Consider the following 62,722-nt stretch of genomic DNA (forward strand, 5'->3'; position numbering starts at 1 on the left):
CAAAGTTAAAATTACCAAGGTTAGTACTTTTCTTTCCTAACCTCTTCATTGCAGTTACATTGTTGTTAAGTAGAGTCCATTTGTTACTGTTCGTATTCCGTTTTCAGTTGACCCCACCGCCACATTTTCATTGAGAGGATGAATTTTTGCATTGTATTAGATAAGAGCACTGTTTGCAATTGTTGTTAGGATACTCAAGTATGAGAAGAATTAATATGTATGTGTGTACGTTGCATACCCCCAGAGTGATCCTTACAGCTGTAAACATTGCCCAACTCGGTACTCATTCTAACCCCCTCCAGTAGGCTTTCCTGTGATATAGGCTAGCAAGCTAAACCTAGAATTCCCAGATTTCCTGAAGTAAAGGTTTCATCTGTGACTTAGGTTCTGCTAAGCAAATGTGCCTATAGGAAACTTAGGTGAATTATAGAATAAAGTTAATGAATGTATAGGGGAGACCAGGTCTTCTGGGAAAGCAGAGGTAGAGATTCTAGTATCTAGTCTCCAACATCACGGATGCTGAGCTGCAGGCAGTGATAGCAGTGGGATTACTGCTAGAATAGTTCCAAGGTATTCTCCATGGATCTGGCATTTCTGCACATCTTGAACTATCTTTTCAAGGATATTCGAATAGCAAATAGCCTGGAGAACTGCAGATAAATCTCTATCTCTGGGCAAGGAAGAAGAGGGGAAAAATGGGTTGGTCATCAGCAGCCTTATATATAACATCATAGTTTCCTAATCTTGGGGTTTGTCTCTTGAAATGCACCCACTGAATGTGCAGGCACAGTTTGGTCCTCATTGCATCTCCCTTGTAGCTTGTGGAACTGGGAAAAAATTTTGATCTGCTTTTTGCTATTAATAATAAATTCCCTCGTCTCTGACCCCCAGGTCTTTTTTTTTTTGTAGGGTGCATACACACACGGCAAAAGGCTAGGTTGTTAGGTTGCAAGTAGGGTAAAATCTGAGACCTTTAACAGTATGTCTTAAAAAGTGAGTCATCCATATCTCCTGGACATGCTATTTCCAGATGTATAGTATCCCATCCTGATTTCCTGATCCTCCCAGAAACTCTAATACCATCTAATGTCGTTTTTCTTAAATTAACTTTAGTGGATTCCATTATCTGCAACTAACAGCTATCATAAATAGAGGCAAGAATCTTGACCACCCATTGATCTATGCTTTGGATTAGATGATAAAGACAGAAGACTCAATCAATGTATAGCTAAGAGAGAAGTTCGAGGAAGCTTATAAATAAGAAAAAAACACAGATAAATTAGAAACTGGAAGGCAAGTTGCCCTTGAATAAAGTGCATGCAGAAGATGGGACAGAAAAACAACTCACAGATTCATCCGAAATATTTATTTATTTATTTATTTATTTATTTATTTATTTATTTATTTATTTATTTATTTATTTTGAGACAGGGTCTTGCTTTGTCACCCAGGCTGGAGTGCAGTGGCACCATTGTGGCTCAATGCAGCTTCAATCTCCAGGGCTCAGGTGATCCTCCCACCTCAGCCTCCCAAGTAGCTGAGACTACAGGCACGAGCCATCATGCCCAGCTAATTTTTTTGTAGAGGCAAAAGGGTTTCATATATGACCTAGGTTCTGTTAAGCAAACGGCCATGTGCTTTCACATGCTTCAATGGCAGGTGCCTGATCCTATGAACATGTTAATTTCAGACTCCGGCTTAAAGACTTGGAGGCTACACTTCCAAAAGAAAAAGTAACATAATGATAGGTATGACACCCACTCTGTGTAGCACTAGCTCATAGAATTGGAGGGCTAGAAATTGATCCAGTGGCTATAGCAACTTATGAGGAACAGTCATGCCTAGGAAAACGTTCCCTGGGTGGATTAAAGGTTTAATGTGTGAGAATTGGTGTTTCTAGAGGAGACCTAGCAGAAGTGTGAAGGTAATACTACAAGAAAATAATTTTTAAAGTACCTTTTTTATATCTTTTCCTCAAACACTACTTGAGGAAAGAATAGATGGGGTTGCTTTTTCAGGGAAAACAAGGATTTTACCAAGGAGAGAATATAATTGGAAGACTCAACTTCCCCCTCCCCATCTCAGCTCCCCTTGAGGGTGGCAGAAACTGTTCTAGAAGAGGCTCTGGCGCCAACGAACAGTGAAGGGAGCAGTTGCTCATAACAAAGAAGGAAGCACATAATCCACACAGGATAGCATCATTGTAGACTAGACACAAACTCCCTCTTTCCAAAAATAGCAGTGGGGAAAATGACCTTGAAAGGGAGAAGCTGACAACTGAGTTGCAGAGTTCAATTCAAGAAAAGAATCTCAGAGAACTCGGTGGGTTCTTGTGCTTACAGTTTATTTAATGGAAAAGAGATTGGCCTATTGTGGTTTTGATGGCTGCTTTGCTCCAGGATGAGGAAGCATGTCACTTAGAAGAAAAGACAAGGGTTTTCCCTGGTTTCTGACACCAGCAGGGCTTAGGCTCCTTGACCGACAGCAGAGTTTTCTGGGATTTCTTTTTTTAGAGAAAGAGGACTTGTTTGAGGGGTTACTGAGTTGACAGAGGAATGGTTTCCATAGACAGGAACAAAGTGGTTGTCAAAAGCTTGAGGAGTATGTTCTGGGAGCTGGATGACAGGGCTGGAGGACAGCATCATCCTGTTTTCAGCTTCCCTCTAAAGACCCAAGTTACCCATCCTGGGGTGAGTACCCACCTCAGAAGTCAAATACTCCCCTCTTAAAGGCACAGTCTGCCCTTCAGGGGTGACTGATATCTTTCTGGAGGGGACAGTCACCTTTTCAAGGGCTACAGCCTTCCTTCTAGTGGCCATTGTATTCTGTCTAAGGGTCTCGGTCTGAAAATGGACAGGGGTCATAGTTATTCCTCCAGGGCTCACAGACTGATGACTCACAGGGGTCACAGATGGATGACCCACAGGGGTCAGGGTCTTTTCCCCCGGGGTAATAGAGTGATAACCCACAGAGATCAGGGTCTTCTGTCCAGTGGTCACAGATTGATGACCCACAGGGGTCAGGGTCTTCTTCCCAGGGAGCTCAGACTGGTGACCCACAGGGGTCAGGGCCTTCTCTCCAGGGGTCACGGACTGATGACCCACAGAAGTCATGGTCGTTGCCCCAGTGATCTCAGTCTTCCCTCCTAGAGCTACAGTGTGCTTTTCAAGGGATACAGTTTCCTTTGTAGGGGTCACAATTGTAACTCTAGGGGTTATAGTCATATTTTCACATTTTTCACATTTTCCTTGGATCTCAGTGACCCCAGCCTCTCCTCCTGGGGGCAAAATCTTAATATCAGTGGTCCATGTCTTGGTCACAGCCAGCCTTTCAGGGTCAGTGCTTGAAGAATTCACAGCAGATGACAGCCAAAATTGTGGTAAAGAAGTTGAACTGAACTCTAAAGAAAATCAACAGAAAAGAATGAGATTCCTACCACTTCATTCTCATCCTCTTAATTACTGGCAGAACTAGAACCACTCCACCGCTGAAGTACCTGCTCCAAAAATCCAGAAGTGGAAGATTTAATACTATACCTACTTGAGGACATAGATGAAATCCCACCACATAGAAGCCTTGCTCCAGACCCCATCATGTTCACAGGTCCCAGACACCCACAGGCACTCAGTGGATTTGCTACATTTTCCATGAATGACCCCAGAAAGGAGCCCACCCATTCCTCGTGCTCAAGCCCTCACTTTGACATCTCTGATTGCACCATCAGCAAAACCTTGCCCTCGAGGCCTAATGCTAAAGAATTACTTGATGAATCCTGAAGGAGAAGCTTCTTATGTCTCTATGTTGTAGGAGGCACCAGGAACAAAGCCAGGGCAAGGAGGCTGGAGACAGCATGCTGTGAACAATGGGACTGGGGCCCACCTGAAGACTTGACCTGACTGAGCTCCAGTCGCATTACCCATAAAATGAAGATTATAAACCATCTGTAAGGATGCTTCATCCCTTGCATGCTAGTTTCCACTTCCTAATTGCCAGGGTAGCCTCTACTATCAAAAAGAGATATCAAAAGAAACCTAATTCCCTCAGCCCTTGCCCATGAGAGTAAGAGAAAGAAAGAAAGAAAGAAAGAACATACATTGAGTGCTATGAGAATTTTCATTCCATAGTTCACTTAGTTCTTATAATAATGTCATGAGTATACAGATTATTCCCATTTTAGATGGAACAAAGGAAGCTCAAAGAGGTCAAGTAAGGGCCAAGTATCACAGCAAAGACTGGAAAACATAGTGGCCTGGCAAAGCTTTTTCTCTCCCCTCAATGTCATGTTGCCTCACCAAGGCATTTAGATCTAGCAGAAGGGACTCACCCAGTGCCTGGTTACGCAACCTCCAACCCCAGCTTCTAGGTCACAGCTACTTACCAGCCCGCACCAGGATATCATTCAATACGTAGACAAGGGGGAAAGGGCCAGTACCACAGAAAGTGCCCCTGACGTCATCCATGTCCAATGTCCACACCATGGCCCCCCCAAAATGCTCTCGCCTTATAAACCATGCCTGTAAAAGTAACAGTCAGTCAACCCACTGTACTTGGCACTCTCCAGACTGGGTACAATGGCAAAAAACTGAAGATAGTCCCTCAGGAAGCAATGTAGCAGGGTGGTTAGGAGTATAGCCTGCATTTGAATCTAGCTTTACTGCTTATTAGCTATGGGATCTTGAAAAAGTTATGTAACCCTTATGTGTCTTAACTGTCTCATTTGTTAAAAAAAAAAAAAGAGGATAATAACATATTCAACATTTTTAGACTCAAAAGATTCTTACATGCACATACTACATACAATATGGATGAAGCGTGAAGACACTATGCTAAGTGAAATAAGCCAGACACAAAATAAGAGACAGTGTATAACTCCACTTAAGTGTGGCACCTAGAGTAGTCAAATTCACAGAAACAGAAAATAGAATGGTGGCTGCCAGGGGATGGGGGAAGGAGGAAGGGGAAGTTACTGTTTAATGGGCACAGGGTTTCCATTCGAGAAGATGAAAAAGTTCTGGAGATGGATGGTGGTGATAATTATACAACAACATGAATGTATTTAATGCCATTGAATTTCAGACATTAAAATGGTTAAAATGGTGAATCTTATGTTTTTATGTTACATAGGAATGCTACATAAGCCTTCCTAAAGAGTTCCTATGCATAAGATATTTGGATCAATACCTGGCACATAGTGAATCTTCAATAAAAGTTAGCTACTAACCCTCTGGGTTCCCCACCTCACTAATCACCATTATTATCATATTAAACTGTAGATATTGCTCTACTGTTTAAAACTCATTTCCTTATCTCACAGTGATGCTATAAAATACAGTAGAGCACAAAATATTATATTCTTCTCACAGATGAGAAAATAAAGGCTTTCATCCACACTTTTTAAAACCTCCACTACAACTAAATGGCGGAGCTTAGATTCAAGTCCAGGTTTTATTATTACTTTGCCAGCGCTCTGTCAAGTCTGATGGAAAAGACAAGACTCCACCAGGTCCAAATAGCTGTGCTCCTTAGCCAAGTCAATTGGCTCCTTTCAGAGGTTGACTTTCCCCAAATGTAAAATAAGAGGAAGGAGGAACCCAATCATTAAGTCTGATACTGTGAAGTTTCTGAGACTTTTATTCTACTTACAAGCCAACAAAGTAGCCTGCCAGTTTTGTGTATACACACACACACACATGCACACACACACATATTCACATACCCCAACGCCCCAGACCTCTGGATCAGAGGACAGAACATTCATTATTCACAGAAAAAAAAAAAAAACAAAACAAAATAGCCAGAATAGCACCTTGAGTCAGTTTCCATGTCCCAATTACCCAAAGGACAATGTGATGAAGGTCAGATGTTCAATTCACCTGCATGTACAGTGGGGTCTGCGCTACAGAGAAGAACCCTGAAATTATGAGACTCAGAGCTTATATAGAATGGTTGACCTACGTGGCCCTCCTCCCTCCAGAGAGAGGACAGAACTTGGAACATAAACAAGTCCTCCCTGGGAAGGGGACTTTCGCAATCATTGAAGGTAAGCAAATGGCTCTGGGGGAAAGAGGAAAGCAGCTCTCTATTTTTAGTATAGCTTGTCTGCTTCCTTTGCCCAAAATCCTCAAACTGTGCAGGAACTCTGAGAAATCCAGGGTATAATTATCTCCCAACAATAATCCCCAAGGTCTCTTTTAGCTCTGATATTCTATGTCAAAAATCCCTTAACCATCCCCACCCTGGCTTCATGTCCCCTCACCTAGTTCTGCGAGTTACAGTAACTGCACCTCAAAGCAAGACCACCCTCTGCTGCTCATCCCAGGGCCTCCCCCAACACACGGGGTCAATCCCCTTTCTGACGTCCTATGGGTCTTAGACTTAATTCCATCCAACTGGGTAAATGCGTTGAGTCATTAATCTTTCCTGTTTGTGTCTTCCCATTCCCAAACCACAGAGCAAGATCCCAGATGGGAGAAGCCACGCCCTTTTATCTGTCTCCTCCCCAGCAGGCCTCACCCGGTGTTAATGCACAGAAGAGCTACACAGTGAATCTTCATGAGTGCCTTCCTCTCTGGTGCTTCCCACACAAACTCCCCCCAAAAAACAGCCGATACCTGGCATTTCTGCATCACCGGTAACAGGAGAACTGTGAATTCTCTCTATTCAAGTCTCAATACCAAGCAGTTGCCACATTCTGACAATTTCTCACCTTTCAACTGCTGTTCCTTCCAACTACCCTAGTCCAGACCCTCATTATCTCACGCTTGGACACGTCTGTGTCCCCCCCGAGAGCTCCCAAAATGTCAACTTAGCATTTGGAAGGATCACATGTGGAGGCATTCTAAAATAGTTTCCAAAGTTTTTCTAAGACCTACTGAATATTCAGGAGTGGAACCATGATTTATACATGTATCCAGTCTCTCAGGTGATTCCAAAACAGAGGCAGGTTTAGGAACTGCTGGAGCATGTCAGTTCTCTTTTAGTTCACTATAAAAACCTGCCAGATTCAACTTCATAAAATGCCACTTACATGAAGGGAGAGTGGTGGTCACACTTTGGTTCTAAAAGTTTGAAAATTAAAGGTCATCCACCTGTAGAAACCTGATTTTGCCTTAAAACGTCCACAGGATGAAGACCGAACACCTTTACCAGCGTTCAAGTCCCTTTATAAAAAGCCTCTGCTTCACCCAAATTCTTCTTTGCATCTGCTATAAGCTTTCTACACCACTGAGCCTTTCCCCCATGTCATCATCTTCTACTCCTGCTCACCTCCCTCAGGAAGCCCTCCCAGACTTCCTCATTTCTGCTACGTGTCAGTAATATTTACAGAGCACTTACCATGATCTACTTTGTGTTGGTTATTTATCTGCTATGAAATTAGTTGGTCCAAATGGAAAGGAAGAGACCCAAAAGATCACCAAAAAGCTGTAAAAACTGAGAGAACTATTTATTCCCTCAGAACCTAGATTCCTTCTCTTCAGAATAGAGAATTGGAACAGATGGGATTATGAAACCCCAGTTAGAACTAAAATGTAGGCATGCCTGAAACTCCCCTGGTCTAATCATCCTCACCTTTCACCCTCCACCCGATACACATGCATGCATTGCACAAAAAAGGGCCCCATGGAAGCCAGTAAGAAACCATGTGCTAGAGCATGAAAGAACCAGGGTCTCACCTTGTAACTGAAGCTGATGGCATCATCATAGCCAACCCACTCTTTCCCCTTGTTGGCATATGGGACATACTGATAATCAATCCAGTGCTTCTTCGCTCCCCAGACAAAGGAACAAATCTGCCAAGAGGACCACCAGGTTAGTTCTGGAAAGTGCCACGGAGACAAGCGCCAGGAGACAGTTGTTCCTTGCTCAAGGATAAAGAACCCAAGAATCCCTAACCAGTGAATGAGAAGAAGGTAAACCAAAGAGAGAATGGAGAGGCCACTCAAAAACGAGTTCCTCTCTGTTTTGAATAAATTCCTACTGTTACCTGCTCCTTCCTCTACTGTCCATGATGGGAAATAGGGAACCAAAGAGTGGATTACATCCTTAAGAAACCAAGCCAGGGATATAATGCCAGTACCAAAATCGTAAGAGTAACATACCCGATCCTTGACCAAATCTGTAGCTCATTCAAAGTGTTTTCACAAACAAGTCTCTCCTGTTCATTAGATCCCAGCACAAACTGCCCCATATAGGTAGTTCTCAAACTAGCACCTGAACTTCTAGTAGATTTAAAGTTCTTGAAGGCAGGGAGAGCTAGGTTGCTACAATCAATTAAGCATTTTGAGTGTCTACTGGATGCCCAGCATTGTGCTAGAAATTATATGCTGCAAAAAAAAGTAGAGGTAGGCAAGTTGTGCTGCAGAAGTTAATGTCTAAGTCGTTCCTTTTTGCTTTTGGTGCTTTAAAGTGTCTATCAAAGCTTCTTTGCCCTTCAAGAACATTGTTTCAACTATGCCAACACTCATAAAAACGCTTCATGGGATTAGCAGAAAAACACCCTCATCCATCCAGCGCAGAGAGATTGGAGAGACTTGCAGCACCTCCACTACTGCCTAAAGTACTCAACCTGTCCCTCTGCACCTGCTGTCCTCTACCTGGGAAGTCCTTCCCATCTAGTCATTCCTGTCCATCAGGATTTTCCTGTGTTTCAAACTCCACTCAAACTCTACCTGCTCTATAAGACCTTTCCAGGTCACTACAGCCACACACTTATGTGGCTAGTATTGTCACCTCTGATGGTTACATTCCCTTGGAAGCATGTCTCTTTCCACCACTCAACAGCAAGCTTAGTTGAGATGAAGATGAAGAGGGTAGAGCTGCAGTGGAGAGAAAGAACCTGTTGTAGAGAATGCCTTGGAATTGCTTCAAAATAATCTAGCAGTAGGGAGGGAGGGAGTCAGCAGAGATGTGACAAAATTGGCCATGAATTATTAATGATCGAAGCTGAGTAAGTAGTATGTGGGGGAGGTACAGAGGCTATACTATTCTTTTAATTTTGCATATGTTTGAAACTATGTATATTGCAAATATTAATGATTTTTATTTAGGCCATACAGAAAGTCAGGGTTTGCCTGTATAGCATTGAAGATCCTTTTTTGGGGTACAATGAAACCCTTCCATCCAGATTCCACCAAGTCCTTCGTCCCTTACAAAAGGCTCAAATAACTTACCCCAAAGAAAAAGAAAATACCCCAGAGAGTGATTTCCCTTGTCCTAATAGCCCCCCTCTTTGCCCTGTCTACAGCTCTCACCCTTGCCATTGCCCCTTGTCCTGGCCTTTGCTCCAGCTGGGGGTGGGAGAGTCCTAACTGCTAGACAGAGACTGCTATTCTATTCCCATCACCTCAAAATAAGCCAAGAAGCCTGCTTGCTTGGTGTACTTCCCTGGAGATGCTGGTCCAATCGCTCTGGCTTGCAACCCATTCTTAGAGGCTTTGAGGAGGCGAAAGGTGCGTCCATAGGTGGGGATCCCCATGATGAGCTTCTCTGAGGGTGCCCCAAGCTTTCTCCAATAATTCATAGCATATGCCTGCAGGTAAGAAGAATCCACACTCCTCCTTGTTACTAAGAGCCAATGGCCTGAGCTCAGGGGGACAGATGTCTGGGCCACGTTAGATCTTTCCTTTCCTTACCGAAGATTTGGGGTCTTCAGGCAGAGAGAATAGGGGGCTATTATGTCCTGTGAACCTTTCCCAACTTCCATGTAAGTCATAAGACAAGACATTGATGAAATCCAGGAGTCTGTAAGAGGCAGGAGGAAGAGATATAAAGACTGGGCTAGCCAGATTTTCAAGTCAGATCATCACAGCACTGTCTGGCTAACTAGCTAGACATTGGTCACCAGAGCTTCCCTGCTCCTTCTGCCTGTGGGGCCTGCCCATGCTGTGCTATCCACCTGCCACTGGAACAAACAGCTGGTTAGGAACAGCTGTGTGTGAGAATCTATGCATCCTGAGAGTATCTGTGGAGGTAGACAGGAGTTAGATGAGAGAAAATACACTTAGGCCTGATACAAATGCTAACAGGCATCTGCACAAATGGTCATGAGTAAAAGCAGTCTGTTCTGTAGCTTGTCTTTCTATAATTCCAGGAGCCATTGAAACCTACCTCCTTTAGAAAGCTTTCATCATTACCAGGTTACAGGGGTAAGGGTTTACACTGATTATCTAATTTAATTTTAATCTGGCTAATTCCCTAAGTACTGTAACCATCTCCATTTTAAAGGTGAAGAAACTGAAACTCAGATGGGTTAACTAGTTTGCCTAAAGTTGCCCAGCTGGGTGAGGGCAGGACTCTCTCAATCCTGTCTGGCTAAAAGATCAACACTAACACACTCCATGTCCCCTGCGTCTCTCACTCTCCTCCCACATTGAAACCACTCTCTAGCACACTCACACACAGGAATATCCCATTTCTCTTTTGGTCTGCATCTGCCTCAGTTTCCTCTTCTGTAAATACTTGATTCTCAAAGTTCTAGAAAATATACCTAGAGCTGACATGTCCAAAAAGATTTATGTGCTGCTCTTTGTCTAGCTTTTTAACTTTCGCATGAAGAACTGCTCTGAATACTGGGTGTGACTGGGCATTCCTACTTTTGTTTTTGTGACAGTGATTATTAATTCATCCATCTCTGATGCCAGCATCTGCTGCATAGTGTATGTCTACAGATATACTCTAGGTGGAAAGAGGCCAGGTCCCTGGGATTCTCTCCTAGGCTGTGCAGAAGACTCTACCTGTGCTAATATTGTTGTGGGCAGATATTACATCACCTCTCTCTGAGGTCTAAATAAACCCTCAGGGTATAATGGAGCTAGCCCTTGTCCCCACCCATGCCCCTCAGCCCAGCCCCAAACTTGCACTGACGTCAGGGCAGGCACGTGGTGAGCTCAAAAACAGCGCTTGGGAAGCTCTGGGGTTCTGAGCTCAAGACACCTGCTTCCCTCCAATGTCCTGCCCCACCAAGGCAATATACACTCACCTTCCTAGAAAGCGCACATCATAGGATGTTTGGACGATGTGTGGGACCCCAGAAACAGCAGCAGACAGCAGCAGCCTTGGGCGCATGGTAAGCAGTGCCTCCTTCCGGAAGGCAAACAGGAGCTCCTAGGAGAAAAGACAAAAAGACACAGAGAACTGGACAAACAAGAGGTGGGGCCTGGGGGTAGTGTCATCTAAGAAGCATTTACTGAGCTCCTGAGCCAGGCTCTGGGACACAAAGGTGAGTTGGACATGGGCCATGCCACAGGCTCATGAGACAGGCAGATGAGGGCTGATGTGGTGAATGATTTAATCGTGCGGTGGCGAGCAGGCTCAGGAGCACAGAACTCAGACAGACACTGCCTGAGGGAGTGCAGGAAGCTGCACAGAGAAGGCATCCCTTAGGCTGGAGGACTGGAGCAAGCCCCAGGTGCAGAGAAAAGAGCAACCTTGGGGAGTTACAGGTATTACCCTCCAGGGGTTCACGGTAAAAGAACATTCTGTCACCCTCTTCTGCCCCTGGCCCTGGACTTATGCTCCTCTCCTGCCATAAGCCCAGATACATAAAAGTAGAATCATTTCTGGATTCTGGCACTTCCAGACCAGACTTACTTCAATTAAGAAGAGAAAAGTCCACCGGTCATGCATGGGGCTGCCTCTTAGTCCAGGATATAAGAAGAAAAGATCAAGACCATCAAAGTCATGTGTCCTCAGAAGGGATATAACTGAAGCAATAAACTTTTCACGGTTGGCAAATGTGGACAACATAGTGGTGAACCTGCAGGGAGACCAGGGGTAAGACAACACTATCCACAGAATGACAACCTCCTACAAGGCCCCTCGCAAGCTTGGTGCTCTGTGGTGGGCCTGACAGATGTGGCTGGAGGAAAGGAAGGCAGAGCTCCAAAACTCTCCCACCTTCTTGCATGCCTCTCCCAGCACCACGAGCTCAATACCCAAGAGTGGGGAATTCAGGCAGCTAAAAGAAGTTGAAAACCATGTACTGCCCCGAGGCCAGATGGCACAGGGAACAGCAGGCACAGAACCAAGCAGGTAGCCTGGGGTGCAGAGAAATGACTCAGTCCAGCTCTGCCCCCCAAAACATGGTATGCCTACTGGCAAGGCACCACCCCTTTCTGTGCTGTCTCCTCATAGGTAACCACTCAATTCCCACAACCTGTCCTAGCACTGACATTTTCTACTTGACTGGATTAGGGGAGAGAACATGAGTCTAGGGCCAGCATGTCCAGAAACATCTATGAGTTAATCTGGGCCTGAGCTGTGTAACTTGGCACAAGAGGCCTGTGCTCTGCTAAGGGGCTCCTGATCGTGTGTTCTTTTGTTCATTGCTTGTTTGATATTTTTTTCTATTTTACTTTGTTTTCTCTTCCGTAGTGATGACACTTTGGAAAAATTCTAACTTATTGGAGCTGAACTTTAAGCAACTCTGGGTTAGTCCTGAGCTGAGCCATGATTAGAAAATTAACCAGACTCATAAATAGATCTGGGTTCTATGGTCAGTTTGCCACCTCCTTGCTGGGCAATCTCTGAGAATACCTGGGACAAATCTGGCAAGTTCCTTAATACTTGTGACTTGTGCTTTCTGCTCTACCAATTGGAATACAACCACTTTGTAAGCTTCCTCCAAGTGTTCACGGGATAATGCATGTACAGCCCTAGCCCAGTATCTGCAGCACTGGGAGTGTTCAGAGAGGGGAAGAGGTGAAGCCTGGGCTGGGCAGAGCTAGTTCTCACCCCCCTGCCCCGAATCTTTCCTCCATCTTGCAAAGTGCATCCTCACACACTCCCAGCCCACCAGGCCTCTCTCTCGTGCATCTCATGCCTCTAAGGCAACAAGGCAAGCACGGCCTCTACCCCAAGCCTCAGCCATGAAATAGGAGAAATGTTTCTTCAGAAAATATGAAGGCAGTTTGTCATCTCCACGTTGCCTCATGGAGATTGAAGTGTTAACAAGAGCAGCTGTTACATACTGAACGTGTACTATGTGCCGGCACTAAGCTTAGCATTTTGTTATTTCCTTTCCTCTGATCCCACCCTTTGAGGCGGATATTCCTGGATCCACTAATAAAGTGAAGAAACCCATGAGGTTTGGGAGTTATTCTCATCCTGCACCTGATTCCTTCCCTTATGAAAGGCTGAAGAAACAATTGTTTGAGTGCCTCATTTTGTCTCTAATTTCCCCCCAGCCCCTTTCTCACCACCTGCTAGAACTTCCTTGTCTCCCCTGACCCACCATGGAGAAGAGGCCAGGATGTCCCTTGAGTGCAGGGGTCTAAGATTCATGAGTTGGGGAAGCGCTTACACTAGCTTTGTTGTCCCCATGGCCAAGCTGGCTTCCCCCTCTGTCTTCACATCCAGCCAGCCTGCTCCACCCTCCCAGGGAGAAGACAATAACAGCAAAGTCTCACCTTGAGGTGCCAAAGTTCCACCCACCAATGGACAGCAGTGTTTTCAGCTCTCTGTTCCTATGATGTGGGAGAGAGGGTTGATGAGCTGGGTCCTCCACTCCAGTGGGCAGCTGCTGCCACATTCTTTTGTTTTGCTCCGTGGAAGAAAAACAGGAAACAGGAGAGATGGGAGGTAAGGGAAGGAAAAGGAGGAAGGTGATATTAGGAGAGAAATGAGCACAGGACAGAGAAAGAAAGACAGACAGAACAATCAACCCAAGGGCCATCACAGCCCAACAACTCCAAGGTTGCACAAAGTCTGCCAAACTTGCGCATGCCCCCATGATGCTTCCAAAAAAAGAGTAGTCTAAAATGTTTCTCTTTTTCCTATTCAACAAATATTTATTGAGCAATGTCTACGTGCCATTTACTGCTTTAGGCACTTTAGAACAGAGAACAACACAGATAAGCTCCCCACTTTCAGGGAGCTTATAATCTAGTGGCATAGAACTTTTTCCCTGACCATCTATAACCATTAATGCAGTAACAAGCCTTCCCTTGGGCACGGAGAGATCCCAGGAGTTCTGGAGAGAGGAAAATGTAAGCAAACACTTACTGAGCACCGACCCTGTGTGAGACACTGACCTAGCCACTGGGGATACAACAACACAGCAGACACTGCCCCTTCCCTGGAGTAGCTCATAGCTAATAAATGGTAATAAAAACATGAGCATTTGTTGAGCATTTGGGATGTGTAGGCCCACTTTAACAGCAATAGTAACTAAAATCCTCACAACTAGGTTCCAAAGCTGAGTTGGGTTTTGCCAGGCAGAGAAGAGAGAGAAGCACATTCCAGGCAGAGGCAACAGCAACTACAAAAGGGGGCAGGAAAGAGCTCAAGGTGTCTGTGACAAGGAGCTCTCAAGTTGGGGGTGCTCTGGACCCCTATTTGAGAGGAAGCTAGGACTGGAAGAAATAGAGGAAAGTTGAAGAGTCACAAGAGAAATAGACTGTTATCTTATACCTGTGAAATCTGAAAATACCACCCCCACATCCAATATGAACACACCTCTCCTTTAGTTTGTTGAACTCTGGGTAGAGAATTTTCTCATCCTGGAGATCCTTAGCAACAATCTGATTGTTGTTCATTGAGGCAAAGGCAAATATCAGGTGGGTGCAGAGAAAGGGGTCCAGGTCATGGGGCAAGATCGAGGCGGGGCCTGGCCGACTGTGTGCCCAGTTGGTGAAATAACACACCAGTTTATGGGCAGCACCTGGTAAGGGAGAGCACACATTAGTTGACAGAAACCAAGGGAGTGGATGGAGCTCAGCTTCCAGAAAGCAATGTGAACGCAGCAGCCCAAGAGACCAGGCCACATTTTCACATCCTTTCTCCCTGGCCCTGAAGTACACCTCAAAACTACACTGTGGTTCTATTCCTCCCCCACTGCTGAGGTCTCAGGAAGAAAAGAATGCCTCATGAAATCCTGGTCAGAATGGATTCTCAAGTCTGGACCAAGGCACACAGTCAGAGACACAAACAGCAGGTGACCAAAAACCCTCTGAGAAACTGTGTTGGATCCATCATCCCTGTCAGAGGAGCCAGGGCAAGGCGGCTGCAGGGGACGCTCAGTGTGGAGGATTTCTCAGCCAGAGACTCTCCCTGGCACCGGAAGGGAAAACACAGTTTCCTTACCATCGTGGTGTTTCAGCACAAGAACCAGCCCTGTGGGAAACAAAGGGAGGAGTCACACAGAGATTCACACCCTCCCCAGAGTGGCATGCCACAGCACACCCTCTGGTTAGCAAGGGCGCCCGCCAACACAGCACCTTACGCAGATGCAGATGTACAAATGGGGACACACACACCATTCATTCATTTCCTAGTCTCTGAAGTTGGACCAGTGGAGCTAGATAGAAGTTCCTTTTCTTCTGATAAACACATGTATATGCTCATGCTTTGCTCAGGGACAACGATGAGTGTTAGAAGTCCCAGAAAAAGCTTGAGGCTAGTGGTTCTCAACCCTGACTGCAAATTAAGAAGTACTGATATCCTGGCTGGTCATGCAGAGATTCTGATGGAACTGGTCCAAGGTGGAACTCGAGCATTTAAAATTTCTAATGTGCCACCAGGTTTGAGAACCACTGCTCTGACCATTTCTCCCTGCGGCCCTCTGCCCTCTGACCGTTCACTATAGCCCATCCCATCTCTATCTAATCCAGGTCCCCTGAGTCTCAGGCTGCTCTCTCAGGAACGAAAGAGATGACAAACTCCTAAAGCCTGGCACCTCCTGGACTGAGTGACACTGCTGGGACCTGCCATACTCACCAACCCACAGCAACAGCTTCCACATCTCAATGATCTGATAGTTGTGAGGCCAGAGATGGAGCCCTTTATAGGAGCTTCCCTGTGGATAGCACTGAGACAGCCCAGCTACATACACACACACACACACACACACACACACACACACACACACACACATCCCAGTGCCAGCATCAGTAATTTATGAGAGTCATAGTGACCTCAGAACCACCTGTCCTCCCTCTCCAACAAAGCAACAGCTCTGGGTTGGCACTGAATACCAGGAAGAGGGTCTTCCTGATATTCAGTACCACATGGACCAGACATGGGGGAGAAACCCCATATGGTAGCAGCAGTTCTATTATTAAAAGATGATTGGCTGGGAAGCAGCATAATTTAAAAAAAAAATGTTTAAACCCTAGCTTTGGATTTAGGCTTTGAATCCAAGGTTTGAATTCAAAGTTTGAGTCTCAGTATCACCACTTAGAAGTTTTGTAATCTTGCACAAATTACCTGCCTCTGTGAGCTTCAGTTTCCACGCTTGTCAAATGGAGATGACAGCTCAGACTTACCTCATAGAGCTTTATAGAGATCAAAGAGATAATGGGTCAAAAATTGTTAGTTTTGTGCTTGCGTATAATAAGGGCTCAGTGAATGGTAACTATTATTAGGGGTGTCAAAAGGGTTGCCCAGCAGAGCAGAGTTCTCAAACTCAAATGACACTTGCCAGGCAGGTAATGTAAATGGATGGTATAGATGCAATAAAACAGCTCTCTCCATTTTATTAGAAAAGTAACAGTTCATGTCCAATGATGTACATCAACTGACATGAAGCCTCTTGGTCAGGAGACAACAGAGATCGGTATAAAGAGGGACAGCACTCTGAGCAGCTGCTAATGGTTGCCCTGCAGGGAAATAGAACCAGTGTTGTCGGATCCTTCAGTTTCTCAGGAGAAGACAAAACCTGAATTTTTATGAGTCAACAATATTTGAGTCAGTATATGAGCCAATTGTGAGGATGTGTCATGAACCTCAAGAATATGATGGATACAATTCTGGACATCTAAGAGCCAGTTTTTAAAAAATGCAACAACAGGAGTATGAAAGATAAAAAAAAAAAAAAAAAAAAAAAAAAAAAAACATTTTTATTACCAGACTGCAAGCCAATGATTCATCAGTTTTCTTTCTCTGCTATAGAGGGTCTCAGACCCTCTGCCCATCTTCACAGAGACTGATGCCGCTCATCTCATCCACATGAACTACCACAAGGTTTTAACCAGATGTCAACATAATCCACAACACAGGGAAACAATGACTAGTGATCAAATTCATATAACATCTATCCTTCATTTCCAGTATGAAGAAATCAGGAAAGTCATTGTTTTAAATCAGTAGTTTGCTTGAATATGATGGAATAAAAGCAACAAATTGTATAGAATTTTTGGAATATTTCACTGAATCTCTGGGAAAGCCTGATAGAATACCCCACCCAACCAAGACTATGTTTCTTTTCTTCATCCATCTTTACCTTTCTTTACGTATTCAACAAATATTCACTGAGCATGTGCCACACCCTGCTCGGCACTTGAAACAGTTTCTGCTTTCAAGGAGCTTATGATTTAGTGAACAGATTGATCATATCCCTAGAACTAGTGTATGTCTCTCTTTCTTGGAGAAGTAGCATGATGAGTGCAGTGAGGAAAACATGAGTTTTGTTGCCATAATGATTTGAGATACAATTCCCACTCTGTACCATCACTGAGGCAACCTGAGTCCCACTTGCATGCTCAATGCCACCCTCCATTCCTTGGACTAATATTAACCTGAATCAGGAGATAATTATGCCTCCTGAGACCAACACTGGATCATGCTTTGCAACAACTTGTACCATTGGTTAGACTACCCCTGGTACGTTTTCTGACTACAATGACCATGCTGTTGTTCCCCTATTCCTAGACCTTGTGCCCTCATTCTTGTAACTGGGTCTGGTCCCTGCTTTTCTTCTCTTCCTGGCACCACAGTTGGTTCCTAGGGCCTGGGTGTGCTGACTCTGTCTTGCTAGGTTCCTCATACCCTATAGCCTCAGGGCCTCCTGTCTTTGAAGACCTTTTTGATGTGGAATGCCTACCTTTCTCTACTTCTGAGCCTCCTCCCACAGCATCCCCTGCCCCTCAAGATTTCACATCACTGAGATTTCCCACTAGGCTGTGGCCTTCCACTGAAACTCCTAATAGGGGCACTAGCTGCTAATGCTGTACCTAACACGAAGCCAAATTTGCCTGCCAATTTGAACTTCATTCATCTGCACCTCAGTCATCCTCTGGATTCCTATTCTGCTGCATTAAGCATGGCTAGATCTCAGACCTGACCCCTCTGTGCCTTGCAAAAATGACTGATGATGCTGAGAATGCCAAGATATAACAATGGATGCCCAGGAATGACCTCTGCATAATGCAGGGATGACCGTGCCAAAGAGCTGGCAACTATGCCTCTATATGTTCAGCAGATGATGAATAGTAAAATACTGAATGGGGGTTATGTTGAAAATCAGTGTGCCGTGTCGCTCTGTGTGTTCTCAATCCCTTTCCTTCAGTTCTTGCTGTCAAAAAAAAAAAAAAAAAAAAAAAAATTACAACCATTGCTTTTTATTTTTACACACCCACCCGGATACTTAGAAAATATCCCTCCCTAGTGCTTAGCCTGTTCTCATGAAGTTAGAAAAGACATTTGCAAATGTCTTTTTTACTGAATAAATCCCTGCAGCAGTGTGACACCTCTCCCATTTTACAACAATTATCAAGATGAAGGCAAGATCAAAGACGTGAAGTGCTTTGGTTTTAACAGAGCATTTGGCCAAATATTTCATGATACCCATGTGAATGAATTAGAGAAGTATGACTTAAACAAAATCAGTTGGTTGAATAACAAAAAGAAATCCAAAGAGTATTGACTACAGATCACTGTAAACTTGAAGGGAAGACTCTTCTCTAGTCAGTTACCACATCTTTAAAGTGAAGGGAGTGTTCCAATATTTGGTGTAAAAGATGATTTTTGGTTGTGCATGAGGGATTTTTTAAAATATTTCATGTGTTTATTTTAATGTATAGTGGGAAAATGAGTATTATCATATAAACCCATACTTTCATGGATCTTATTTAAGTTTAAAAATTGAGGAAATTCAAAAAAGAATATTTGTAATAAAATAGTAAAGGTAGTGCTATTTGTTTAATGTCTTTAGAGGTCATATGGGCAATATCGCAATCCTAAATATAAAATCTTATAACCTAGCAATTTCACTTTCAGAAACGTATCATGCCCAAGTACACAAAGAAACAATGTTCATTGCAGCTTTATTTGTAACAGCAAAATACTAAAAACAAAACAAAAATCCTAACTGATTAAATGACGTCATTAGGAAATGGCTAAAGGTGTTATTGCACATCCATGCAACGGCCATTTTCCTTTCAAGCCAGTGATTCTCAACTGGGCACAATTTTGCCCAATCTAGCAATGTCTGGAGATACTTTGGTTGTCACAACAGTGGAAGAAGAAAGGTATGCTACAGTACCTAATGGGTAGAAGCCAGGGATGCTGCTAACCCTCCTTCGATGCATAAGACAGCCCTCCACAATGAAGAATATTCAGTTCAGAGGCTCCTTGACTTATAATGGGATTACATCTCGATAAATCCATTGAAGTGGAAAATATTAATGTTTATGAGAACACATGGACACAGGGAGGGGAACATCACAAACCGGGGCCTGTCAGCAGGTCAGGGGCAAAGGGAGGGAGAGCATTAGGACAAATACCTAATGCATGCGGGGCTTAAAACCTAGATGACAGGTTGAAAGGTGCAGCAAACCACCATGGCACATGTATATCTATGCATCACACCTGCATGTTCTGTACATGTATCCCAGAACTTAAAGTAAAATAAAAAATATTAATGTTTTCAACTAACCACTATTTTATCAGGATGTAACTCCATCATAAGTCGATGAACAAATTGACAACACGTTTTGTTTGTTTGTTTGTTGCACCGTTGTAGAGTTGAAAAATCATAGGTTGAACCATCAGAAGTCAGGGACCACCTGTACTGATAATTTAATAGTGCCAAGGGTGAGAGACCCTGGTTTAAGCAGAATTGCTTTTTCGTGGTCATCGGTTCTTACTCTTTTCATTTCAAAAGAAGTTTGACCGTGTGCTACTAGTTAAACCCTTATTACACTAGATTTAAAAATTAAACTGTTTCATCTATTACAAAGCAAGCTCTTTTGGTGAAGGATTCATGACTGATTCACCTTTGTTGCCCCAGATCCAATGGTTAAATGGTCTGTCTTTGGAATGAATGAGCTGAGAAAAAGCATAGCCAAAGAGGTGGGCACACCCTGGCTTAGAAACAGGCAGATTTGGGTCACTAATAGAGAAACTCTGGACAACATATTTGAAAAGTAGCAATAATGACATTTTTCTTGAAAGGTTTTAAAAAACAGAGATTATAAATGTAAACTGACTCATGGTAGGCACTCATAGTGGCAACGGTTGTTATTGCTGCTAATGGTTATTATCATTGGCAGTGAGATCAGCACCTAACAACATTGAACTAACTGCTCAACAGGTTTAACTAATAGATCCTTAAAGTCCTTTCCTACTCTAACATTCTGTGGCATAGTCCTGAAAGCAATTCATTCATTCATTCATTTTTCTAACTTATTCAACAAATACTTATTTTCTACTCTAATGGAGTAAGCAAAAACTAAAATCACAAAAATTTAAAATACAAGCATGCAACTTAGATGTTAAAGACTCCCTGCCCCTCAGTGGTCTGATTACACTCTGCCTAAATCCCAGCCCCATAACCTGTGTCAGCCCAAAGCGTCCCCAATAATCCAGCAAAGTCTCAAGAATTCCTCCTTATGTTTTTCTCTACTCCTGTGCTCCTTCATCCTTGCGTGTAGACTGTTTTTCTGCATAGCTTCCCGGTGCATGACTTAACCCTTTTACTGGCCTCCATAAGAAATCCTTACACATCAAGTTCTTGGTAGTTTTTACTAAAAATAGGGGTGAGGGGTGCCTGTGAAGGGTCCCATCCCCTAATGCAAAGACTTCACCAACTCCTGGCTTCTCTCAGCTATCCCAGTGTTCTCTCTCTCCCATTCCACAGTCCCTGAAAAACTCCTCCCTTGCTTGCTACAGTTTAGTTCTAACCAGATCCATAATGCTTGGGCTTTCACTGTCCATATCCAAGGCAGATATTAGGGTACTTTCTCAGATAAATCCAAAGAGGAATTCCAATAGCAACTGTTACTATAGTTACCTTTTCCTATTTACTTATATTTTGTATAAGTATGATTAAGAAAACATGCAGGATGTACTGTTTGGGAAGAAGATGGTTTAGAAACTTCTTTACCATGGAAGGTATCTGAGCAGGAAAGGGAAACAATCAAAAGGATATTCTAGGAAGATGCTTAGAGACAAGTAAAAGAAGGAATGGGGCAGAGACCCACTGGATGGCAGGAAAGAGGCAGGGTGCTAAACCATCTTGAGTTGATCTTTTCCCACCTTCCCAGTGCTGTGCCTTTGCTCATGGTGACTGCTTCCCAAAGGTGCAGCTCTATAGTGGCTGTCCTCTGTATGCTGGAGATAACGGTGAGAATAGATACAAGGGAATCAGTTCCCTGATCAATCAGATACAAGCTAGGCAGTGACCACAATAAACCATAAGAAAGAAATGATAGTCATGGGCCAGACACAGGGCTCACATCTGTAATTCCAGCACTTTGGGAGGACGAGGTGGAAGGACCACTTGAGTCCAGGAGTTCAAGACCAGCCTGAACAACATAGAGACCCCCGTCTCCACAAAGAGTTTTTTAAAAAATTAGCTGGGCATGTTGGCACATGTCTGCGGTCCCAACTATTTGGGAGGCTGAGGTGGGAGGATCGCTTGAGCCCAGGAGTTCAAGGCTGCAGTGAGCTGTGACCGTGCCACTGCAATTCCAGCCTGGGTGACAAAGCAAGATTCTGTCTCAAATAAATAAATTAAACTAAATATAAAGATATGATAATCATGGTGTTTTGACCTATAAGAATTTGTAGTGATGACTAATTGATAATGAGGTCCCAAGAAATGAAATAAATGAGCAGCCTACTAAGGTGCAGCTAGACATACATAGATGGAAAATTTCTAGGTCTACAAGACAGAAATCTAACCCAGATTCACAGCTTTTTACCCAGTTCCCAGGTCTAAGCTAGTTCACAGTCCTGGAGCCACTTAACTATGAGGAAGCTGGGTCCTTCTGAGAAAGGATCCTGCAATGTAGCCACACGTATGTGTTCTGAATTTTCACCCAAGCTTTCCCCAGAGACAGTGTGGGCTGCATGACTTCATACTGGGGAAAAGAAATGCCTAGACTATGCAGAGACATTAGATACTGTCTCTAAATTTACACTGATTCTCAGAGACTGGAAACACCAATGTGCCTAACGTGCCACTGGGGGCTCATAAAGTTCAAAGGGTAAATGAAGTCTTGGCCTGAGTCCATCTAAGCAGCGTAAGCATGGACTTATTATGTGATTCTTCCCAAGTCCCAGAATGTATACTGAGAATAGATATCAGTAACAAGCAGAGTCCTTACATTATTTCCCTGGCCTCTGGTAGGAGGACTGTTATGGTAGGATCAGGCAGAAACCTCTGGAGTTGCATATATGTATGCGTGGTGTGTGTGTGTGTTTAAAACTTTATAGTTTAAAAAAATAGTAAAACAAAACAAAACAAAACAAGAAACCACTACTACGTCCCTAGAGAAATGGCAGAAATAATGCTACCATCAAAAACTTGAGAAATGCAGAGTGATAATTCTTACAATATCATCCCTTTATTCACCTAATTGGCTGGTGTGAAAACCAGACAAATTCTGAATGACAGTTGATAATCAGGTTGTGCTGCCAATTGCAACTGCAATTCCAGATGTGCTGTTCTTTAATGGAGCAAAACGACATAGCCCTTTGCACTTGATGTACAGCTACTGACCTGTTTTATTTTCCATTCCAATCATTAAGGAATTTGGGGAAACTGCACTTGTACGGTAGGGACAAGAGTATACTTTTATTAATACCATCTTGCCCCAGGACTGTGTCAACTCTACCACTTTTTGTTACAATGTAGTCCAAAGTGAACTTAATTTTCTTTTTTCTTTTTTTTTTTTTTGAGACGGAGTCTCCCTCTGTCACCCAGACTGGAGTGCAGTGGTGCGATCTCAGCTCACTGCAAGCTCTGCCTCCCGGGTTTACGCCATTCTCCTGCCTCAGCCTCCCAAGCAGTTGGGACTACAGGTGCCCGCCACCTCGCCCGGCTACTTTTTTGTATTTTTTAGTAGAGACGGGGTTTCACCATGTTAGCCAGAATGGTCTCGATCTCCTGACCTCGTGATCCGCCCGTCTCGGCCTCCCAAAGAGCTGGGATTACAGGCTTGAGCCACCGCGCCCGGCCAAACTTAATTTTCTTAGTAGCCCACAAAACATTATATTGGTCCACTGTATTAACGCCATTATGCCTTAAATCAGGGAGAATATATGGTGTCCTCTCTCCCAAGGCCAAAATGCATAGCTGCAATTAAGAACCAAGGGGTAGAAATAGGAGTTAGCTTTTTTACTATTGTATCCAATAATTCACCTGAAGAGTTTCTGCTTCTTATTCAGTAGTCCTGGCTAAGTAGGCTTGAAGATTCTAGCATTAAATGAGCAATGTTTCACCCAGTAGTTATGGTCTCAATGAATTAGAAGCTAAGGCTACCTCTTGGCCATCTGGGGCTCCTTAGGCCACTGGGAAAAAAAAATGTGAAGAAAGAAGCCATTATACCAGTTGGCGTAACTGATCCCAATTGCCAGGGGGGAATTGAGTTGCTGCTGCACAACTAGAGAAAGGACTGTGTTTGTAACTCTGGGGACTCACAGGGACATCTTCAGTACTCCCTTGCCCAGTAATTCCCATGACAGAAAGCAGCAGAAACCCAATAAAGAGCAAATCACTAAGAACTCAGACCCCGCACACAGGTTCGGTCATCTCACCAAGGTTCTCAGAGGGTGAGGGGAACCTCAACAAGGAGTTCTCAGAGGGTGAGGGGAACCCAACGTCAAATGGATGGTGGGAAAAGATGGCCATGACACTTAGGCTGTATGACCATTTATGAGTAGGAACTCTAACAGCTATATTTCGTTACTTGTTTTTCTTTTCACTTTTCTACTGCTGCTTTATATGAGGACACTAATGATACCTAATCCTTTAGGTTTAAGATGGAAGTATGAACAAATGGTTATCACCCCATAATGATAAAATAGTTGTTGGGACTCTGGGCATCTCTTGTGTTGAGGACATGAAATTTCACCTATATTAAGGACAAGAGAGGATAAGGGGCAAAAAAGCAGACTAAACATATTTTCCCACTGCCCTTCTATTAATATTTCCCATCTTTCTCCACCTTGCTTGCTGCCCCTGAAAGTCTGTCTGTTTGGACTATATCAAATGGGCTCTGTCGGGTTCAGCCTGACAGAAGAGTAGAGGAAAGGAGGAGAGAAATTGGGGTATTCATTCTTCTGGATCACCCCATGACGTGGCATCAAGAGAACTCTTATCTCTTGATAAAAGGTCACCGCTGCTCTCAAAGCAGAGGCTCTCCAAAACTATCTTTTCTTCCAGTTTCAGGTAACTTCTCCCTTCCCTTGCCCTTGGGCACCAGCTCTTTGGTTCTCCCACACCATTTCCAAACCTTTTTAATTAGTCCCCTTATAAATAAACCCTCCAAAACTATCCTGAGTGTACCATTTGCTTGTTGTGATAATTCATTGCACGTCTATCAAATCATCACATTGTATACCTTGAATATACACAACATTTGTCAATTAACTTTTTCTTTTCAGACTGTGTTTCACTCCCATCGCCCAGGCTGGAGTGCAGTGACCCAATCTCGGCTCACTGCAACCTGCGGTTCCCAGGCTCAAGTGATTTTCCTGCCTCAGCCTCCCAAGTAGCTGGAACTACAGGCGCACACCACCGTGCCCGGCTTTTGTATTTTTTATAGAGACAGGGTTTCACCATATTGCCCAGGGTGGTCATGAATTCCTGAGCTTAAGTGATCTGCCCACCTCAGCCTCCAAAAGTGCTGGGATTACAGGCGTCAGCCGCCACACCTGGCCTAATTACTTTAATTCAAATGTTAAGCAGGGAAAATTTATCACTTTGATGACTGGGATATGAACCCTTGTTTTCCAGTAATCTTTACTTTTGGCTAGCACCTAAACACTTAATTCCTTCCTGTCTCTCTCTAGACTAAGTTGCTGAATGCAGGACAACCATGTCTGCCTTGCTCACTATCAAACCACAAAATGCCCAACAACTTCTGATACACCATAGCTGCTCACTACCGAGTATTTCTGCCTGTTTTCTGACCCATTTGGAATTCTCAAAAGGCAATCTAAGGCAGTGCTTCCCAAACTTTAATATGCATGAGTCACATAGGAAGCTTTTGAAAATGTAAATTTTGACTCAGTAGATCTGGACATTCTGTATTTCTAGCAAGTTCCCGGTTATACAAATGCTCCCAGTTTATAGAACACATTTTGAGGAACAAGTTAATGCCTTATAAAATTAAGCCAGAACTCCCCTCCAAAAAAAACCAATACTGTATGCTCCCACTTACACAAATGTGTAGAATAGTCAAATTTATAGAAACGAAGATGGTGATTGCCAGGGTCTTGAGGAAGGGGAGTTACTGTTTAATGAGTACAGTTTCAGTTTGGGGTGATGAAAAAGTTTTAGAGATGGAAGTGGTGAAAGCTGCACAAAAATGCAAATGAACTTAATGCCACTGGACTGTACACTTACAAAGTTAAAATGACAAATTTTACATTAAAAAAAAAAAAACTTTAGGCCGGGCGCGGTGGCTCAAGCCTGTAATCCCAGCACTTTGGGAGGCCGAGACGGGTGGATCACGAGGTCAGGAGATCGAGACCATCCTGGCTAACATGGTGAAACCCCGTCTCTACTAAAAATACAAAAAACTAGCCGGGCGAGGTGGCGGGCGCCTGTAGTCCCAGCTACTTCGGAGGCTGAGGCAGGAGAATGGCGTAAACCCAGGAGGCGGAGCTTGCAGTGAGCTAAGGTCCGGCCACTGCACTCCAGCCTGGGTGACAGAGCGAGACTCCGTCTCAAAAAAAAAAAAAAAAAAAAAAAACTTTAAAAACTCAAACAAGGCCCAAGTTGATCTTGCTTCAAGGAGTCTGCCACAACAGGTCCAGGGACGGTGGTGCACGCAGAGCCTGTCTTACCTGCCTCCAGATGCCTAGATCAAAGGTTGCATTAATGTTAACTCTGCCAAGCAAACTGCAGTTGGATAATCGTCTTAAAGGGTCTCATACATCAATTCTACTCAGAGGATTTCTGAGACAAGTTGCAGAAACTGCAGAACATGAAGCTAATTTAGGCTGTACATAAAAAGTGCATTTTCTAATCTAAACAGTTTTCATGACTTAGAGCTGAGACTCCAGATAAGAGTTACTGCCAGAACGGAAAATTAGTTTGCAACTGAAATTCCTAATGCTTACAACATGGTGCCTCTCAAAGTGAAATGCTTGACTGGAATCTGGTACCTGATGATCACAGGGACAAGTGAAATACAGCTATACCCACTGAAGGCACTTTGAACCAGTGACACTGGCTGGGCTTTCACCAGAATGTTAAAGGTGAAATTGTTGTTTGGGAATTAAATTCTTTATTATATTTTGAACTTTGATGGTCTATCCATTACATATTGAAGCTGCAGAACATCATTTATGAGACAAGGAGTTTCCACAGTAAGTAGAATGCTACTATATTAAATGTTGTACCAGATGATAGAAGATTATGGGATCACTAATTGTGTCACAACTTAAAACGAGAGTTAACCTTTCTCTCAGATGCTCACAGCTCCCTCAGTTCCCTGGATTGCAGTAATCCTGTGATCACTCAGTGAGACCAAAACTCCAGAAATGCCCATTTTTGATGGAGAACTAAAAAAGAAAATGTGTCTGGGGTCCAAGAGTTGTCTGCTTACCTTGTTTACTCTTCCAAAACTGTATCATGTGAGCTGTTGATGAAGTTCTTGAGAAACTTTAACTCAAAATTGAGACTACAGCTTGCCTATCCTTTTTTGAAACAAAATCAATTACACAACTGATTCTAATGTGTTCAGTGTGACCATTACTTGCGCTGTCCAAATGCAACAAGAATCTGCCTCTTAATAATCAGAGCCCTTTACTTTCAGGTCTAGATGTGGCAAGAAGTTTTGGAGCCCTCTGAAGTCCAATCTGATTTTTAAAATCTCCTAACATGCTATCTGGAGGAAATATGGCTGGAGGCCCAGAGCAGTTATCCAGCTTGGGTGTTTTTGCTGCTGTAATGTGATTGTGAACCAGTAAGTAATGTCCATATAGCTATTTATTAAAGAACCAGACTCCAACTGTCCTGTTGGGCAGGAGAGATACCTTGGAAATTAGCCCAATGTCTGATGCCACCTGAAATCGTAGGCAAGCCTTCTTCAGTATTCCTTGTGGTTCTGAGCACTATGCAAGGGGTGAGTCTCATAGCCCTTGGTGGACCAGAGAACAGCGGTGGAAGAGTAGGTTTGATTAGTGGACTTCAGAGTAAGGATGTAGATAGAGAAATGGGCTTACTCTAGTGTTTACACATTTTAACCAATGAAATTAAATGCAAAATATTTGTATATTTTTAAACAAATAGATTGATCTCATTTCTACCTGTCATCAGCTCTGTACTCATTCTATTAGAACTATTCTCAAGTGAAGGACCTAGCAAATCACCCCACATGTGATAGTACCATTTCTAATTATTCTGTGGTCATCTTTTATTTTAAACTGTTTTCTTTGCTCACTGCAACATATACATTCACCCAAAATTGTGCTGGTTGTTCTTCCTACTGTATTTGATAAGGTTTATAAATATCTTGGTGGTGGTCACTGATAGATATGAATTACTCTCATCAGTACAGATCTACCTGAACTAAAACATTTTTTTACAATAAAACATGGTCCTTCAAAAACCATACTTTCTGGCTGGGCATGGTGGCTCATGCCTGTAATCCCAGCACTTTGGAGGCCAAGGCAGGCAGATCACCTGAGGTCAGGAGTTTGAGACCAGCCTGGCTAACATGGTGAAACCCGTCTCTACTAAAAATACAAAAATTAGCTGGGCATGGTGGTGGGTACCTGTAATCCCAGCTACTTATGAGGCTGAGACAGGAGAATCGCTTGAACCCAGTAGGCAAAGGTTGCAGTGAGCCAAGATCATGCCACTGCACTCTAGCCTGGGCAGCAAGAGTGAAACTCCATCTCAAAAAAAGAAAAAAAAAAAAAAACCTATGTTTTCCTTCCTTATTGAACCACCTTAACACATATACACATTTCCTTTCTTATCTCTTTCACTGAGTTTTTTCTCCATCACTCTTAAGTCCATGAAGAAAAGGGCTATGCAAATTCCTACTCACCTCAAGCTCCCCCACCCCTTACTTTCTCTAAATGTCCACAAAATTAAAGTTTTCTCTTTGAGAGGCAGAACTTAAGTGATTGTACCTACCCATTCTATTTTCTCCCACATTATAAAAACGATGGAAGACTTTATTCCTACTCCTCATCAACCCCAGAAGATCACATGACTATAAATTCCCATGTTTTACTCAAGGGTAATCAGTCATGCCAAGGGTGAAGCAAGGAAGCTTTACTGAGAAATATTTGCCCATATTCCTTCAGACTTTCCCAGCTTCATAATGTGATTTTTACCTAAATTGAACCTGCAAAGCTCAAAAGCACATACTTGATTATATTTAGTTTCAATATAATCAGTAACTGATCCATGACTTCTAACTGGCAATACCCACTCCACCAACACAAGAATAAATGTTTACCTTAAGTTCTAACTAGCTACTTTGGGAAGCTGGGGAAGCACAGGAAAAATAATGGGCTACAAGACTGACACCATGATGACTCACATAAGTGAAATATATCTAACCACACATGACACACACGCTTCAAAAAAGACAGGCCAACAATGCCTAAACTAGTTTACCAACCAGTATTTCTGATTTTCTTCCTGATACTGGATGTTAAAACCTTAGAAATCTATAAATACTGCATTCAGACTTTCCACATCAAGAGAAAGGGGCCCAGGGCAGAAGATGTCAGGCCCCAGGCTGTTTGGGGTGGGAAAAGTAGCAAAGATTTCTCAACAGTCTGTGTCAGTTTTCTAACTTAACTGAAACGCCTTTAAGCTCTCCTTCATCCCCAAACTTTCCCCTATGGCATCTATGATAGAAAAACACTCCTCTCTCATATATGCCCCATCACTGGGGAGCCGGGGGGAAGGGAGTGGGCATTACACAGGCAAGCCAAACTTTTTATTCAGCCAGAAAATGGATTTCTGATTCAGTTTAATGGCAAAGAGTTATGTAAATCCGTACCAAGTCCTGCTTCTTCCTCAAAGTGAACTGGGCTGCATTTTTGTGACTGGAAGCATTTCTCGTAATGGTGAATTAAGCACTTTAAAAAAATAAAATCAATCCCATCTCTATAAGTAGCATAAGAGCTGCTTCCAAGAACCCAGGGATGCCCACATCCCATAACCCACCCAGACACAGCCAATTCCTCATAGACAGCTACATGGGAAGAATAAAACCCTTTTGTCAACTTGTTTTGGGGGGTGAGAGAAAGGCAGTGCTTAGGGAATATGTAGGATGGATTGTTTTATTCCTGACACTACCAAAAACTATGAATCTACACACAGTCACACGCACATACATGTCCATTTTTAAGAAAGCTTTTCCTCCCTGTGACTACAGGAACCCAGAATCCAGCCTCCCTCAGGCTGAGGGACGATGCCTATTAGTGGCACAGATCTAGCATATCAACATACTACAGAAGGCTCCTGTGTTGTCTCACAAGCTGAGAGGGTAGGGCAAAGAAGTGGACACTCATGGGGGACTTGCTTTTTGTCTTAAATCCAATCTACTCAGTAACACTCGCAGGTCCAGGGGCTGGGAGAGGTTCTGTGGGTACAATGTGGTGGACGACCTGATGGTCCCAGCCCACTGTGGTAAGCAGGGAGTGATTGAGCGGGGACCAAGTCGCATCTCTCACAAAGTCTCTGTGGGCTCGGCTTCTAAACCTAGAAGAAAGAAAAAAAAGTCAGGGCATAGTAGAGACAAGAAAAGCAGACCTAGAGAAAAAAGAGAACCCAACACATCTGGGGCATATTTTTTGGGTATGTTACACACATTTCACCAACTGTATGGCCTCATCACCAGGATAGCAGTGTAGCTATCCACAGTGGATGTCATCAATCATCCAATTCAGTCCTCTATTTTCATAGATGAAGAAACGCTGGTGAGAACAAGACAGTGATGTGGGGCAGTAACAGGCAGCAAATCATGGCAAGGAGGGAAGTACAATTCAGGTCTTCCAAGTGCTGCCTTTTACCCTGTAGCAGACTGCATTTCATATGCAGTTCTTTATGTGAAAGGATACACTGCCGCCCCCTTGTGGGAGAGGGCTGGAGTGCTAGACTTAAAAATTCCACCTACCACCCCGCTCTACCAAGGACATGGCTTGCCCTTGGGGTTGTGAATGTGCCCCAGGAACAGAGAGGGTCAACAGCCAGCCTGCTTCCATTACCAAGTCCCTTCAGATACAGACGGAGAATCTGTTCTCCAAAAGCACAATACACTTTTCTGAAGAGGAAAATGACTCACCCACCCACTGCTCCCCTTCCCTGATTCCCAAAGGATTCCACTTCACACTTACACCTCAGAAAGGCTTGAGTCCAGCACAGCAAGTGAGCAGTCTTCACTGAGAGAGGCCAGGAAGGGAACACTATCAGAGGGAGGAGAGGGTTGTGAAAGGCAAAGCCTGGATCCCAAGACAAAACCTTAACTGATCCGGCGCCACCACTACTGTGAAGTGACCCAGGAAAGGCAGCCTGATTCCCACTTTTGGCTAAGGTCTGGCTACTGTAAGTCGACACTAAAAGTTTCAAGTAAAGATGAGGGAAATGAAGCAAAGTTAGGGTTGACAACCATCCTGGCAACTAACCACCCCATCTGGTCCTTCTCTATAGCTTCAGCAATAACCCAGAAACACAGGCTTTTCCAATCTCACAGTCCTAGAAGCCCACAATATGAACCATTTTGGGTGATGGGCAGGAATGAGACCACATTTTAGGCATTTCAGACAGAAACCGTATAATCAGAAAAATCCTTTGATTTCCAAAGGATTCCACTTCCCACCTAAGAGATCTTTGATGTTCCAAAACCTTAGCTAGAACACTGTCTGCTTTAAGGAACTACTTAATCAGCTAATGCTTTGAAAACATACACACACACCCTCACTGTTCCCAATTATACCCATCAGGTCCCTGATGACAAAGAACGGTACCTGTGTGGGGAGAACACCAGCCCAGTGACACACTGGGAGTGTACAGCTGAGCTCAGGACACAGCTTGTACTCTTGGTATCCACAACGGAGACTGTCCCATTCTCATCACCTGTAGAAGAGAAGGGAAATGTCATGGTGATTAAGAGCATGGACTTTGGTGCCAAAGATTTGAATCCTAGTTCCTCAAGCTTAGAAAAGTTAACCATTCTGAGCATCAGTTTTCTCTTTTGCAAAGCAGGAATAAGTCACTGGATGATTGGGAAAATTAAGTCAATGAATGAAGCAGTTATTATTTTAACCACAAACTACGTCACCATACACACAGCCTCATGACCACGATAGCTCTACACCTACCCACAGTAGAAAAGAATTCGCTATATAGCAATCCACTTGCTTTGTGGCTCACTGACTTACAGCCATGCCCAGAATACAGGAGCTGGATCAATCAATCAAAAATCAAATCCACTGGGAAAATAATCATGTTCTCCAAAGCTACACTAAAACTACCTTGGCATCACCCCACCTCCCCACCCTCAATTCATAATTCATCTAGTGTCCATGATGGCCAAGACTGAGCAGCAAGGGCCTTGTGCATTGTGGAGTCAGCTCTTTCTCTTTCCTCCTCCCCTTTCCCAGAGTCAATATGAAGTCTGACATGCCGCCTTACCAAAGACAAAGACTTCACTTTGCTGAGGATGCCAAGCCAGTGAGGTAGGAAGGTAGCCAGATGCACTGCAGCCTGCAAAGGAGAGAAGAGGGTCTGGATAAAAACTCAAAAGAGTCCAGAAGAAGCAGTTTCTCAAATGACATCACTCTAAATCCTGGGAGCACCTTTATTTGATTTCCCAAACCCTGCTAAGTCAGCAGTGTCCTCATCCTTGAGCCTCATAACCATTTATCCACCAGCTTCCTGCCCTTTCTGGACATGAGTCACAGGCAAGTTTCAGGCACAAATCATGAAGATAGCAATTCTGGTCCCTTTGTCCTCCCATCTAATAACGTAAATCACCCACCCAGGAACTGGCCCTTCCTCTTGGTATGCATTGCAAGAATGGGGTTAGCAGAGTCTCAGTGGAAAAGAAGGAGATTATGTCACTCATGTCACAGTAACTACCCTGGGCATCTGGCAACTATGCTTTGACAATGGCCAAAGAAATCCTCTTCTATCAGGGTTCCAAGTACTATTCTCCCACCAATGAATCTCAGACTCACCAATCTGTGATGCTGGCTTGGGACAGCGGGTATCCCAGAGCAAAATTCTGTTGTCCTAGAGGAAGGTGGAACAGAAAAAGGATCTCACAGTCCAAAGCGCTGCAGGCCAGACAGTCTCCACACTAGAGACTTTGGCCTATGGAGGGCTGGAGTGTGTTTAGGGAAGAAAGAGCTATCTCTTACCTCGCTGCATGAAAGAAACACAGAGTCCTTGTGAGGAGAGGCAGCAACACAAGTGACCTGTGCAGCATGAGCTATAAAGGAGAGAGAAAGAGAAACATGATAGAAAACAAGCTGAAGCATTACAAGAGGGCCAGCCCAGGAACAATCAAGGTGCAGGAGGGAGGGAGGGCTGGTCTCATGATACAATTTAACAAATTTCCTGGGAGATTACGGATTAGACAAAAGCTAAGAGGAGAAGTTTATAGACTTATAAAACCTAAAAAACCTTGTGAAAAAAAATGTATTAGTAAAAACAATGAATGAGAAATTAGGAGCTTAGTAAGAATAACAAAGGAATTTCCAGTTAAGGCATCTTAGACGTGAGATCTAAATAATTCTAGAATAGCAGTCTTCATACTGGAGCACACATACCTCCAAGTAGTATACAAAAACTTTCGAGGGAGTTCTGGGCGCTAATAGTATTAAGAGAGCCAACTTCTCTAATGTTCTCTTTCTTAAAATTGAACTGCCTCTATTTTCACAATCACCCTTCTCCCACTTTAAAGAAAGAACACATACCTGTCATTCATCCCAGATCTTTCCATGGTACAGTGCTCAGGGGTATGAAAACATAAGGGTTCTAAACTAAGGCACAAAAGGGGCTTTTCCCTAAGAACCGAAGAGCAAAAAGAAAGAGCATCTAGGCAAAATTCAAGGAAGGGGCGCTGATCTTGTTTCAGTCACACCACAAACACAAGTACGGTTCTGCGACTTCACTCTGCTTCTGTCTAATAACGAGAACTAAAAAATATGACAGATCGTCGTGATAAGAACATATTCAACAACTTTATCTGAATCTAAAAACAAAGTCACACTTTTTCTGACAGAAAATTTAGTCTAACTTGGTCCACTGGCTTTACAATGCAGATTGGCTTTTGCCAGTTAGGCTATTTGGTAGACATTCATACAAACTAAATAGGATTAACCTGCAAATCTAAAATTCGGACAAACATATGCTTGAAATAAGTATATAATAAATTATATGCCAGAAATTACCTTCTCTGCAACTAGTTAAAAAATTTCTTTAGGTATCAATTTAAAAATGTATGAGGGGGCACAGATTTTCAAAATTGTTTTAGGAGGTCTACATGTAAAAAACTTTAAAGTCACTGCTACATGTTAATTGGAAGCTGTGGAAACCTTTTCTACAGTCATTTTACCAGACTTTCCCACGTAGTCTGAATGTGCCCCCCCACCCCACCCGAGGCAGAAGGATGGAAGTAAACCAGCTTCCATAGTTCTTTCCTAGCCCTAGAAGTCACAGAAAGTCAACAGGATAAGAAGTAAGAAAAGGAATTTATTGCTCACTTGAAAAAAGCAAAGCTCTGGGACAAGCACCATGGTGGTAAAGAAAAGATGAAGAATACATGGTTCCTCTACCCTCAAAGGTTTTGGGGCAAGATGCAGTGGCTCATGCCTGTAATCTCTCAGCACTTTGGGAGGCCAAAGCGGGAGATCCCTTGAGCCCAGGAATTTGAGACCAGCCTGGGCAACATAGCAAGACTCTGTCTCTACAAAAAATTAAAAAATAATAAAGGATTTGGAATTCAGCAGGGGGAATAAGACACAAACACAAAGAATAACAGAAAGGCTGCATGGCAGAAATGCTGAAAAACAGTTAGCATTAACCAGGAAAGCACATATGTCTAAGCAATAAAAGGCAAATATAATAGACATAGGGCATTGACTTTTTTTTTTTTTCTCCTGAGACAGCTTCACTCTGTTGCCCAGGCTGGAGTGCAGTGACATGATCTCGACTTACTGCAACCTCCGCCTCCTGGGTTCAAGCGATTCTCGGGCTTCAGCCTCCCAAGTAGCTGGGATTACAGATGTGCACCACTATGCCTGGCTAATTTTTGTACTTTTTCGTAGAGACGGGGTTTCGGCATGTTGGCCAGACTAGTCTCTAACTCCTAGGCTTCATATGATCTGCCTGCCTCAGCCTCCCAAAGTGCTGCGATTTCAGGCGTGAGCCATTGCGCACAGCTAGGCATTCAACATTATTGTAAAACTATTTGCAAGTGACCCTGAAGGTCCAGGATACTGGACCTTGGATATGAGTCTGTGATTTCTCTGGTCTATAACTTAATCATGTACTTTGAAGTTAGAAATGGCAGGGAAAGGCACTTAGCCATTGAGAGAACCACAGTGATCAATCACCCAGCATCTAAATCTTGAAACATGCACACATTAAGGCTCTAGACGTTATCTTCACAAACAATGGCTCCCAAGATAAAGTCAACCACTAGTGCTGTTAATGAAAGTGAGCAGAAAGAGGTGCATTAAAAAAGCAATGGTTCTCAAAAGAAAACAGACATTTTATGAAGGTAAATACTCAAAAGTTCAAGATTTGAAAGTCTCAAGATTTATCCCTCAAGAATGTCAAGGATCTAATAAGCTTGAAGAGAGGAAATGGAGTAAAAGAGTTTCAATGCCATTACAAGAAAATGGGATTTTAATCCAGTGGCCACAAGAAACTAATAAAAGACCAAAAGAGCTAGATTGCTAGTGGAGACATGAGTGCTACTACCTGTGTTAAGGTAAAGCCTGAAAGTGAATAGGGGCATAGAAATGGATAGGAAGGTGACTGACCAGTGGAAAAGACTAAAAAGAACTTAGTGGCCAACTGATGGTGAGGAAACAGAAGGGGTGGAAAAGGACCAAGAGTTTGAGCTCTGTGTTGCCAAGGTGGTGAGGCCATCAATAGAAACAGGGAAACTGGCTGGTCTGAAGGTAGCAAGTTATCTCAATTGATTGTTCACAGTCAGTTACAGACTAAACTCCTTGTCATATTCTTCCCCCTTTTCACTACTGTACTTGACTAGTCGAATTAAAAAAAAAAGAAAGAAAGAAAGAAAAAGAAAGAAACAAGGAAATTGAGAAAAGGACAAGGGGTAGATACTGGAGCCTGACTACTGTTTTATAAGAAAACTATCAGAACATGTAATTGCTGTTCCTAACATCAAAGCAAACTTCAAAAAGTCCAAAAACACAATAGCTAAGACCAGGGCTAAAAATGAAATACTCACCTCGGTATGAATTCAGTACCACCTGCTGAGCAAGGTCCCAAACCTTGATGCTAAGAGGCAAAAGGAAACAGACATTTAATCTTGACCTACACTAGCAACATAAAAACGTGTTCAAACAAGAACTTCCTGTAATCAACATTCCCCAAGTCTTTGCCTCCTGGACTGCTGCTATGGTCTACTTACAATGGACTGCAAAATCACTAAGGAAACCTTACAGACATGCTAAAGTTAGTCACTGAATTCTTAGAATAAGCCCAAAATGTTACCTAATGAGGTTAACAGGATAGGAAAGGCGCCCAAAGGATGCTCAGAGACAGAAGCAATGAGAACAGGGACCCACCAGAAGTCTTTGCTACCACTGACAGCTTGTGTGCCAGAGCTCAGGACACTGACTGTAGACACAATGTCATCATGCTCATATTTGCAGAACTTGCTGACAATAAGTGTTTCATTCTCATCTAGTTCCCACAATTCAACAGCACCTGTTGGGGGTAGGGTAAGGAAAACATGAGCTTGAATTATACCAAGGCAGTAATTCACTTCTAGGATTCAAAGAGCCACTGTCACTAAATTAACAAAGTTAGTTAGTTATTCCTATAAAAGCAAAGTCCACATCACTGAAGAGTTTACCTAATTTCTGAGCCTTTGACTTTATTCTGTGTTACTGTTTTCCTAATGACAGCCCAGACAAGGAGGTGGAGAAAGCCAGTGATGTTAACACTTCCCAATTATTTGGACACTAATAAGTATTTGCTGAACTAGTTGAATAAATGTCTTGCAGAGTCTTTAAAAATATGTTGAATATTTGAACGTCTTGCACGGTGACTGGCTCAGCATAGAGAATCCGCCAAAAGTTTTCTTGATTATGTACTGTTCAAGCTCAATTGTCAGAGAGGTTAAATCTATAAGTGGGTCTTTTAAACTTCCATGCAATGCCAGCCAACTTCCAAATTCTGATCTAAAAAAAAAAAAATGCCAAAGCCTGCATCGCTGAGCCTACAGTCAACACAAAGAAAGCAGAATGAACACAAGAAAGCGGTAAGAAATGGAAAGAGACATGTAGCACAGATTGGCTTCAATGTCATCTTAAAATCAAGATTATGCTTGGTCTGGGATGCGGGGGTTAAGGAGCAGGTTACACAGAAGAAAAATGGTTCCAATCCGTTGCTTAATTTTGTTACGGATTTTTCTAGGAAATCTCACCAAACAATTTAGAATTTTAGAAAAGATATTTCCCACCTACACAAGAGTTTGCATTCGAGGCCAATACTCTCCGGCTCCTCCAAGCACTGAACATGGGACATTAGATATTGAGCTCAGCCCTACCCGTACCCCAAGCCTCCATTCTACCACTCCACCCGGGGGTGGGGGTGGGGGGTGGATGAGGGGAAAGTGACTCACCTGAATCAGAGGCCACCAGAATACCTCTCTCCCCAACCCAAGTGAGGTCAGCCACTCCAGCCTCCGTTTGGACTCCAGCGGAGCAGAAGCCTTCGTTGGGGGCAGCACAAGGGTCCTTAAAAAGCCAGAGGGAGCCGGCCCAGCAGCGGCCACTCAGGCTGGAGGCCCCGAGGAGAAGCGCCCCATCTACGGGGGGTACAAGCTGTCAGCGCGTGAAGGGTGGAAGGGCTCGCCTCCATGGAGACCACACAGAACAGCGTTCGGACCGGGTCTGGATCTGAGCTCAGGAACGCGGGGCAGGGCTAGGGACAGCTCGGCGGCGCGACTCAGGGGTCAGGATAACATGCAGGACGGGGATGGGCTGGGAGGGTCAGTCTCTGGGGAGGGGCGCCCTGGGCCGGGGTAAGGAAGCTCCCAGGCCCGGGATCTCGGCTCACCGGACCGGTACCGCGCAGCCTCCAACTGTCGTTCCATGCAGGCGGGCGCATTAGGGGGAAGATTCCACTCCCGGGCCGCCGGGGGCACTAGGGGGGGCGGGGTTTCCTTCCGCATCTCCACGGTCCCAACTCCAACCTAGACTCAAACTGGACGCCAGCCGGAGACTCAGCTCCGATAGCAAACCCCACGTGGTGCGCCTCTGAGCCTCCGCCCCTCTACCGAGACTACGGCAAGTCTACTTCTCGCGAGAATTGCTTCTGTGGCTCCATCCTGCTTTCCGGCTGTCGCCCTCCTGCGATAGGTTCTCAGCGTTACTTGCCTCGTCTCGCGATAATTTGTTTTTAAAAATCTCCCGAGGAAAGTTGAAGGAATACTACAAAATTTTCATCTCGCGAGACTTGTGAGCGGCCATCTTGCTCCTTCCCTGACAGGTTCTCCTGTCGGGGTCACAGGGACTCTAAGATTGCTACCTGCGCCTTCGCTGACCATGCTGTCCCGGGTGGTACTTTCCGCCGCCGCCACAGCGGGTGAGGGGTGTAGACGCTGCTCTGGGCTATCAGAGTGATTGGAAAGAAGCGAATCTAGGGGTCACGGGGGAGGGGAGAAGGGCGCAGCGACACGGGCCTGAGCGGCGAGTGATCAGCGCCGCTGGGAGAGGAGCGTGGGGACTTAAGGGACAGGAAAGAGGGGTACATAGCCTTAGTGATCGAGCCTGGCGGGGATGAGGAAGGGACAAACCAGATGTCATTTGACTTTGCTGACCTTCGCCTTGTCTATCTGCAGCCCCGTCTCTGAAGAATGCAGCCTTCCTAGGTCCAGGGTAAGTGTGAGGATAATGGTCCCTTTCGTCTTTGTTTTTACTATCTTTTATTTCTGGATTCCTGCCCCCACCCCGTTAGCTTTAGGCCAGAAATCTCTTTCCGATAATTTTGGGACACTTAAACCCTCTTTCAAACACTTGTTCCCGCAACTGCCAGGAACGCTCTCATTATCAACTAATGACCAAGACTTTACAGGATAAGTAACGTATGCTAACTAAACTAGAAATTGGTTTTGCTGTCTTCTATGCCCGCCCCTCTCCTTTGTGACCTTCCCTTGGGACCTTATGACATGTAGCTTCCACAGCCTGAATCAGAGTAGATTACACACCCAAGAACAAATTTTGTTCAATAAAACAGTGAAGCATGTTGTTTATAGTCTATTTCCCAGATACCTAGTTTTTGCTGCCATATAATAACAATCAGAGAAATCATTCATTGATTCAGTAAATATTTATGTTGCCTAAACACATAACCAAGGATACAAGAATGAGTATGGCAAATTACCTGCCCTCATGGAGCTCACAGTCTAGGAATGGGAGGCACCTTTAGAGTACTGGTTTAGAGTGAGGGCTCCAAAGCCAGTACAGGGTCCCACTTACTAGCTGTGTGACCTCAATTTCTTCATCTACAAAATGGCAATGATAGTGCATTGTGGCTTTTGAGAATTAAGAGACAATTTCTGTGAAACTCAAAAACAGTTCTTGGTACATGGTGTGTGTTTAGTAAATTTAGCAGCTGTTTGCATTAAAATTGTTTCATAAGACATGTCCATTTTCCTAGAGATTTCTTTTTACTTCCAAATTTAGTTCTAAAGCTTGCAAATTATGTTAACTATCAAATTGAAAAACTGGACTTGAAAAAGTGGTCTTGTCTGTAATTAAGTCTCATGTGTGCAATGAAGTAAGGCTATAATTGACTGCTTCCATACAGACTTGTAAACAAATAATTGTAATACCAGGTAATAAATAACTTACATTTACAAGATACAAGGAATATCCTTGGTTTTCTTTCACACTTCATGTCCAGTACCTCAGCAAGGCTCTTCCTCTAGAAATTTGGACTCTGACTGCTGCTTCCACTACCGCTAAGGTATGAACCACCGCAAACTTTCACCTAGGTATTTTAGTAGTCTCTTCATTAGTCTTGCATCTCTATTCTTGTCCTGTTACAGCCCATTCTCATAATAGCCAGGAGGATTATGTCAATATCCCACCAAAGCCTTCCAGAGCTCCCCATCCCACCTGAATAAAATCCAAACTTAGCATAACCCAGAAGGTCCAACATGAATCGATCCCATCCTATCTCTTGACACCATCTCCTTCTGTTCTCTTTTTAGATCATTCTTCAACCATACTGGCCTTGGTGTTCCTCTGAAAACTACCAAGCGCATTCGTGCCTCAATATCTTTCTACTTGCTCTTCTCTCTTTTCCTCAGATCATTGGGTCAAATGTCATCTGGCTCCCTACCCAAAAAAACTTCCACATTCTGTTGCTCCCTATCCCCTTACCTTGCTCAGTTTTTCTTCATAGCACTTACAGCTGCCTGAAATTTTGTATGGAGATAACACACTCACCCTTCCCATACCCCCAACTAGTATGTTGAAGGCTGGAGCTTTGTTCATTGCCATGTTACTGGTACCTAGCATTAGTAGAAAGTCAATAAATGTTTTATTGATTAAAAGAATGAATGTTAGCCCAAAATGGGGGAGGGCTTTACACATCCGGAGGCTGATTGGTCTTGGTAGTCATTGCTATAAAGTCATGGTATGAAAGGCATACAAGACAGAAGGAGCAGCATTGGGCAGTTTTTTTGTGGTGTTTTTTCATTTGTTTTTGAGAGCTGTTAAGTAATTCCAGGAGAGTAAGAGAATGAAGGAAGTTGAGGTTGTAAAATTTGACAGGACCAGGCACAGTGGTGGCTCATGCCTATAATCCTGAGGCCAAGGCAGGAGGATCACTGGAGCCCAGGAGTTCGAGACTAGCCTGGGCAACATAGTAAGACAAAAACAAAACAACAAAATTTTTTTAAAATTCTAAAAATTAGCTGGGCATTGTGGTGTACGCCTGTACTCCCAGCTATTGGGAAGGTTGAGGTGGGAGGATGGCTTCAGCCCAGGAGGTGGAGGCTGCGAGTGAGCAGTGATGGCACCACTGCACTCCAGCCTGGGTGACAGAGTGAGACCTTGTCTCAAAAAAAAAAAAATGACAGGTACTAGATTATATATGTTATATTAAGTAGTTTTCAGTAGGCAGGAGAGAGCCTGTTGAGTTTTCAAGTCAAATTTTCATTTTAGAAACATTGGCAGTAATGTGAGAGGGCTCGGTTTAAGTTGGGGTATTTAATAAGAAGCAGAGGCCAGGTATAGTGTCTCACACCTGTAATTTCAGCACTTTGGGAGGCCGAGATGGCAGATCACTTGAGGCCAGTAGTTTGAGACCAGCCTGGCCAACATGGCAAAACCCCATCTGTCCTAAAAATAAAAAAATTAGCTGGGTGTGGTGGCACACGCCTGTAATCCCAGCTACTCGGGAGACTGAGGCACAAGAATCGCTTGAGCCTGGGAGGTGGAGGTTGCAGTGAGCAGAGATCACGCCACTGTGCTCCAGCCTGGGTGATAGAACGAGATTCTGTCTCAAAAAAAATAAAATAAGCAGAGAGATCAGGTTTTGGATTGTTAAACTAAGCAAGAGGTGATAAGGGCTTGAACTAAGGTAGCTAGTTAGGGAGACTTCTCAGCTTAAGCATACCTTTTAGTACTATGATTTAAATCAGTGGTTCTTAGCCTGGGGTGCTTTGCCTGCAGGTGACCTTTAGCAGTGTCTGGAGATATTTTTCAGTATTACCATTGGGTGGGTCGGGGAGGAAGGAGGCTACTGGTCTCTGTTGTGTAAAGGCCACAAAGATACTGCCAGACGTTCTACAATGCACAGAACAACCTCTTACAACAAAGAAGTATCCAGTCCAAACATCAGTAGTGCTGAGTTGAGAAACCTTGATGTAAATGAAGGAATCTCAAGCGTGATTCTCAGATTTCAAAACCTGGTGGGGTAGCTAATATATTTGGAGGCAGAAATAATATTCAAAAGATAAGCATTGTACCAAAATAAATGAAATAATGTAAATTCTTACATTACAAGGAGATAGAGGTTGACAGAGTAGAGGAATGGGAGGTGGGAAGTGGGACAAAAATATACTGAAAACTTGAAGGAGACTAAACTTAACAGCAGACATAAAGGGACTAAATTTTATTTCATCAGAAGCCTAAGGAGACATCAGTATGCTGTAACTGTTAAAAGTGTAGTCTTAAGCTGCTTTAATACAAGAATAGTTTCCAAATCCACTGTTGATAACAGTTCAATTGTTCAAGCTCAGTACTGGCAATAGCAAGTTCTCAGTAAGTATTTGTAGAATGAATGAATTGGCCAGACTATACTTAGAGTATTATATACAGTTCTGTTATACCTCATTTAAAAAAAAAAAAAAAAGACAAAACCAGAGAAGTCTTTATGGGCAATCAGGATTGTGAGGGAACAGATGTTTCACCCAGGTACATGTGTGTTATCTTACATAGAAAAGCAAAATTAGAACTAAGAATGGATTGAGGTTCCAAGAATGTATGCAGCATCTCAATTCAAAGATGAATATAATTAGAGCTACCCAGTACTGAAAAAGTCTGTTACATATAGTGATTAGCACTCCCATCAAAGAGAGTATTCAAAAATGTTGAGGAGCCAACATACCAGGCATATAATAGCTAACCACTTACATAGCACTTTTCCATGTGCCAGGCATCATTCTATGCACTTTACATATATTAACTCAGTTAATCCTGTCAACAACCATATAAGGTATTCTTTTATTTCCATTTTACTGAGAGAAATCTGAGATTACAAAAGCTTTAAGTTCTTTACTCAAAGTCAAGGGGCAGGTCTAGGATTTGAACTCAAGGAGGCTATCTGGCTGCCACATCCACATTCTTACATATTTCAGTGCTAATAATAGACATACACAGTGCTAGACAGATGATCTGCAAGGCTTATAGAAAGGATTCCAGTATTGGGTAGAAGGTTAAGTGTCTGTAATTAATTCTTTGCTCTTGTCACAGCTGATTACTGGACCCTAACCTTCCTGTTCCCAGTCCATTCTCTTTCCATTATGAGAGTTAGAAAACTGTCTCAATCCTCAACCCCATTTGTTGTTTCTGCTAATTATTCACACATTGTATTCTCCTTAAAGAAATAGGCTTTACATTTGTACAATTATTACCTGTAGAGTATTGCAGGCAACAAGGACCTTCCATACAGGGCAGCCACACCTTGCCCCTGTACCACCTCTTCCTGAATATGGAGGAAAAGTTCGCTATGGACTGATCCCTGAGGAATTCTTCCAGTTTCTTTATCCTAAAACTGGTGTAACAGGTGAGCATTTTTGCCTGGTCTTTGATAATATGGTTTGATGGCATCACTAAAATCAAATTAGGTGGGTTTTCTTGTTTGGTTGTTGTTGTTTTTTTTTTTTTTTTTTTTTTTTGAGACAGGGTATTACTCTATCATCCAGGATGGAGTGCAGTGGCACAATCACAGCTCACTGCAGCCTCCACCTCCCCAGGCTCAGGTCATCCTCCCACCTCAGCCTCCCGAGTAGGTGGAACTATAGGCATGCATCCGGCTCATTTTTCAATTTTTTTGTAGGGACAAGGTTTCACCATGTAGCCCAAGCTGGTCTCCAACTCCTGGGCTCATGGGATCCACCCACCTTGGCCTCCCAAAGTGCTGGGATTACAGGCTTGAGCCACCCGCCTGCAGCCGCAAGTCAGCTGTTTTCAAAAGGAAATTGTAACAGTTGATTTGATTGCTCCAACTTGTTTTTGGTATAAATGTATTTGGGATTTTAACTTAATTTTACAGAATTATCTCTTGTTTGTTAGTAGATCAAATTTTTTGATGCCTGCTCTATGCCAGGCGCTGTTGAAGGCATATGGTGTTAAACAGTGTTAAGTGCCTGCTGTCATAGAACATACATTCTGTTGTAGGATGACAATAAAGAAATGAGTAACTGTATAATATACTATTAGATAGTGAAAAGGGTATGAATAAAAATGAAGCCAGGTAAAGCGGGAGTCCCCTGATTAAGTTTATGATTCTCTCTACTATATGTACTGCCTTTCTTGGCCCATACCCAAGTATTGCTATGACTGTGGAACATTGGAAGCCAAAGACTCTTTTTTTAGCCCTGGAGTCACCTAAAGTAGCATTTTCCTAACTGAAATTGCTAGAAACATTAGTCTCCTCAGACTTCAATGGCTGATAAAAATGTTACATATGATAGATGTTTCTTGCAAATTCATATTTAAAATTTGTATATTAAAGACAATTAAAAAAAAACTGTTGGAACTTTGTATGGGAAACCGGGTAAAATGTATTTGAGTTTGTAACCCTGTTATTGTCATGATACATCCTGCCATCCTGTGATTCTCAGAAATACTGTGAAATGCTTTCCTAAAAGCCTGCTGTGGGCCTCTCTTACATCCTGTGAAGCATGGAGGAAAGACTAAAGAAATGTAAATCATGGTTTGCATCCTTTCAGAATACATGACCTGGTTAAAGAAAAAGCCGTATTTGAAGTGTTGTAATTAGGTGCTACAGGAGTTGGGAATCCTAATATTTATTCATTCTTTTATGTACATACCACTTTGTAGTTGTTTTTCCTTGTTTCTTGTGTAAATTTTAACCTATCTAGTGTTCCCATTCAATAAATAGTATATTTTGCTGGACAAGTTACTTCAGAAAGTTATCTGGCATCTTTGTAGAATAGTTTAATTTACGGTGCTGGGTATTGTGCTTAACATTATTTCTCAAATTTATCAGACTGAAGAACGTACTGTCCCCATTTTACAAATAAGGAACTAAATTCAGAGATTATTTAGATTGCTCAGTTTCTTTAAAATTGTAGAGTCAGTATACAAATTTCCCTGAGTCCATATCTTTGTTCTTTCAGCTCTACCGTACTGCTTCCCAATCCAGTGTTTTGTCTTTGAATCTAATTAAGTTGTTACTTTGCCTTCTGCTAATCGAATACAGAAGTGCCTTTCTATCTTCCCTCTTTTAGGCATAGCATATTCATTCATAAAATAACTCTTCTTCTTGTAGGACCCTATGTGCTCGGAACTGGGCTTATCTTGTATGCTTTATCCAAAGAAATATATGTGATTACCGCAGAGACCTTCACTGCCATGTCATTAATAGGGATAATGGTCTATGGAATTAAAAAATATGGTCCTTCTGTTGCAGAATATGCTGATAAACTCAATGAGGTAAGAACCATAAACCTTATTTCCTATTTTAGACTAGCAGAAACATGAAGGCCATCTAGTGATATTTTTGATATGAGTGTTAGGGGAGCAACACATAGAAATGAATCTAATGCTTCAAATAAGTGTTAATGTTAGTTACTAATTTGAGATAATTTTTTTATATCTACTAAACCCTGTAGCTTTTCTATAATCATTCAAAAGGTATTGTATAGTTATTATGGGCAATTATTTTTAAGGATTTGTGCATTTCTTTCTATTTTCTTTGTGGCTGTTTTTACAAATTAGAGATGCAACTTTGAAGAAGCATGAAATGAATCTCCTTTTTTTACCCTTTGTGCTTTCACTGATCTTTTTGTTGCTATCACAATTGTAGCAAAAACTTGCCCAACTAGAAGAGGCGAAGCAGGCTTCCATCCAGCAAATCCAGAATGCAATTGATATGGAGAAGTCGCAGCAGGCACTGACTCAGAAGCGCCATTACCTTTTTGATGTGCAAAGGGTAGGTTTCAGAAGTTTCTAGGAAGAATGAAGTTACTTGTGTGTATTTTTTTAATTCAGAATTTTTTATGAAGAATGATTAAATAGATTGAACATATTTTATTTAGAAAAGAACATTTATGTAGCAGTTGGCATTCACGGCTATTCAAACATTTAAGAACTGTCAAGTGGAAAAATAGTTCAAATTATTATACAATTAGAAACCGTAGAAGCTATTAAAAAAACATTTCGGATCCACACAAAAAGAAATAGTCATTAAGTTAAAGCTGATTTTAAAATGACATGCACTGTATAAGGAAGACTATAGGTAAAATACATCCTGTGTATTTCATACACACTTGCTACAAGAACATCTTAACATCTTTGCTGTAAGGAAATCTGATACTGCATATTCTAAATCCACAAAGCAGGCTGGGCACAGTGGCTCACATCTGTAATCCTAGGACTTGAGGAGGGTGAGGCAGGAGGACTGCTTGCACCCAGGAAGTCAAGACTGGAGTTAGAGTAAGCATCTGAAATAGTTAGGATCTTGGCCAATATTTCTCAATACTGGCTAAGATAGTAAGCATCTGAAATGTTTAGGATCTTGGCCAATGTGGTCTCGGTACCGCATGCATTAGAGTTATCTTTGGTGTTAATTTTTTTTGCCTCTTTCCAAGACTTGTGGAATCAGAACCTTTCTTAAGGGCTATCCAAGAATCTGTATTCTTTTAAACAAGATCCCTAAGGACTCGTAAGCACATGGATATTTGAAAAATCCCAGAAAAATGTTCATTCCATGTATATTTAGGTTACAAAGGGAGAATGCTTCCTGCTTCTTGTGTAGTATATACACATGTGAATGCATGCATACATATATTTTGGCTTTTTTAAAAAAACATATTGGAAAATGTAGCTTTTTCCTAAGAGTGAAATGATAGTAATTTAGGTTTTTATTTATTTATATTTACTTGATGGATATTTATTGAGTTCTTCCTATGTGGATATTCTGACCAAGGCAGAGTGCTAAAAATATAGTGGAGAACAAACAGCTTCTGCCTTCATGGAGTCTTATTTTCTAGCCAGTCTTTGGGAGAAGCACAGAAAATAAATAATTGAACAGATGCAAATGTCAACAGGTAGTAAATGCTAGATAGAAAAATAAACTAGTATTAAAAAGATTGCAGGCCAGGTGCATTGGCTCATGCCTATAATCCCAGCACTTTGGGAGGCCAAGGCGGGAGGATCACTTGAGCCCAGGAGTTTGAGACCAGTCTGGGCATAGACCCTTTCTACAAAATTGCAGGAAGAAGGAGTTACTGTTTTTATAAGAGCATTCAGGAAATGTCTCTAATATGATAATTGAGCAGAGACGTGAAAGAACTAATAGACCAAAGTATGTGGGTTTTTGGGGAAATAAGTGCCAGGCTGAGGGAAGAACAGTTGCAAATGCCCTAAACCTGGAAGTTTGCTTGATATAGTCAAGGAAAAGTAAGAAGGTCCATACAACTGAAGTAGAATTGGTGGGGGGAGAATAAAAGGAGACAGAGGGTGGCCTGGGACTATGATACATAAAGACCTTAGGCTCCTATAAGAACTTTGACTTGGACTCTGAATGAGAGAAAGTCATTGAAGGATCACTCTGATTGTCTTGTTGCCAATAGCCTTCAGTTCGGTGTGCATTGGTTTGTGATGCCTATGGGTTAGCTAAGTAGAAATATATAAGAGCTTGACCTTGTAGCCTTACTGCCTGTATGCTGATCTTGGCTTCATAGTTTATTAGCTCTGTAACCTTGGTCAAGTTTCCTAACTTCTGTCTCAATTTCCTCACTGCAAAATGGATATAATTATAATAACTATGCCATGGTTTCATCATAAGGTTTAATTGAATCCAAACACAAACGTGTTTAGAGTGTAGTCAGTACTCTACAAATGTTAACTATTATTTGATCTAGCAAGTATTATGACATAAACACAAAGACAAATATACAATGTGTGCACCATTATTTGTAGAACCAAAAAATTAATTATGGAGTACCAGTATAGTGGAATCCAATGTAGCTTAAAATTGAGGTAGGTTTTTGTGTCATAATTAATAAACATGATGTGTATATGCCTATATTTTGATGTGTATACCTATATTTTTATTAAATATTTCTGGGAGGGAATACAAGAAATACAGGAAGTTAGTGGCCTGTGGGGGGACTGAAGGAGACTTATTTCTTACAGCATACACTTTTAAGTATATTTTTGCCATATGCTGTTATAATTTCTAGGTATATATTTATTAAATAAAAGAATTCCACATAAAATACAAAAGAAGTGGGGCATTCTCACTGGCAGAATCTTCAGAGTAGAAGTATTCCTTCAAGTATACAATGTTTATCATTTCTTAATTTTGCCCCAGAATAACATTGCTATGGCTTTGGAGGTTACTTACCGGGAACGACTATATAGAGTATATAAGGAAGTAAAGAATCGCCTGGACTATCATATAGCTGTGCAGAACATGACGCGTCGAAAGGAACAAGAGCACATGATAAATTGGGTGGAGAAGCACGTGGTGCAAAGCATCTCCGCACAGCAGGTACACAACACTTTTGTAGGTTCTGACATTGTACTGGTATCTCTTAACAAGTATCTGCTGATGTTTCGTTAAGGTAGGAATAGCTGGCAAGGAGTCTTTAGCCTAGAAGTAGGGTGTAACCCCGGTTTGTTTTTCTGGATAGTGATAAGCAGGAAGATGCTGCCTATCTGTCAGGATGGCTTTTCTCTTTCTTCAAATTTGGGTAGCATTAACTGATATATTTAATTTCTCTATAAAACAGACTGGGCTGGGCATGGTGGCTCATGCCTGTAATCCCAGCATTTTGGAAGGGCGAGGCAGGAGGATCACTTGAGACCAGGAGCTCGAGACCAAGCTGGGCAACATAGCAAGATCCTGTCTCTGCAAAATATTTAAAAAGTAGCTTGGGTGCAATGACAAACGCCTGTACTTACGGCTACTGAGGAGGCTGAGGTGAGAGGATCTCTTGAGCCCAGGAAGCATAGGCTGTAGTGAGCTCTGATCGCACTGTTGCACTCCAGCCTGGGTGACAGAACAAGACCTTGCCTCAAAAAATAAAATAAATAAAAGACTGAACAAGGCTATTTCTAAGCCCCTTCCATTTTCTAATTCCAGGACATTCCATTTCTTCTTTTCACCTGCATAATGTGTCTGTTTTGAACGGAAATGTTTTCTGTTTGCTTAAACTGAATCGGTTTTTTTTCATGTATATTTTTGCTTTAATATGACTTGATTTTTTTCTTTCTCGGGGTTATAACGTTTAAGTATTTCTGGTCATTTTCACCATAACCTATGTAGGATTAGAAAAACAGGGTCTAGGCCGGGCGCGGTGGCCCAAGCCTGTAATCCCAGCACTTTGGGAGGCCGAGATGGGCGGATCACAAGGTCAGGAGATCGAGACCATCCTGACTAACACGGTGAAACCCCGTCTCTACTAAAAAATACAAAAAAAAAAAAAAAAAAAAAACTAGCCAGCAAGGTGGCGGGTGCCTGTAGTCCCAGCTACTTGGGAGGCTGAGGCAGGAGAATGGCGTAAACCCGGGAGGAGGAGCTTGCAGTGAGCTGAGATCCGGCCACTGCACTCCAGCCTGGGCGACAGAGTGAGACTCCGTCTCAAAAAAAGAAAAACAGGGTCCTATCAAAGTTTTTTTCTTTTTTTGGTAAACTGTCTTTTACATAAATGTAATATACATGCTTAAGAAACTTAGAAAATACAAAAGAAGTCTAGAAAAGAGACTAAAAATTATTTTCATTCTTAACATTTGTATATTACTAATATTTGTTGAGTTGGTCTTTTTCAAGCAGCTGTTAGTTGTACAAGCCAACATCAGTGGCAGATGGTTACAGGAATATCTGGTCTCAGATTCTATACAGATTTCACTCATAAAAGCTGTGAGCCAGGGAATTTCAACTAACCCCTTGGATTTGCTTAAAATAAATTGTATCTCCTCTGTGTTAGTTTTACTTCTAAACCTCTCTAGTAGCCGTATAATGTTAAGCCAGTAATCATCTTGAGGTTCTGGTCTGGTAGGAGGTGTCTTTTAGAATAATGGTGTTTATACTCTATACTTTTCTATGTTTTGGAAAGATCTAACCAGATTTCTCTTTCCTTATCACAGGAAAAGGAGACAGTTGCCAAGTGCATTGCGGACCTAAAGCTGCTGGCAAAGAAGGCTCAAGCACAGCCGGTTATGTAAATGAATCTATCCCAATTGAGACAGCTAGAAACAGTTGACAGACTAAATGGAAACTAGTCTATTTGACGAAGTCTTTCTGTATTGATGTCTACTGAAGTTATGGTTTACCCTTCCTAAAAATGAAAAATTTTTTTCATATAGTAAGAAAACAAAATCTCTATCGGCCAGTCAGATGTTTCTCATCCTTCTTACTCTGCCTTTGAGTTGTTCCATGATCACTTCTGAATAAGCAGTTTGCCTTTATAAAAACTTGCTGCCTGACTAAAGATTACCAGATTATAGTTTAAATTTGCAATTAATTCTACCATCTTGCAATAAAGTGACAATTGAATGAAACAAGGTTTTTCAAGTTGTGTAATTCTCTGAAATATTCAGCTTTTGTCATCGGGGTAAAAATTAAAGATGTCGTTGAACTACTGTCTTGTTTATGAGACCATTCAATGATGAACTATTTCTGGCTGATAGGTTATGAGACCTATCAGCTTTCTAGTACTCTTAAAATAACTAAATGGAATATTATATATATTATATATATTAATTCATATAATTGACATTACTATTTTAGTAGTATGCCTGTAGAAAATATTATGGACTCAGTATGTCATAAAATCACTCTTCAGAATCCAGCAAGCCAGGTGCAGTGGCTCACACCTGTAATCCCTGCACTTTGGGAGGTCGAGACAGGTGGATCACTTGAGGTCAGGAGTTTGAAACCAGCCTGGCCAACACAGTGAAACCCTATCTCTACTAAAAATACAAAAGGTTAGCCGGGCATGGTGGCAGGTACCTGTAATCCCAGCTACTCAGGAGGCTGAGGCAGAAGAATTGTTTGAACCCAGGAGGCAAAGGTTGTAGTGAGCCGAGATCACACCACTGCACTCCAGCCTGGACAACAGAGCGAGACTCCATCTAGAAAAAAAAAAAAAAAATCCAGCAGACACCTAACAGGAACATAGAAAATAACAAGTGTTGGCAAGGATATGGAGAAGTTGGAATGCTTGTGCACTGTTTGTAGAAATATGAAATGGTACATGTAGCCACTATGGAAAAGTGTGGTGATTCCTCATAAAATTAAAATGGAAATACCATGACCCAGCAATCCCACATCTACATATATACTCAAAAAAATTAAAAGCAGGGTCTTGAAGAGATACTTGTACACCATGGTGATAGCAGCGTTACTCACAATAGCTAAAACATGGAAGCCGCCCAAGTGTCCATCAGTAGATGAATGGATAAGCAAGATGTGGTATATCCATGCAATGGAGTATTACTCCACTTCAAGGAAGAAAATTCTGACACTGGCTACAGCATGAATGAACCTTGAGGACATTTTGCAGTTTTACAAGATGAGTTACAGTGCTGGATAGTGGTGATGGTGGCACATTAAGGATGTATTTAATACTGTTCTTAAACAGTACACTTAAAAATGGTTAAGATGGTAAATTTTATGTGTATTTTACAATTTCTTTTTTAATTGAAGAAAAATCCAGTAGATAAATTAGAAAATTCTTCCCTTCCTGGGTTTATTTGCATTCGATTCTCCCATACTTGTACAAGGATTTATTTGTATTCAAATGGACAAATTACATAATAGGAAATATTTGAAAATATTTATGATGGGTAATTGATATTTTCATTGACTTCCTAAGATTTTATGTAATAATCATTTCAGCCAATATTGATAGCTAATGTACTAATCTAATATTGAAATCAGATTGATATCTTTGTTACTTAAAGATAATTTGATTGGATCAACAGTTATTTCAAATTGATTAAACAAAAAATTATAAAACACCTAGTTTGTGCTAAGCAACATAATGCAGTGATCATACAGAGATAAAAGTCCTCACCTCGGAGTTAAATATCTACTAGGAAGACAGTAAGAATATGTGATAATACAAACTTAAGCACGGGATGCTCTGAGAGTGTGGCAAGCACCATTTTAGGTAGTCTCACCAGCCTCATGTTTCCCTCATATACATCATCCAGGTCAAGGTTCAGTCAGAGAAGCAGAATATATGTTTATATATAAGGAATTTGACTACCCCGTTGTGGGAGCTAAACAATCTGTAAAGCTGTTAGTGTTCTTTCTGATGCTGGAGCTTGAAGTCCACACGACAGTCGGTTAAGGGAAAATGGATGTAAAATGGGAGGCAGTGAGAACAAGTGGAAATAACAAGCACTGACAAACCCACGTCAGTTTGTATCATCTCTGGCCTTGATAATATGGTTAATATGGTTGTTCTGTATAACCCCATATCCAACACAAACACGTGGTTTAGAGAAAACTGGTTAGAGAAACAAGTGATCCAGGGAAAGGACGGGAAGTTGTTCAGCTGCAGCTTGTGAGCTAACACAAGTATGAGCTATAAAACAGCTGCTGCTTCACATTCACCCTCCAAATTTTGCTCAAGACTTGTGGCTTACCCTAAGCAGAACATTGAAGGAAGATAATTCTGGAAAATGTATTTCTGCCTGACCAAGCTGACATTACAAACCACTACACTAACTATCCTATCAATAATTGTTAACCTGAATGAATAATGCTTAAAATTTCAGCCCCAGGAGATCAAGTAAAACATGGAGAGAGAGGAAAGGTGACAGGTCGGAAAACAAATGGTGTCTGAGCTGCCATTTGGAAGTTAGCCGAGAGGGTGTCTCAAGGATTAGACAGAGTCCAGGAAGATGGAACAGCATTTGTGATTGTAAAGATGTAGCAGGCCGGGCGCGGTGGCTCAAGCCTGTAATCCCAGCACTTTGGGAGGCCGAGACGGGCGGATCACAAGGTCAGGAGATCGAGACCATCCTGGCTAACACGGTGAAACCCCGTCTCTACTAAAAATACAAAAAAAAAAAACTAGCCGGGCGAGGTGGCGGCACCTGTAGTCCCAGCTACTCGGGAGGCTGAGGCAGGAGAATGGCGTGAACCCAGGAGGCGGAGCTTGCAGTGAGCTGAGATCCGGCCACTGCACTCCAGCCTGGGTGACAGAGCGAGACTCCGTCTCAAAAAAAAAAAAAAAAAAGATGTAGCAGAGAGTGACATTTTAAAAAGGAGGTCTCAAGTTTGAGTGAAATACAAATATTTAATTTATATTAATGGGTTTTGGGGGTTTTTATGTTTTCATTTTTGTTTTTGTTTTGAGACAAGAGTCTGGCCCTGTCACCCAGGCCAGAGTGTGCAGTGGTGCAATCTCAGCTCACTGCAGTCTCCGCCTCCTGGGCTCAAGTGATCCTCCCACCTTAGCCTCCTGAGTAGCTGGGACTACATGCATGCACCACTGAAGGGGTGGCCTGCCCCTCCACACCTGTGGGTGCTTCTCGTTAGGTGGAACGAGAGACTTGAGAAAAGAAATAAAACACAGAGACAAAGTATAGAGAAAGAAAATCGGGGCCCAGGGGGCCGGTGCTCAGCTTACAGAGGACCCACACCGGCACCGGTCTCTGAGTTCCCTCAGTATTTATTCCTCAAAAGATATGGGAGTAAATCAGCAGTAAGAGATACAGATACACGGAGATGTTCCATTGCCCAGGGATGGGCAGGAGACAGATGTTTTTCTTTTACTGAGATTTAAGAGAATGGTAATGACCTTTAACCACAAACAGCCTTCAGGCATTTGTTTAACAAAGCACATTCCTTACAGCCCAAAATCCTTTAAACCTTAATCACCACAGCGATGTCTCTTGCAAGGACAAGATTGGGGGTAGAGTCACAGATTAACAGTATCTCAAATACAGAGCCAAATGGAGTCTCTTAAACTTACTTCTTTCTATAATAACACAGTAACAGGCTGACCTCTCTTTTCCCCACACACCACCACGCCCATCTAATTTTTGTGGTGTTTTTGGTAGAGATGGGGTCTCACCATGTTGCACAGGCTTGTCTCAAACTCCTAGGCCCAAGCAATCTGCTGGCTTCGGCCTCCCAAAGTGCGGGAATTACAGGCATGAGCCACAGCACCTGGACTATATTAGTGTTCTTAAATGCTATGCTTAGAAGTTGGATTTTATTACAACAGAGGGCAGCCCCCCAAAAGTTTCAGGCAATAGGAATGATGACTAGATTTTTGTTTCAGAAAAATCACTAGCAACAGAGGATGGTTTGGAGAGGCAAGACTAGTTAGGCTGTTGAATCATTCTGGCTAACCGACATTGAAGGCCTTAACCAAAGGCCTTGGCAGTACAGATGGAAAGAATTGATGAGAAATATTAAAGGCAACATTTGTAGGACCTGACTGAAGAGACTACGGAAGAAGGAAAGAATCAGGTTGACTCAGGATTCTTGCTTGAGAGAGTAGAAAAGGGAGGCACTATTCACTGATTTGTAATACAGGGGAAACTTTGCTTCAGGAAAGGAAAGAATAGGGCTAAGTATACAGTCATGAAAACACATCAATGTTTGAGGCATGGCAGATAAAAAAGAATTCTGCAAAAGTGGAAATGGCAGTCATTGGACGAAAACCAGGGGGGAGTAATGTCATAAAATTGAGAGAGGAGAAGTTTTCATCTATAGAAGAGTCAATAGTAACCAATTTTTTAGGGAGAAAGATTAAGAGAAGGACTGAAAGTGCCAATTAGAGCTAAGAGCTTAGAGGTCTTTGATGCCCTTACAGTAGTTTGGCTGAATGGTAGGGACAGAAAAAGATTACATGGGGTTAAAAGGATTGAATGGCAATGAAGACATTGACTTAAATGGAATAATTTTCAGAACATATCTCACCCCAGTAACTAGAGGGAACCAAAGGTTGGCTCATGGGAATGTTGTTTTAAGACAAGAGGCTTGAATGAAGAAAAAGCCAATGGAAGAAGAGGATGAAAAGAAAATGGTGAAGGAAGATAAACATAGTAAAATCCCTAAGTGGAAGAATAATATTCAGATGACAGGAATTAACAGAAGGTAAACATCTTCCATTGAAACTAGAAAGGTAAAGATGGACCTTGAAAGAATGAAGTTTTTCAGTGGAGGAATAGGAAGCTCATTCAACAACCATTTATTTAAAAAAAAAAACCATGTATCATACTTACTGCTAGAAATTAAGGTAAGACACTATGCCATCTCCACAGACCTTACAGTCTAGCAATCTAGACATTGAATAGTATAAGGGTTGCAATTGTTAAAACTGTAGGGTGATGGGGCATATGTGAGTAAACTTACTCTAGCGTAGGAGATTATGAAAGGCCTTCTGGAGCAAGTAATATTTAAATTGGTATCTGTAGAAAAGAGAGATCATCAAACAGAGGGAATATTAATACCTTGTGCAAAGCCCCTGAAATAGAAAAGAACATGGCACCTTGAAAAACAACCCTAGAAATGAATGAATGGAGCACAGAGAGGGAAAGGGAGGGTGCGGGAGGTAATGCTGGAGAAGTAGATCATCCAGATTATGCACTTTTATGGCCTTTTTGACCATATTAGAGAATTCTGTTTTTTTAAAAGAATGGAAAGGCAGTTCTTTTTTTAAGAGACTTTATGCAAGGTGAGTATAGATAATGTATTAAAAGAGGTGCCAGCAAACTTTTCTTCTTTAGGGCCAGATTGTAATAGTTCAGACTCTGAGGGCCACATACAGTCTGTGCTACATAATCGTCTTTATGTTTTGTTGTGTTTTCTTTTCACAACTGTTTGACTCCTGTAAGACTGTAGAAAACAGTAAGAGTAGGTGGTGGGAGCATCTAGGAAGCTATCAAAGTAGTCTAAAGAGGACCTGATATGTCTTGGGAGAGAATGGCCATAATGGGAAAGAAGAGACTTGCCATACGATTTTAGAGTTTGAATTGACAAAGCTTGCTTGCAGATAGGAGGAGAGGAGGATGTGAGATTGAGGAAAGCATGTAAATTGTCTTGTAGGGTCCTGGCTGTGTGGTACTGTTAATTAAGATAGAGAATAGAGGCGAAGAAGCAGGTTTTAAGGGAAAAGCTACTGCATTCAGTTTTATTGTTGAATATAAGTTGACAATTAGATGGTTCTGTGGCAACATGAGGAAATGAGCTTCAGATCTGGTAAAAGTAATGGCTAGAAACATAAAGTAGGGCATCATTAGCATATAGATAGTAAGTCCAGGGAATGGCTGAGGTAACAGGAAAATTGTATTGAGTAAGAAGAGAGGGCTGTCTCAACCAGATTGGATTTAGGAAATCAAGCAGGCAAAGGAGACTGGTGAGAAGGGGCCAATGTCAATTATGATTTTTTTTGACTTATAATTTACTTAGAAGTATGTTTTTGAAATTTCTAAGCATATTTGTTCTTTTAGTTCTTTTTATTGTTGATTTCCAACTTAATTACAGGCTGGTCAAAGAATGTGGTCGGTATCAACTTGAAACAATTGAGAGTCACTTTCAGCCTAAAACAGGGGTCAGCAAACTATAACCTGTGAGCTAAATCTGGCCTGCCACCTATTTTTATACAGCCTGGAAGCTAAGCATGATTTTTACATTTTAAATATTATACATAAAACTTATATAAAATTCAAATTTCAGTGTTCATAAATAAAGTTGTATTAGGACATAGCTACACTCATTCATTTACATATTGTCTGTGACTTCTTTGTTACCATGTTGGCAGAGCTGAGTACTAGCAACAGAGACCACATGCTCCACAAAGCCCAAAATATTTACTATCTGCCCTTCACAGAAAAAGTTTACCTACACCTGGCTTCCAATGTGTTCAATTTTTAATGTCTAGGTGCTCTTGAAAAAAATCTGTATCCTTCAGATAACATATGCAGGGTTTTATATATGTTTATTAGATTAATCTTACTGACTGTATTACACAAATTTATATACTTACAACATTTTGTCTGCTTAATCTACCAAATACCGAGAAATGTAAACTAAATTTTCTAATTTGGCAGTGGATCTGTTAAGTTTGGGTTTTTTTGTTTGTTTTGGGGCTTTTCTTATAGTTCTGTCGATTTTACTTTATAAATTTGTAGTTTAGATAACTAGATGCAAATAAACTTAGAATTGTTATCTCTTCTCACTGAGTTAAGCTTTTATCAGTATGTAATGATGATCTCTTTTTTTAACTAATAGTGTCTACATTAAGCTATATTTTGCCTGATATGAATATACCAGCTATCTTGTTAACATTTTCCTGGTGTAACTTTTCATCCTTCTTCTTTCAACCTTTATGGCTCTTTAAGTTCTAATACATCTTTTCAAACAGCATATAGCAGATTTTTTATTCAATCTGGCAGTCTTTGACTTTTAACTAAAAAGTATAGTCCATTTTCATTTATTGTAATTAGCAATTACTGTTCTATGCTGATTCATTCCCACTAATATATTTTATATTTTCTGTTTTGTGGCCTATTCTGGTTTTTGCTATTCATTGTTTTGGATTGACTAATTCCAATTGTTTTTTCTCTAACAGTTTGAGTTACTCTATTTCTATTATAATGATCACTCTAGAAATTTTAATATTTTAATCTCTTTTATGTTTTATCTTGTTGCCTCTCTGTGTTATATTTCTAGTCCACTATTTTTCTCTTCAAATGTTTTAAACTTGTTATTTTTCCCCAGTATTGAATTTCTGTCTTAGTCCATTTGTGCTTCTATGACAGAATACCTGAGACTGGATAATTTATAAAGAAAATACAATTAATTTTTCACAATTCTGGGGGCTGGAAAGTCCAAGATCAAGGTGGCAGCCAGATTGGTATCTGGTGAGGACTGCTCTCTGCTTCTGAGATGGTAGCTTGCTTCTATACCTTCTGGTGGGAAGGCATACTGTGTCCTCACATTGCAGTAGGGACAGAAGGGCAAGAGAGGGCTCTTTTCAACCTTGAGCCCTTTTGTAAGGATGCTAAATCCATTCAGAGGGCAAGGTCCTCATGACTTAATCATCTACCAAAAGGCTTCCCCTCTCAATACCATCATAATGCGGATTAAGTTTCAACATGAATTTTGAAGGGGACACATCCAAACACAGCAATTTCTAATTTCAATGATAGGTTTAACATCCTTACATTCCACTTATTTGTTTTCAAATTTGCCTGATTATTTTAGTACTTTTTTGTTCCTTCATTACACTTTCAATATCCACTTTATTTACTTAAAAATATTAAGCATACTTTTATTTTGGATCTGATCATTCTTATACCTACAGCCTTTGCAGGTCTCTGTCTCTAACCTTTGTGGTTTGTTATTTCTGCTGTCTCTTTCATGATGGCTTGATTACTTTTCGTGTTTTTGTGATTTGTCTTGTTGTTAGCTCATATTTATTGGAAATATGTCTGTGGAAGTCTTTGACACCTGGTCGAAGAGTCATTCTTCTACAGATAACTTGCATTTTCTTCTCCCAGGGTCCAACTTAAACAACCACTTTAAACTTGGAATTTTGAGGTCCACAGAGAGTACAAAGTCTGGCCTAAAACCTCCTAAAGTTAGGTTTGTGGTTAGGAATGTCCAAGGAAAAGGTATTTTGTTTTGTTTTTCTTTTTGTCCCCTTCTATCCAGAGCCAAGCTTGCGATAAACATGTGTGACAGGCAGAATTCTACAATGCCCCATAATCTCTGCTCCCTTGTGTTACCCCAAGTATAATCCTCCCTCCCCTGAATGTGGGTTGAATCTGTGACTTGCATCTAATCAATAGAACATGGCGAAGGTGACAGGCTGTCACTCCCCTTATGACATTATGTTATATACAACTTTGTCTTAACAGGCTGGAGAGACTCTTCCGTGGCATTCAAACTGCCATCTTGTGAACTGCCTGTGGAGAGAACCACAAAGCAGGGAGCTGTAAAGAGCCTCTAGGACCTGCAAACAGACTCCAGCTGACAACCAGTAAGAAGCCAGGGCCCTCCGTCATATAATTCACAAGGAAATGAGTTCAACCAACAACCAGAGGGAATTTGGAAGTATATCTTCTCCTAGTCAAGCCTCTGATAAGAATACAACCCCAGCCAATACCTGGATTACAGCCTGGTGAGACCCTGAAGCAGAGAACCTTGATAAAACATGTCCAAGCTTTTAACCCATAGAAACTATAAGATAGCTGGGCACGGTGGCTCACGCCTGTAATCCTAGCACTTTGGGAGGCTGAGGCGGATGGATCACGAGGTCAGGAGATTGAGACCATCCTGGCTAACTTGGTGAAACCCCGTCTCTACTCAAAATACAAAAAATTAGCCAGGCATGGTGGCGGGCGCCTGTAGTCCCAGCTACTTGGGAGGCTGAGGCAGAAGAATGGCATGAACCCGGGAGGCAGAGCTTGCAGTGAGCCGAGATCGCACCGCTGCACTCCAGCCTGGGCGACAGAGCAAGACTCCGTCTCAAAAAAAAAAAAAAAAAGAAAGAAAGAAACTATAAGATAAATGTGTATTGTTTTAAGCCTCTAAATGTGTGATAATATGTTAGGCAGCAATAGAAAACTAATACAGCAAAGAGCTCTACCATCTGCATCTGTGGCATATGGATTTTTTTTTCCTGGTCCGGCCACCAGGGGTCCCTTTTCAGAGAGTACAATCCAAATCGCCACCTTTGTGCAGGCTCTAGACTTGGTTTCCTACCCTTGCACACATGGCCTTTAAACCCAACCTTCAGATCACCAAAAACTGGAAGCCAAACCCAGAGCAAACACCCGTTTCAGGTCTCAATCAACTTTCTTATTTTTTTGAGGATTTCCCACATCTACTTTAGCCATGCGCTTTTAAATTATGGTGTTTAAAATATTTTATCCAGGCCGGGCGCGGTGGCTCAAGCCTGTAATCCCAGCACTTTGGGAGGCCGAGACGGGCGGATCACGAGGTCAGGAGATCGAGACCATCCTGGCTAACACGGTGAAACCCCGTCTCTACTAAAAAATACAAAAAAATTAGCCGGGCGAGGTGGCGGGCGCCTGTAGTCCCAGCTACTCGGGAGGCTGAGGCAGGAGAATGGCGTGAACCCGGGAGGTGGAGCTTGCAGTGAGCTGAGATCCGGCCACAGCACTCCAGCCTGGGCGAGAGAGCGAGACTCCGTCTCAAAAAAAAAAGAAAAAAAAAAAAGAAAAAAAAAAATAAAATATTTTATCCAACAAGTGTTATGTTTTTTAACAAGAGGGTTTCTTTACATACCTAATCTGCTATATGCCTGGGAATTTCCATTCCTGATCAGCCATTGAAGGTAAATTTCCTACTGCTACCACACCCCAAGCTACTTAAGCAAAAGAGATTATGATCTTTTAATTGCCAAATCCAGTCAACTCTTTCCAGTCCTCATGTTACTTGGCCTCTCTTTCAGCTGCATTTGGCACAGTTGGCCACAGCTTTTCCTTCCTTTCTTTCCTCCGCTGGTTCCTAATCACATACGTTTATGCTATTTCTGCTGTCACTGTTTCTTCTCAATTTCCTTAACTGACTCTACTTTTTCTGCCTCCCTTTTAAATCTTGGTGCTCCTCAGAGTACTATCCTAGGAATTTTATTCTCATTCTATAATACATACTGTACGTGGATTACCTTATCCATTCCCATGGCTTCCACTATCATATACATGCTGGTGACTTCCTAGTCTACATCTCAAATTATATTTGGAAAAATAGAATAGGTTAAGTGAGATGAGATAATAGCTGGGATCATAGGTGTGTGACATTGCATGTGTCAGATGCAATGATCCCAGCTATTAGGGAGGCTGAAGTGAGAGGATAGCTTGAGCTCAGGAGTTCAAGACCAGCTTGGGCAACATGGTAAGACTTGTCTTAAAAAAAAGAAAGAAAGAAAGAAAGAAAAGATCGACCCAAAATCTCAGTAGATTAATATGGAAAAGTTTACTTTTTGCTCATATAGAATCTACTGAAGGTCCAAGTGACTCCCCAAAGAAACTGTCCTCCATATGCTGACTCAATGATCCAGGGTTAGAACTCTCACCTTCACCTTCCCATCATAAAATCTCCATTGTTGTGGGAGAGGGTCAGAGGAGGTCTTGCATCAGCAATTAAATGCTTTGACTAAATGGGACATGCATCACTTCATTCACTGCCCATTGGCCAGAACTTGTCGCATGACATTACCCAACCACAAGGGAGGCTCCACACAAGAAGGAGAGGAGAACTGGTTGTTGGTGAGAACTAGTACTGTCTACCACACAATTCTAGATCTCTTTTGTGAGCCCCAGATCTGTGCATCCAACTGCTCTCTCAACATCTTTACCTGAATGTTCCACTGGCACCCCAAATCCAATGTGTCCAAAATTAAACTCATTATTTTTTCCCAATCCTATAACCTCTTCTTTTATATTCTCAATGTTAGTTGATGGATACAATGCAGGAAACGTAGTTATTGCCACCTCCCCTCTCTCTCTTACTTTCCTCTCACACCTAATAAATGACTGGACTCATCACCTATCTACTCTACCTCTTCCCCATGGCCATTGCCTCTATTCAGATCATCCTAGTTTCTCACTTGGAACTCTCAACACCAAAGGATTCTTCACCCACTGTTTGGCACCTCACTGGTCCCCGCTACACTCTGTTGCCTAAACCCAAATGTGTTTGTGTTAGTCCTCTTCAGCAGTCGTTCCATTGCCTATAAGGGTAAAGTATGTTTAGGGCCTGCCATTACCTGATTTTATCTATCCTCTCCAGCCTTTCCCCTTCCATCCCCCACCCTTATCCTATCCTCATTCCCCATAGCACCACTTATGCTGAAATACTTGCATTTCCCCAAACTCAAGCATTGTGCCAAAGCATGCCCTTGTTTACCCTGTCCCTCTACCTGGAATACACTTCCTCCCTCGGTCTGCCTAGAAAATTATTCATCTTTCAAGGTGCAACTCAAACATTATCTCCTCTATGAGCCTTTTCTTGACACCTATCCTCCCTCCTTATCGTGTAGCCTGACCCCTTTGTTCATTGCGTCTCACTCTATCCTGTACAGATGTCTCACATCTGCAATATTTCATTATGCTTATTTATGTGACTGGCCAGTCTGGAACATGCTTTTGTAGATGAACTTATCTCTCTCTCTACAAGAGACAGATCCCGCAAGTCAAGAACTATGTCTTACTCATTATTGAACCTCCACAGCTTGACAGGGTGTTTGGGTAGGTGCTAAGTAAATGTCTGATTAATTAGTTAATCCTCCCTCTAAGTCTTGAACTACCGCTGTTTCCTTCTCTGGCTCCTCTTCCTCCTTCTTGCCCTTTGGTGGTATCTTTGATCATTATCTGATCTTTTATCCCCCATTGTTTTTCCTGCCACTTTCCTAAATATCTCTCAAATCCATATAGATCTCTTCATCTCTCTACTGCTACCATCCTAGTCCACGTTACTATTACCCTCCTCAACTGGATCACTGCAGTAATCTCTCAGCTGGTCTATTCGTATCTATTCTGGCTAACTTCCAATCTGTTTGCTCCAGTTTTAGTGATTGTTCCATAATGCAATCCTGATCATGTCACCCTTGTTTAAATATGTTTAGTACAGATAAACCTACTTCTCTTAAAGACAAAAGTTGTGAGGGACTGGCCCCTTCCTGCCTATTCAACCTCATCCTCGTCATGCTCCACCCTCTGCCCGCACCCCAGTGCCACCTCACATACTTCCTCTTTCAGTTTTTGTCAAACTAGTCTCTTTTCTTTTCTTTTCCCTTCAACTTCCTACCCTCCTTCTGGCACAGGGTTTTTAAATGTTCTGTTCCCTCCGAACTTTCCCTTCCTCTTGGTCTAGTGGAACTCCAACTGACATTTCTGATTTCAGTTTAAGTATTGGGTCGTTTTGTTTTATTTTTTGGCTCTAGGAAGGCTTCCCTGGTCCTCTTCCCTCTGTTGTAGGCATCCATGACACAGGGTCCTGATCCTTCACAGCACACTTAACAATCACAATTTGCCATTTCTTTGTGTGGTAAGGGCCTCCTTTACTAGTGTGAAAGTTCCATGAAGGCTGACCCTCATGCTCGTCATAATATCCTCAAAGCTTAGAATGGGACATAGCACATAGTAAATGTTCAATAAATGTTTTGGAGTAAGTGAATGAAGAAATGAATTATCTCAGCAACTGAGGTTCAAAAACTTGAAGTAATCATTGACTCATCCTACTGTTTTATTCCCCATATCCAGGTCCCAAGTTATATGTCCTCCAATTTTATGATCCCTGTGGTTTCAGCCCACACCCTTACTACATAATACTCAGAATATCCCCATACCCTCTAGTTTCTTTGTCTCTACCCAAAATTTATCTTATATGATATGGTACAATCTGTCATAAAGGTTATGTTTAGCACATTATATCTCAATCAAAAAGATTTAGTGTTTATTTTTTAAATATTTTAAATATATCTTGCTTGGATTTAAAGCTCCCCACCATCTGGCTAAAATCCATCTATGTCAACTATTTTTCATCTCCCACCCTCTCCAAATGCCCCTCCCTATTTATTTATTTATTTATTTAAGCACCCTGTCACTC

General features: G+C 42.1%; 3 protein-coding genes across 5 annotated transcripts; 1 reads left to right on the forward strand and 2 right to left on the reverse strand.

Annotated features, from left to right (window-relative positions):
* Positions 1 to 2,249: 2,249 nt before the first annotated feature.
* Positions 2,250 to 16,752, reverse strand: OVGP1 (oviductal glycoprotein 1). Its single transcript, XM_030935175.1, is given in 10 exon segments — positions 2,250 to 3,400; positions 4,379 to 4,514; positions 7,674 to 7,790; positions 9,344 to 9,529; positions 9,633 to 9,741; positions 10,979 to 11,103; positions 11,590 to 11,755; positions 13,407 to 13,463; positions 14,455 to 14,659; positions 15,082 to 16,752. Coding segments are annotated over 9 exon segments (1,911 nt in total). The 5' UTR covers positions 14,535 to 14,659; positions 15,082 to 16,752; the 3' UTR covers positions 2,250 to 2,465.
* Positions 16,753 to 28,782: 12,030 nt separating this feature from the next.
* Positions 28,783 to 37,812, reverse strand: WDR77 (WD repeat domain 77). 2 transcript variants are annotated; one of them, XM_030935176.1, is made up of 11 exons: positions 37,466 to 37,812; positions 37,029 to 37,214; positions 35,968 to 36,109; positions 35,628 to 35,677; positions 32,560 to 32,630; positions 32,377 to 32,431; positions 31,832 to 31,903; positions 31,165 to 31,273; positions 30,535 to 30,603; positions 29,824 to 29,899; positions 29,706 to 29,768 (listed from the first exon to the last, which is right to left on the reverse strand). In XM_030935176.1, the coding sequence occupies exons 1-11, from the start codon at positions 37,578 to 37,580 to the stop codon at positions 29,706 to 29,708; spliced, it is 1,008 nt and encodes a 335-aa protein (XP_030791036.1). In that variant the 5' UTR covers positions 37,581 to 37,812. The 2 variants fall into 2 exon arrangements, with proteins under 2 accessions (XP_010357387.1, XP_030791036.1); XM_010359085.2 differs by having other exon boundaries at positions 28,783 to 29,899.
* On the forward strand, positions 37,812 to 49,758 carry ATP5PB (ATP synthase peripheral stalk-membrane subunit b). Of its 2 annotated transcripts, XM_010359086.2 has the most exons (7): positions 37,812 to 37,993; positions 38,250 to 38,286; positions 42,561 to 42,706; positions 44,438 to 44,601; positions 44,975 to 45,100; positions 47,486 to 47,665; positions 49,264 to 49,758. In XM_010359086.2, exons 1-7 carry the CDS (start codon positions 37,954 to 37,956, stop codon positions 49,339 to 49,341), a joined length of 771 nt encoding a protein of 256 aa, XP_010357388.2. In that variant the 5' UTR covers positions 37,812 to 37,953; the 3' UTR covers positions 49,342 to 49,758. The 2 variants fall into 2 exon arrangements, with proteins under 2 accessions (XP_010357388.2, XP_030791037.1); XM_030935177.1 differs by lacking the exon at positions 47,486 to 47,665 and having other exon boundaries at positions 49,264 to 49,437.
* Positions 49,759 to 62,722: the final 12,964 nt, after the last annotated feature.

The sequence above is a fragment of the Rhinopithecus roxellana genome, chromosome 8, assembly GCF_007565055.1.
Source record: "Rhinopithecus roxellana isolate Shanxi Qingling chromosome 8, ASM756505v1, whole genome shotgun sequence".
NCBI lineage: Eukaryota > Metazoa > Chordata > Mammalia > Primates > Cercopithecidae > Rhinopithecus > Rhinopithecus roxellana.

Coding starts and splice junctions, on each gene's coding strand:
- WDR77 (XM_010359085.2), bottom strand. CDS start 37,580: ATGCGGAAGGAAACCCCGCCCCCCCTAGTGCCCCCGGCGGCCCGGGAG. Junction 35,678..35,967: donor AGTGGTAGCAAAGACTTCTG/GTGGGTCCCTGT, acceptor TTTGCCTCTTAG/CATCAAGGTTTGGGACCTTG. Junction 32,631..35,627: donor GGTACTGAATTCATACCGAG/GTGAGTATTTCA, acceptor TCTCCTTTATAG/CTCATGCTGCACAGGTCACT.
- ATP5PB (XM_010359086.2), top strand. CDS start 37,954: ATGCTGTCCCGGGTGGTACTTTCCGCCGCCGCCACAGCGG. Junction 42,707..44,437: donor TCCTAAAACTGGTGTAACAG/GTGAGCATTTTT, acceptor TTCTTCTTGTAG/GACCCTATGTGCTCGGAACT. Junction 44,602..44,974: donor ATGCTGATAAACTCAATGAG/GTAAGAACCATA, acceptor TCACAATTGTAG/CAAAAACTTGCCCAACTAGA.